Consider the following 54,144-nt stretch of genomic DNA (forward strand, 5'->3'; position numbering starts at 1 on the left):
TGTGTGTGTGTGTGTGTGTGTGTGTGTGTGAGAGACCTGCAGGCTCTGGCCGATCTCCATCAGTGTGTGAACGTTGTCCTGGTTGAGCTCCAGGTGTGATGTGTACATGTAGTCCAGAAGCTGTGTGTGTGTGTGTGTGTGTGTGTGTGTGTGTGTGTGTGTGTGTGTGTGTGTGTGTGTGTGTGTGTGTGTGTGTGTGAGACCTGCAGGCTCTGGCCGATCTCCATCAGTGTGTGAACGTTGTCCTGGTTGAGCTCCAGGTGTGATGTGTACATGTAGTCCAGAAGCTGTGTGTGTGTGTGTGTGTGTGTGTGTGTGTGTGTGTGTGTGTGTGTGTGTGTGTGTGTGTGAGACCTGCAGGCTCTGGCCGATCTCCATCAGTGTGTGAACGTTGTCCTGGTTGAGCTCCAGGTGTGATGTGTACATGTAGTCCAGAAGCTGTGTGTGTGTGTGTGTGTGTGTGTGTGTGTGTGTGTGTGTGTGTGTGTGTGTGTGTGTGTGTGTGTGAGACCTGCAGGCTCTGGCCGATCTCCATCAGTGTGTGAACGTTGTCCTGGTTGAGCTCCAGGTGTGATGTGTACATGTAGTCCAGAAGCTGTGTGTGTGTGTGTGTGTGTGTGTGTGTGTGTGTGTGTGTGTGTGTGTGTGTGTGTGAGACCTGCAGGCTCTGGCCGATCTCCATCAGTGTGTGAACGTTGTCCTGGTTGAGCTCCAGGTGTGATGTGTACATGTAGTCCAGAAGCTGTGTGTGTGTGTGTGTGTGTGTGTGTGTGTGTGTGTGTGTGTGTGTGTGTGTGTGTGTGTGTGTGTGTGTGTGTGTGAGACCTGCAGGCTCTGGCCGATCTCCATCAGTGTGTGAACGTTGTCCTGGTTGAGCTCCAGGTGTGATGTGTACATGTAGTCCAGAAGCTGTGTGTGTGTGTGTGTGTGTGTGTGTGTGTGTGTGTGTGTGTGTGTGTGTGTGTGAGACCTGCAGGCTCTGGCCGATCTCCATCAGTGTGTGAACGTTGTCCTGGTTGAGCTCCAGGTGTGATGTGTACATGTAGTCCAGAAGCTGTGTGTGTGTGTGTGTGTGTGTGTGTGTGTGTGTGTGTGTGTGTGACCTGCAGGCTCTGGCCGATCTCCATCAGTGTGTGAACGTTGTCCTGGTTGAGCTCCAGGTGTGATGTGTACATGTAGTCCAGAAGCTGTGTGTGTGTGTGTGTGTGTGTGTGTGTGTGTGTGTGTGTGTGTGTGTGTGTGTGTGTGTGTGTGTGTGAGACCTGCAGGCTCTGGCCGATCTCCATCAGTGTGTGAACGTTGTCCTGGTTGAGCTCCAGGTGTGATGTGTACATGTAGTCCAGAAGCTGTGTGTGTGTGTGTGTGTGTGTGTGTGTGTGTGTGTGTGTGTGTGTGTGTGTGTGTGTGAGAGACCTGCAGGCTCTGGCCGATCTCCATCAGTGTGTGAACGTTGTCCTGGTTGAGCTCCAGGTGTGATGTGTACATGTAGTCCAGAAGCTGTGTGTGTGTGTGTGTGTGTGTGTGTGTGTGTGTGTGTGTGTGTGTGTGTGAGAGACCTGCAGGCTCTGGCCGATCTCCATCAGTGTGTGAACGTTGTCCTGGTTGAGCTCCAGGTGTGATGTGTACATGTAGTCCAGAAGCTGTGTGTGTGTGTGTGTGTGTGTGTGTGTGTGTGTGTGTGTGTGTGTGTGTGTGTGTGTGTGTGTGAGACCTGCAGGCTCTGGCCGATCTCCATCAGTGTGTGAACGTTGTCCTGGTTGAGCTCCAGGTGTGATGTGTACATGTAGTCCAGAAGCTGTGTGTGTGTGTGTGTGTGTGTGTGTGTGTGTGTGTGTGTGTGTGTGTGTGTGTGTGTGTGAGACCTGCAGGCTCTGGCCGATCTCCATCAGTGTGTGAACGTTGTCCTGGTTGAGCTCCAGGTGTGATGTGTACATGTAGTCCAGAAGCTGTGTGTGTGTGTGTGTGTGTGTGTGTGTGTGTGTGTGTGTGTGTGTGTGTGTGTGTGTGTGTGTGTGTGTGTGTGTGTGTGTGTGTGTGTGTGTGAGACCTGCAGGCTCTGGCCGATCTCCATCAGTGTGTGAACGTTGTCCTGGTTGAGCTCCAGGTGTGATGTGTACATGTAGTCCAGAAGCTGTGTGTGTGTGTGTGTGTGTGTGTGTGTGTGTGTGTGTGTGTGTGTGTGTGTGTGTGAGACCTGCAGGCTCTGGCCGATCTCCATCAGTGTGTGAACGTTGTCCTGGTTGAGCTCCAGGTGTGATGTGTACATGTAGTCCAGAAGCTGTGTGTGTGTGTGTGTGTGTGTGTGTGTGTGTGTGTGTGTGTGTGTGTGTGTGTGTGTGTGTGTGACCTGCAGGCTCTGGCCGATCTCCATCAGTGTGTGAACGTTGTCCTGGTTGAGCTCCAGGTGTGATGTGTACATGTAGTCCAGAAGCTGTGTGTGTGTGTGTGTGTGTGTGTGTGTGTGTGTGTGTGTGTGTGTGACCTGCAGGCTCTGGCCGATCTCCATCAGTGTGTGAACGTTGTCCTGGTTGAGCTCCAGGTGTGATGTGTACATGTAGTCCAGAAGCTGTGTGTGTGTGTGTGTGTGTGTGTGTGTGTGTGTGTGTGAGACCTGCAGGCTCTGGCCGATCTCCATCAGTGTGTGAACGTTGTCCTGGTTGAGCTCCAGGTGTGATGTGTACATGTAGTCCAGAAGCTGTGTGTGTGTGTGTGTGTGTGTGTGTGTGTGTGTGTGTGTGAGTGTGTGTGTGTGAGACCTGCAGGCTCTGGCCGATCTCCATCAGTGTGTGAACGTTGTCCTGGTTGAGCTCCAGGTGTGATGTGTACATGTAGTCCAGAAGCTGTGTGTGTGTGTGTGTGTGTGTGTGTGTGTGTGTGTGTGTGTGTGTGTGTGAGACCTGCAGGCTCTGGCCGATCTCCATCAGTGTGTGAACGTTGTCCTGGTTGAGCTCCAGGTGTGATGTGTACATGTAGTCCAGAAGCTGTGTGTGTGTGTGTGTGTGTGTGTGTGTGTGTGTGTGTGTGTGTGAGACCTGCAGGCTCTGGCCGATCTCCATCAGTGTGTGAACGTTGTCCTGGTTGAGCTCCAGGTGTGATGTGTACATGTAGTCCAGAAGCTGTGTGTGTGTGTGTGTGTGTGTGTGTGTGTGTGTGTGTGTGTGTGAGACCTGCAGGCTCTGGCCGATCTCCATCAGTGTGTGAACGTTGTCCTGGTTGAGCTCCAGGTGTGATGTGTACATGTAGTCCAGAAGCTGTGTGTGTGTGTGTGTGTGTGTGTGTGTGTGTGTGTGTGTGTGTGTGTGTGTGTGTGTGTGTGTGTGAGAGACCTGCAGGCTCTGGCCGATCTCCATCAGTGTGTGAACGTTGTCCTGGTTGAGCTCCAGGTGTGATGTGTACATGTAGTCCAGAAGCTGTGTGTGTGTGTGTGTGTGTGTGTGTGTGTGTGTGTGTGTGTGTGAGTGTGTGTGTGTGAGACCTGCAGGCTCTGGCCGATCTCCATCAGTGTGTGAACGTTGTCCTGGTTGAGCTCCAGGTGTGATGTGTACATGTAGTCCAGAAGCTGTGTGTGTGTGTGTGTGTGTGTGTGTGTGTGTGTGTGTGTGTGTGTGTGTGTGTGTGTGTGTGTGTGTGGAGACCTGCAGGCTCTGGCCGATCTCCATCAGTGTGTGAACGTTGTCCTGGTTGAGCTCCAGGTGTGATGTGTACATGTAGTCCAGAAGCTGTGTGTGTGTGTGTGTGTGTGTGTGTGTGTGTGTGTGTGTGTGTGTGAGTGTGTGTGTGTGAGACCTGCAGGCTCTGGCCGATCTCCATCAGTGTGTGAACGTTGTCCTGGTTGAGCTCCAGGTGTGATGTGTACATGTAGTCCAGAAGCTGTGTGTGTGTGTGTGTGTGTGTGTGTGTGTGTGTGTGTGTGTGTGTGTGTGTGTGTGTGTGTGTGTGTGTGTGTGTGAGAGACCTGCAGGCTCTGGCCGATCTCCATCAGTGTGTGAACGTTGTCCTGGTTGAGCTCCAGGTGTGATGTGTACATGTAGTCCAGAAGCTGTGTGTGTGTGTGTGTGTGTGTGTGTGTGTGTGTGTGTGTGTGTGTGTGTGTGTGTGTGTGTGTGAGAGACCTGCAGGCTCTGGCCGATCTCCATCAGTGTGTGAACGTTGTCCTGGTTGAGCTCCAGGTGTGATGTGTACATGTAGTCCAGAAGCTGTGTGTGTGTGTGTGTGTGTGTGTGTGTGTGTGTGTGTGTGTGTGTGTGTGTGTGTGTGTGTGTGTGTGTGTGTGTGAGAGACCTGCAGGCTCTGGCCGATCTCCATCAGTGTGTGAACGTTGTCCTGGTTGAGCTCCAGGTGTGATGTGTACATGTAGTCCAGAAGCTGTGTGTGTGTGTGTGTGTGTGTGTGTGTGTGTGTGTGTGTGTGTGTGTGTGTGTGTGTGAGAGACCTGCAGGCTCTGGCCGATCTCCATCAGTGTGTGAACGTTGTCCTGGTTGAGCTCCAGGTGTGATGTGTACATGTAGTCCAGAAGCTGTGTGTGTGTGTGTGTGTGTGTGTGTGTGTGTGTGTGTGTGTGTGTGTGTGTGTGTGTGTGTGTGTGTGTGTGTGTGTGAGACCTGCAGGCTCTGGCCGATCTCCATCAGTGTGTGAACGTTGTCCTGGTTGAGCTCCAGGTGTGATGTGTACATGTAGTCCAGAAGCTGTGTGTGTGTGTGTGTGTGTGTGTGTGTGTGTGTGTGTGTGTGTGTGTGTGTGTGTGTGTGTGTGAGAGACCTGCAGGCTCTGGCCGATCTCCATCAGTGTGTGAACGTTGTCCTGGTTGAGCTCCAGGTGTGATGTGTACATGTAGTCCAGAAGCTGTGTGTGTGTGTGTGTGTGTGTGTGTGTGTGTGTGTGTGTGTGTGTGTGTGTGTGTGTGTGTGTGTGTGTGTGTGTGTGTGTGTGTGTGAGACCTGCAGGCTCTGGCCGATCTCCATCAGTGTGTGAACGTTGTCCTGGTTGAGCTCCAGGTGTGATGTGTACATGTAGTCCAGAAGCTGTGTGTGTGTGTGTGTGTGTGTGTGTGTGTGTGTGTGTGTGTGTGTGTGTGTGTGTGTGTGTGTGTGTGTGTGTGTGTGTGTGTGTGTGTGAGACCTGCAGGCTCTGGCCGATCTCCATCAGTGTGTGAACGTTGTCCTGGTTGAGCTCCAGGTGTGATGTGTACATGTAGTCCAGAAGCTGTGTGTGTGTGTGTGTGTGTGTGTGTGTGTGTGTGTGTGTGTGTGTGTGTGTGTGTGTGTGTGTGAGAGACCTGCAGGCTCTGGCCGATCTCCATCAGTGTGTGAACGTTGTCCTGGTTGAGCTCCAGGTGTGATGTGTACATGTAGTCCAGAAGCTGTGTGTGTGTGTGTGTGTGTGTGTGTGTGTGTGTGTGTGTGTGTGTGTGTGTGTGTGTGTGTGTGTGTGTGTGTGTGTGTGAGACCTGCAGGCTCTGGCCGATCTCCATCAGTGTGTGAACGTTGTCCTGGTTGAGCTCCAGGTGTGATGTGTACATGTAGTCCAGAAGCTGTGTGTGTGTGTGTGTGTGTGTGTGTGTGTGTGTGTGTGTGTGTGTGTGTGTGTGTGTGTGTGTGTGTGTGTGTGTGTGTGTGTGTGTGTGTGTGTGTGTGTGTGTGTGTGTGTGTGTGTGTGTGTGTGTGTGTGTGTGTGTGTGTGTGTGAGACCTGCAGGCTCTGGCCGATCTCCATCAGTGTGTGAACGTTGTCCTGGTTGAGCTCCAGGTGTGATGTGTACATGTAGTCCAGAAGCTGTGTGTGTGTGTGTGTGTGTGTGTGTGTGTGTGTGTGTGTGTGTGTGTGTGTGTGAGACCTGCAGGCTCTGGCCGATCTCCATCAGTGTGTGAACGTTGTCCTGGTTGAGCTCCAGGTGTGATGTGTACATGTAGTCCAGAAGCTGTCCGATGCCGCCCACGTCCTGAATGGCCAGATGAAACACATCATTCTTCTGCGCTGGAGAGTTCTGGAACAGAGACCTGAGGACAGTTCAGGACGCCAGCAAAAACTTACTTTATGATGATTGAAATCGCAAAATGGCCGTAAACAATTATTGCAATAAATTGCAGAAAGTTCTCTAATATATGCCTGGATTGATTCTGACAGCACTGAATGAGACACTATTCGCTTGTTAGTCTGAGTCTAAAGTGCGGAGAAATCAGCGCTAAAGCTCGTCAGTTGCTCGGTAACATTTTTATGAATGTATGGATTTGAGAATGTGATATGGTTTAGTGTGAATATCTCGTCTGACGTGCTCATGTTTTTGACAGAGCAGCTTCCGGTTGTGTAGTTGTGTAGTTGTGTAGTTGTGTAGCTCCTACATTTTGGAAGTTTTTATTTCGAAAATAAAAAGTTTTTTTCTACACAGTCGAATGGAATACAAAAAATTAAATGTTATTTCCGCCAAAATAAAAGCTCTGTTTAATGTTTGAAAGAAATCAACATTTCTTGTTATTAAAATAAGTCTCTTCTTCTCACCAAAGCTGCATTTATTTGATTAAAAATACAGTAAAAACAGAAATACTGTAAAATAATATTCTAATGTAAAGCGTCTCGGTTACGTATGTAACCCTCGTTCCCTGAAGGAGGGAACGGAGACGTACGTCGGAACTGACCGACGAATCGGGATCTGATCTCTGAGACCAATCTACTTCGAGTGTATGAAAAACGAGCCAATGGAGATTGGCATGCGATCCACGCATTCCACGCAGCGCGGGTATAAATAAGGAAGTAACATTGCCTTTTTCTGCTGAGGAGCCGAACTAGTGACTCGGCCCCCTAGCGGAAGCACAGCACCTGGCGACGGGACGTACGTCTCCGTTCCCTCCTAAGGGAACGAGGGTTACATACGTAACCGAGACGTTCCCTTTCAGTCGGTCACGTTCGACGTACGTCGCTAGCCGAGTAGGGTAGCTGGTACCGTGGAAGAATACACATATGGGGTAGCCGTGAGGGGACCGCTACATATGGAACCCAGCCTACACACACGTTACACAAGCATACGGGTGCAGGCCTGGCGTCAGACGGCCGCAATGTCTGGCACCGCAGGGGTGACGGAGGAGCTCGACAGGGTTAGCCGTTTCCGGGGAACACAACTGGAGAAAATAGACGCACGTATCCGGCCCAGAGGGCGGGAGTGGCGTTGCAAGCCGACACTTAGAACGGGCACTTAGCGCTGCTGGCCACTGGGGGCGAGGATGCGGGAAGATACCGGCTCTACACGGAGGCTATAGAATCTAGCGAACGTGTTAGGTGTCGCCCAGCCCGCAGCTCTACATATATCTGTCAGCGAGGCGCCTTGAGCCAGCGCCCAGGAGGAAGCAACACTCCTTGTTGAGTGAGCCCGCACCCCGAACGGGCAAGGTACGTCTTGGGACTGGTAAGTCAAGACGATAGCATCCACTATCCAGTGGGCCAACCTCTGCTTGGAGACAGCCTTTCCCTTCTGCTGTCCTCCGTAACAGACGAAGAGCTGCTCTGAGGTCCGAAAGCTTTGAGTCCGGTCGACGTAAGCGCGAAGAGCGCGGACGGGACATAACAAAGCCTGGGCTGGGTCTGCCTCCTCCGAAGGCAACGCTCTGAACCACTGAATCGACTCACTGATTCATAACGCTCTGAACCGCTGAATCGACTCACTGATTCAAAACGCTCCAAACCGCTGAATCGACTCACTGATTCATAACGCTCCGAACCGCTGAATCGACTCACTGATTCATAACGCTCTGAACCGCTGAATCGACTCACTGATTCATAACGCTCTGAACCACTGAATCGACTCACTGATTCATAACGCTCCAAACCGCTGAATCGACTCACTGATTCATAACGCTCTGAACCACTGAATCGACTCACTGATTCATAACGCTCTGAACCGCTGAATCGACTCACTGATTCAAAACGCTCCAAACCGCTGAATCGACTCACTGATTCATAACGCTCCGAACCGCTGAATCGACTCACTGATTCATAACGCTCTGAACCGCTGAATCGACTCACTGATTCATAACGCTCTGAACCACTGAATCGACTCACTGATTCATAACGCTCCAAACCGCTGAATCGACTCACTGATTCATAACGCTCTGAACCACTGAATCGACTCACTGATTCATAACGCTCTGAACCGCTGAATCGACTCACTGATTCATAACGCTCTGAACCGCTGAATCGACTCACTGGTTCATAACGCTCCGAACCGCTGAATCGACTCACTGATTCAAAACGCTCCAAACCGCTGAATCGACTCACTGATTCATAACGCTCCGAACCGCTGAATCGACTCACTGACTCATAACGCTCTGAACCGCTGAATCGACTCACTGATTCATAACGCTCCAAACCGCTGAATCGACTCACTGATTCATAACGCTCCGAACCGCTGAATCGACTCACTGACTCATAACGCTCTGAACCGCTGAATCGACTCACTGATTCATAACGCTCCAAACCGCTGAATCGACTCACTGATTCATAACGCTCCAAACAGCTGAATCGACTCACTGTCTCATAACGCTCCAAACAGCTGAATCGACTCACTGACTCATAACGCTCTGAACCGCTGAATCGACTCACTGATTCATAACGCTCCAAACCGCTGAATCGACTCACTGATTCATAACGCTCTGAACCACTGAATCGACTCACTGATTCATAACGCTCTGAACCGCTGAATCGACTCACTGATTCATAACGCTCTGAACCGCTGAATCGACTCACTGGTTCATAACGCTCCGAACCGCTGAATCGACTCACTGGTTCATAACGCTCCGAACCGCTGAATCGACTCACTGGTTCATAACGCTCTGAACCGCTGAATCGACTCACTGATTCATAACGCTCCAAACCGCTGAATCGACTCACTGACTCATAACGCTCTGAACCGCTGAATCCACTCACTGATTCATAACGCTCCAAACAGCTGAATCGACTCACTGACTCATAACGCTCCAAACAGCTGAATCGACTCACTGACTCATAACGCTCCGAACCGCTGAATCGACTCACTGATTCATAACGCTCTGAACCACTGAATCGACTCACTGATTCATAACGCTCCAAACCGCTGAATCGACTCACTGATTCATAACGCTCTGAACCGCTGAATCGACTCACTGATTCATAACGCTCTGAACCACTGAATCGACTCACTGATTCATAACGCTCCGAACAGCTGAATCGACTCACTGATTCATAACGCTCTGAACCGCTGAATCGACTCACTGATTCATAACGCTCTGAACCACTGAATCGACTCACTGATTCATAACGCTCTGAACCGCTGAATCGACTCACTGATTCATAACGCTCTGAACCGCTGAATCGACTCACTGATTCATAACGCTCTGAACCGCTGAATCGACTCACTGATTCATAACGCTCTGAACCGCTGAATCGACTCACTGACTCATAACGCTCTGAACCGCTGAATCGACTCACTGATTCATAACGCTCCGAACCGCTGAATCGACTCACTGATTCATAACGCTCTGAACCGCTGAATCCACTCACTGATTCATAACGCTCTGAACCGCTGAATCGACTCACTGATTCATAACGCTCTGAACCGCTGAATCGACTCACTGATTCATAACGCTCTGAACCGCTGAATCGACTCACTGATTCATAACGCTCTGAACCACTGAATCGACTCACTGATTCATAACGCTCTGAACCACTGAATCGACTCACTGATTCATAACGCTCTGAACCGCTGAATCGACTCACTGATTCATAACGCTCTGAAACGCTGAATCGACTCACTGACTCATAACGCTCTGAACCGCTGAATCGACTCACTGATTCATAACGCTCTGAACCGCTGAATCGACTCACTGATTCATAACGCTCTGAACCGCTGAATCGACTCACTGACTCATAACGCTCTGAACCGCTGAATCGACTCACTGATTCATAACGCTCTGAACCGCTGAATCTACTCACTGATTCATAACGCTCTGAACCGCTGAATCGACTCACTGATTCATAACGCTCCGAACCGTTGAATCGACTCACTGATTCATAACGCTCCAAACCGCTGAATCGACTCACTGACTCATAACGTTCTGAACTGCTGAATCGACTCACTGACTCATAACGCTCTGAACCGCTGAATCGACTCACTGATTCATAACGCTCTGAACCGCTGAATCTACTCACTGATTCATAACGCTCTGAACCGCTGAATCGACTCACTGATTCATATCGCTCTGAACCGTTGAATCGACTCACTGATTCATAACGCTCCAAACCGCTGAATCGACTCACTGATTCATAACGCTCTGAACCGCTGAATCGACTCACTGATTCATAACGCTCCAAACCGCTGAATCGACTCACTGATTCATAACGCTCCAAACCGCTGAATCGACTCACTGATTCATAATGCTCTGAACCGCTGAATCGACTCACTGATTCATAACGCTCTGAACCGCTGAATCGACTCACTGATTCATAACGCGCTGAACCGCTGAATCGACTCACTGACTCATAACGCTCTGAACCGCTGAATCGACTCACTGATTCATAACGCTCTGAACCGCTGAATCGACTCACTGATTCATAACGCTCTGAACCACTGAATCGACTCACTGATTCATAACGCTCTGAACCGCTGAATCGACTCACTGATTCATAACGCTCTGAACCGCTGAATCCACTCACTGTTTCATAACGCTCTGAACCACTGAATCGACTCACTGATTCATAACGCTCTGAACCGCTGAATCGACTCACTGATTCATAACGCTCTGAACTGCTGAATCCACTCACTGTTTCATAACGCTCTGAACCGCTGAATCGACTCACTGATTCATAACGCTCTGAACCGCTGAATCCACTCACTGTTTCATAACGCTCTGAACCACTGAATCGACTCACTGATTCATAACGCTCTGAACCGCTGAATCGACTCACTGATTCATAACGCTCTGAACCGCTGAATCCACTCACTGTTTCATAACGCTCTGAACCGCTGAATCGACTCACTGATTCATAACGCTCTGAACCGCTGAATCGACTCACTGATTCATAACGCTTCGAAGCTTCATGAGGTCGTGTTTTGAAATCGTCATCACTATATAAGTCGTTATTTAGGGTTTTTTTGCGCACAGAAACTATTCTCGTCTTCATAAAGTTATTGTAGAGCCGCTGTAGTGAGATGGACTTTGTAACTTTAGTCTTTAGTGTCTTTTAAGGGTCTTGAGAGTGTAAAGTTGAGCCAATGGAAGCCTTTCTCAGCATCAGATTTACACTAAAATATCTTCATTTGTGTCTGAAGATGAACGGAGGTCTGACGGGTGTCCAACCACATGAGGCTCAGTCATTCATGACACAATTTACAGTTTTGGGTGAACTAATGCTTTAACGTCACCGGTGTCACGAGAAATCCTGTCCCTGTATGAAATAGTGTACGATTAGAGCGATTCTATTGGCTGAAAGAACTTTAATGGTTAATCTGTTCAAAGCCTGATTACAATTCTTACGTTTTGATTTTTGTCGTTTAAATTGTGTAAAAATAGTCTTGCAAATCATGTTTCATATACTAGGATATAACCGAAGCTATCAGCTGTGAAATCAAGCAGATCTCGTTCTTAATGTTTTTTTTAGTTAGCGTACATTCTAGCATAGCATACAGCTACCCGATTAGCTTAGTTTATACACACTATCTATTGTTTATATCTCTGGAACTGCCTCATCGTCACGGCATCCTCAGTTAACCCGTCTCCGGCGTGATGACTCCGCTTGTTCAAATATTCCGATCTATTGTGACCTCTGACCTGTAAAGCTATATAAATAAAGTTGACTTGACTATCTGAATTATATATTTCTATATATGTATGTGTCTATACTGCATATGTTCAATATACACTACCATATCACATGCATATCTATGTGTATTACTGAATATAAAATTACATATTTTTCAATATATGAAAAGCAGCAATTCCTCATGTATTGTATTTAGGGCTGTCAAAAGATGAATCGCGATTAATCGCATCCAAAATAAAAGTTTGTGTTTACATAATATATGTGTGTGTACTCTGTTAATTATTATTTATATATAAATACACACACATTCATGTATATATTTAAGAAAAATTTGCATGTATATACATTTATATAATCTATAATATATATATATATATATATATATAAATGTTTTATATATAAAAATAATATTTTTTTCTTAAATATATACATGTTTGTGTGTGTATTTATATATTAATAATAATTAACAGAGTACACACACATATATTATGTAAACAAACTTTTATTTTGGATGCGATTAATCGTGATTCATCTTTTGACAGCCCTAAATACTAAGTATTTAAATGTACAGTTACACTGTAAGGACATGTTCAAATAAAGTGTAATCAAGTATCTTCTAGGGCTGGGCAAATTAACGCGGCGATTAATTTTTTCAGCTTAACGCATTAAAAATATTTAACGCAAATAACGCAGCGTCCGTTTTTATATCCATTTTTGCCCAGTGTTATATCATCACGCTCCACTTCCAAGCGCGACAAGACACAAGAGAACGCGCTGTATGTCAATGGTGAGATGGACTTTGTAATGACGTTTTTAGTGCCTTTTATGGGTCTTGTGAGTGTAAATGTACTGAATGCCAATGGAGGCCGATCTGAAGCCTTTCAGAGCATCAGATTTACACTAAAATATCTTCATTTGTGTCTGAAGATGAACGGAGGTCTGACGGGTGTCCAACCACATGAGGCTGAGGAATTAATGACACAATTTACAGTTTTGGCTGAACTGACCCTTGAAGGAACTCGACTCCTTTATAAAACCGTTTTTTCCCCCAGCTAAATAGGGCCAAATAATAAGTCACATCACTATATAATAATAGTAATATTTCTATAAAATGATTTTTGAAGGTTGTGACGTCACAAGTTACCGGAAGTAGGCGCTGAAGGCCGCCAGCACGTTCTTGTGCGCTTTAAAGCAGACGCCCTTCACCACCAGCACACAGTCGCACAGCAGGCCCTGGATCCGCTGATCCTGGAGCTGCTGCAGCACAAACACACTGTGGCTGCACACGGCGTCCATCTGCACACACACACACACACACACACACACACACACACACACACACACACACACACACACACACACACACACACACACACACACACACACACACACACACACACACACACACACACACACACACACACACACACACACACACACACACACACACACACACACACACACATCAGGCTCTGCGAGGGAGAGTGTGTGTCTACAGAGACATCATAATACAGAATCATGTTATTATAATATCGTCGAAGCTCTAGTTCGAGCGGAGCGGAATGAAGAAAGATCTCACCTTTTATTCGGAGGGACCGGCGCTGCGCGGATGACGTCACTGCAGTTTTTCACAATAAAAGTCTTTTTTGTTTTTTCTTTTTAACGTAGACATAATAAATACACACGGCAGCACATCTATACATTTACAATAAAATACAATTACAACAATTCACGATTCATTACAATGCGATATAGTTCGCCTTATATGCTTCATCATGAGGTGGATTATTGTTTTTATTCATATATTCCATCCGGGGTTATTGGCAACTAAAATGCTGAAGCACTAAAATGACTGGAATAATACAGTAATAGTAACAACACCACACACACACACACACACACAAAAAACGAATAACAGTTCCGTTGTTTACTTTTATTGTGTTAGCGGAACTGGTATTATGTGGTGTTCGTGTGTCCGGCCGGAGCGATAATAGTGCTGCACCTCGCGTGTGTCTGTGGCGACCGGCGACGCGTGTTTTAACACTCTCGCGCGCATTTTCAATCCTGTGAGCAACGACAAGAACGAGCTCTATTACCGTTACCGGACACCCGTTCACCCGTTCGCCCGTTCACAGGCACCAGGAGAACCGGACCGGCGCCGAATCCAGTTCTACAGTTCATTAATGCGCTGAGGAGAACACGTGATCATCATCATCATCATCATCATCATCATCAGAAGAGAATCACAGTTATTAAGGTACACGCGCCTCAGCTTATCCAGAATATCCATTATATCCATTATATATATCCACTATATCCACTATATCCATTATATATATCCACTATATCCACTATATAGATTTTACACGGTGGGAGAGTTATCTTCTGTGAACCTGCGAGACTTCCGGGAAATAACCAGAGGAAGAAGTCCAGAGATGCAATAATACAGTTATAGTACATCTCAATAATAAAACAAAATACCAGTTAATCATATAAATGACATTAAAATACCGATTTGTGACATACTAAGCCAATTATTTGATTAAAAAGTTGAAATTATTACATACTAAGCCAATTATTTGATTAAAAAGTTGGAATTATTACATACTAGACCATTTATTTGATTAAAAAGTTGCAATTATTACATACTAAGCCAATTATTTGATTAAAAAGTTGAAATTATTACATACTAAGCCAATTATTTGATTAAAAAAATTGAAATTATTAAGCCAATTATTAGATTAAAAAATTGAAATTATTACATTCTTAGCCAATTATTTGATTAAAAAGTTGGAATTATTACATTCTTAGCCATTTATTTGATTAAAAAGTGGAAATTATTACATACTAAGCCATTTATTTGATTAAAAATTTTAAATTATTGCATTTTAAGCCAATTATTTGATTTAAAAGTTGAAATGAATAAATATTGAGCCAATTGATTGATTAAAAAATTGGAATTATTACATTCTTTGCCAATAATTTGATTAAAACTTTGGGATTATTACATATTAAGCCATTTATATGATTTAAAAGTTGAAATTATTGCATGCTAAGACAATTATTTGATTAAAAAGTTGGAATTATTACATACTAAGACAATTATTTGATAAAAAAGTTGGAATTATTACATACTAAGCCAATTATTTGATTAAAAAAATTGAAATTATTAAGCCAATTATTAGATTAAAAAATTGAAATTATTACATTCTTAGCCAATTATTTGATTAAAAAGTTGGAATTATTACATTCTTAGCCATTTATTTGATTAAAAAGTGGAAATTATTACATACTAAGCCATTTATTTGATTAAAAATTTTAAATTATTGCATTTTAAGCCAATTATTTGATTTAAAAGTTGAAATGAATAAATATTGAGCCAATTGATTGATTAAAAAATTGGAATTATTACATTCTTTGCCAATTATTTGATTAAAACTTTGGGATTATTACATATTAAGCCATTTATATGATTTAAAAGTTGAAATTATTGCATGCTAAGACAATTATTTGATTAAAAAGTTGGAATTATTACATACTAAGCCATTTATTTGATTAAAAAGTTGAAATTATTACATATTGAGCCAATTATTTGATTAAAAAATTGAAATTATTTCATACTAAGCCATTTATTTGATTAAAAAGTTGGAATTATTACATACTAAGCCAATTATTTGATTAAAAAGTTGGAATTATTACATACTAAGACAATTATTTGATTAAAAAATTGAAATTATTAAGCCAATTATTTGATTAAAAAGTGGAAATTATTACACACTAAGCCAATTATTTGATTAAACAGTTGAAATTATTACATACTAAGACAATTATTTGATTAAAAAATTGGGATTATTACATACTAAGCCAATTATTTGATTAAAAAGTTGGAATTATTACATTCTTAGCCATTTATTTGATTAAAAAGTTGAAATTAATAAATATTGAGCAATTTATTTGATTAAAAAGTTGAAATTATTGCATATTAAGCCAATTATTGGATTAAAAAATTGGGATTATTAACGATTAACTCCACACACACACCAGATCACATGTTCAACTAGTCACTCTTTATATAAATAAACCACAGATTTGAGCTTTAAACTACTACATTATCGACTGAAAAAGTCTTTAAACTACGTTTTGTCACACATTAACAGTAGATTTGAACAAAAACAGACGTGTAAACACAGCCCATGTCAGCCAATGAGACGAGCCGCTGGCAGAAGCCCCGCCCATGAGGAGAATCACGCCTGTTGCGAATGAAGCGAGTAAACTCAACATGTTCAAGCGTCCAACTTCTTCCTCTTCTTCTTCCTCTTCCTCTTCTTCCTCTTCTTCTTCCTCTTCTTCTTCAGGATGGTGTTCTTCACGTGTGACGCCTGTGGAGAGTCTCTGAGGAAAGCTCAGGTGGAGAAGCACCTGCTCAAATGCCACGCGTGTGCCGTCCTGTCCTGCATCGACTGCGGGAAAGACTTCCGGTGCGTGTGTGTGTGTGTGTGTGTGTGTGTGTGTGTGTGTCTGGTGGGCTCATGAGGGCTTTTCCTCTTTGTCTGGGGCTGGTCTGTGATTTTATTGCCTGAATCCAGAATGTCAGTGTTTTTCTCACATCACCTGTGTTTAAACCCCGGCCGAAAGACCTCCTGTTATGCTGCGTTCACACCAAACGCGAATTGAGCGTCAAAATCGCGTCTACCGCGTCTAGTTTCACGCGCAAACATTTTGAATGCATTCGCGCGTCCGCAGAGGTTTGGACGCGCGTAGAAATCGAGCATTTGAAGCGAAATTGACGCGCGTTCAAGGCGCTCCAGGAGAAATATGTCATAAAACACCACTCTGCCTCTTTTCATTTTCATTAAACATATATATTAAGCATTAATAGCCACACAAATGTGGTCCAGGCAACGCCTACATCATCTTCAGTACATGTATATTTAAATATCCTTAAAATATAAAGTAATGAAACTTCTCTTTGCCCTCAGTCAAAACGATTTGGCAGACAACAAATTATAGATCCATGAGCAAAGCTCGGCCGTTAGATCAGCACAAGATGAACCGCGGAAAGGCTGCCTTCGCCAGGGTTATGAGCGGTGATTGCCCGGTGATCGCCTGGATCTCACAACTCCAAAAACACAAGATTATTTTTTTAAATAGGCGCTCTCTTTATAAATAAACCACAGATTTGAGCTTTAAACAACTACATTCCCACCTGAAAACGTCTTAAAACTAAATTTTGTGACACAATAGTATTGTTTTTAATTTATGCAGGGTTTCTCATCACGTCACTTTACCACGTGACCGCAGCGAGCAGGCTCCTGATTGGTTAATGCGGCGTGAATTGACGCCAAAGTTAAAATTTTTCAACTCGGGCGTCAGACGCGAATTCGCTTCAAACGCGTGAATGCACAAAAGCACCATTCGCGTGTAACGCGCGTATCGCGCAAGACGCTCAATTCGCGTCCAATTTGCGCGAACTGGACGCGCGAATGAGGCGGATTCGCGTCCTTCGCGCCGCGCGAAACGCGCCTTCTGCGCCGCGAGACCTCCAGACGCGCGTCAACGCGCCTTTCCATTGACTTAACATTGAAATCACTCGCGCCAGACGCTCTATTCGCGTTTGGTGTGAACGCAGCATTATAGACAAACACCAAAGACATGTGGTCATTAAACTGCCTTTCGAATCCACATCTCTGAGCAAGAATATATCACTTGAGAATCCACTGTTTATCCGTTTTGACCCCTGTGGGCCACCGTACGGCTGTGCTTCGCTCTCATTGGATGCATTTTAAAGATCTAGACTCTCATTACTGAAACGCTGGCGAGTGTTTACAAGAGCAATATTTCATCACCACTCTCAAAATAAAGAGAAGAAAAGCATGTAAACATTTGAAATGGGCCGTTATTACAGCAGCGATTATTATATCTGTTAAATATAATATGTGCAGGTCTTAAAAGCCTACAGATAGAGTTTTAAAAGGTACGTGTAATAAATAATTTATAGTGCTGTCAAATGATTAAAATATTTAATCGTGATTAATCGCATTAATGCCATAGTTAACTCACAATTAATCACAATTAATCGCACATTTTTATTTATTCTAAATGTCCCTTGATTTCTTTTTGTCCCATTATTTTTTCTTATTTTAATGCTCTTATCAACATAGAAAAGTGGATCGGCTTGCTTTGTTCAAATGTTTGTTTTATTGAAAACAACATTGGCATACTGTAGTGTTCGATTTCACACCAACATTCTCACTTGAAGCAAATAAGCGCTCACACAATGTAACACTGTCCATCAATAAAAGGGTGAAAAAAAAATACTTTGTTGCACAAACAGCCCCTTCAACAGCCCTTTCTAAGGGATCAAAACAGGGTGATACAAAATAAAATTACAAAGTGCACATGCAAGGTAAACTAGGACTCCGCCTATAGTGCAGTTAAACCAGGGGTCGCCAACTAGCGGACTCCGGTCCGAATCCGGACCGCGAAGCCTTTTGACGTAGGCTAATGAAACGGTTAACGTTGCAATGCTCACTGTTACGTTCAGACCCAGACGCGCGGTCAAGCATGCAGGTACACCGGACGCGAATGACGCGACATGCACGCCGCTTAATTCGCGCCGCAGAATGTCTATTTGCGTCTTTGCATTGACTTAAATCACTCGCGCAAAACGCTTCATTCGCGTCCGGTGTGAATGCACCATCAGAGCAGAAAGCAGCGCTCAAGACAAGCACTTTTAGTTGAAGACCCCTGAGTTAAACCATGGCATAATACGTTTCTCATTTCGGCGTCTCACGCTTGCCATCCACGTCTACTCTTTTAATGGCCCAAACGAGTGTGGGCAGCCGCAGCGTGCCTGATGTTTTGTTTCCGGTCTAGCTACATCCGGAGTGGTGTTGTAGTTTTTCTAACGTTACTAGTTGCTGCAACAGCATGTGAAAAAACTACAAAGTTTGTTAGACCAAAAAGAACGTTAATCTCGCGATAAAAAAATTGACGCCGTTAAAATAGGTTTGCGTTAACGTCGTTAATAACGCGTTTAACTGCCAGCACTAATAATTTAGCATATTTAATGCCTAACAATGAACTTGTCCATATCTTTTCATTTAATTGGGACGTTCATGTATAGAATATTATCTCTATATTTTGATGTTTTAATGAAGTAATTATAAAACGAGAGCTAAAACTAGAGTGGAATAAATGTTGAAAAGAGCTAAAACTCACTTTTCTACACCAGCCTCTGTCCTCAGTGGATTTTGTAAAATTGGGCATTTTTCCTCAGTGGAAGCTGTATGTAGTCATGAGTGTGTGCTTTAGTGTTACTGCAGTAATGACACACACAGGTTCAGGAGTGTGTGTGATATATCGGCAGTAACACACACACACCTTTATCACATTTATTGAGCTTGGTTTAAAATAAAAGGTGCTTTAAAAAGTCCTTGAATCTGGTGTTGATGAGAGAGTGGGAACCCTGGTCCGAGCTCAACGTGTGTGTGTGTGTGTGTGTGTGTGTGTGTGTGTGTGTGTGTGTGTGTGTGTGTGTGTGTGTGTGTCTACAGTGGCGACGATTACAAGAACCACATCAAGTGCATCAGTGAGGATCAGAAATACGGCGGCAAAGACTTCCAGCCCAAGGCCAATAAAGGCGATGTGAAGCAGCAGCAGTGGCTCGAGGTGAGTGTGTGTGTGTGTGTGTGTGTGTGTGTGAGTGTGTGTGTGTGAGGGATTATGGGATGGCTAACGTGTGTGGTTCTGCCGCAGAGGATCCAGGAGGCCGTGGAGCGGCCCGGGGTTCAGCCCAGACTCCAGCAGGTCCTGCTTCAGGTCAGCTCGTATGATAACGTCCCCCGGAAGAGAGCCAAGTTCCAGGTGACCCCTGACCCCATCCTTAACCTCTGCCTTCTCACCCCTGACCCCATCCTTAACCTCTGCCTTCTCACCCCTGACCCCGTCCTTAACCTCTGCTTCCTCCACCGCAGAACTGGATGAAGAACAGCCTGAAGATCCACAGTCCAGATTTACTGGAGCAGGTCTGGGAGATCTTCTCATCCGACAGCGTAAGAGTGACCAGGGCGCACTTCACACCAAACAATCTACATTTTGTATTAGTGTTAGACCGATATATCGGCCGATATTTGCAAAAAAAATTACGTGTATCGGCTGATATAAGGCTGCTGCGTTTGCCGATATTTTCTATTTTTACGTGTATCGGCCGATATAAGGCTGCTGCGTTTGCCGATATTTGTGATTTTTATGTGTATCGGCTGATATAAGGCTGCTGCGTTTGCCGATATTTGCGTTTTTTACGTTTATCAGCCGATATAAGGCTGCTGCGTTCAACGATATTTGTGATTTTTACTTTTATCGGCCGATATAAGGCTGCTGCGTTGGCCGATATTTGCGTTTTTTACGTTTATCAGCCGATATAAGGCTGCTGCGTTCAACGATATTTGTGATTTTTACTTTTATCGGCCGATATAAGGCTGCTGCGTTGGCCGATATTTGCGATTTTTACGTTTATCGGCCGATATAAGGCTGCTGCGTTCGCCGATATTTGCTATTTTTACGTGTATTCACTGATATAAGGCTGCTGCGTTGGCCGAAATTTGTGATTTTTACATGTATCGGCCGATATAAGGCTGCTGCGTTCGCCGATATTTGCTATTTTTACGTTTATCGGCCGATATACGGCTGCTGCGTTTGCCGATATTTGTGATTTTTATGTGTATCGGCTGATATAAGGCTGCTGCGTTTGCCGATATTTGCGTTTTTTACGTTTATCAGCCGATATAAGGCTGCTGCGTTCAACGATATTTGTGATTTTTACTTTTATCGGCCGATATAAGGCTGCTGCGTTGGCCGATATTTGCGTTTTTTACGTTTATCAGCCGATATAAGGCTGCTGCGTTCAACGATATTTGTGATTTTTACTTTTATCGGCCGATATAAGGCTGCTGCGTTGGCCGATATTTGCGATTTTTACGTTTATCGGCCGATATAAGGCTGCTGCGTTCGCCGATATTTGCTATTTTTACGTGTATTCACTGATATAAGGCTGCTGCGTTGGCCGAAATTTGTGATTTTTACATGTATCGGCCGATATAAGGCTGCTGCGTTCGCCGATATTTGCTATTTTTACGTTTATCGGCCGATATACGGCTGCTGCGTTTGCCGATATTTGCTATTTTTACGTGTATCGGCCGATATAAGGCTGCTGCGTTCGCCGACATTTGCTATTTTTACGTGTATCGGCCGATATTATAAGGCTGCTGCGTTCGCCGATATTTGCTATTTTTACGTGTATCGGCCGATATTATAAGGCTGCTGCGTTCGCCGATATTTGCTATTTTTACGTGTATCGGCCGATATTATAAGGCTGCTGCGTTCGCCGATATTTGTGATTTTTACGTGTATCGGCCGATATAAGGCTGCTGCGTTCGCCGATATTTGTGATTTTTACGTGTATCGGCCGATATAAGGCTGCTGCGTTCGCCGATATTTGCTATTTTTACGTGTATCGGCTGATATAAGGCTGCTGCGTTCGCCGATATTTGCGATTTTTACGTGTATCGGCCGATATAAGGCTGCTGCGTTCGCCGATATTTGTGATTTTTACGTGTATCGGCCGATATAAGGCTGCTGCGTTCGCCGATATTTGCTATTTTTACGTTTATCGGCCGATATACGGCTGCTGCGTTTGCCGATATTTGCTATTTTTACGTGTATCGGCCGATATTATAAGGCTGCTGCGTTCGCCGACATTTGCTATTTTTACGTGTATCGGCCGATATTATAAGGCTGCTGCGTTCGCCGATATTTGCTATTTTTACGTGTATCGGCCGATATTATAAGGCTGCTGCGTTCGCCGATATTTGTGATTTTTACGTGTATCGGCCGATATAAGGCTGCTGCGTTCGCCGATATTTGTGATTTTTACGTGTATCGGCCGATATAAGGCTGCTGCGTTCGCCGATATTTGTGATTTTTACGTGTATCGGCCGATATAAGGCTGCTGCGTTCGCCGATATTTGCTATTTTTACGTGTATCGGCTGATATAAGGCTGCTGCGTTCGCCGATATTTGCGATTTTTACGTGTATCGGCCGATATAAGGCTGCTGCGTTCGCCGATATTTGTGATTTTTACGTGTATCGGCCGATATAAGGCTGCTGCGTTCGCCGATATTTGCGATTTTTACGTGTATCGGCCGATATTAAAAGGCTGCTGCGTTCGCCGATATTTGCGATTTTTACGTGTATCGGCCGATATAAGGCTGCTGCGTTCGCCGATATTTGCTATTTTTACGTGTATCGGCCGATATTATAAGGCTGCTGCGTTCGCCGATATTTGCGATTTTTACGTGTATCGGCCGATATAAGGCTGCTGCGTTCGCCGATATTTGCTATTTTTACGTGTATCGGCTGATATAAGGCTGCTGCGTTCGCCGATATTTGCGATTTTTACGTGTATCGGCCGATATAAGGCTGCTGCGTTCGCCGATATTTGTGATTTTTACGTGTATCGGCCGATATAAGGCTGCTGCGTTCGCCGATATTTGCGATTTTTACGTGTATCGGCCGATATTAAAAGGCTGCTGCGTTCGCTGATATTTGTGATTTTTATGTGTAACGGCCGATATAAGGCTGCTGTGTTCGCCGATATTTGTGATTTTTACGTGTATCGGCTGATATAAGGCTGCTGCGTTCGCCGATATTTTTTCCCCTGCATTATTTCCAGTCAGGCGTCCACAGGGCAGCTCTCACCGTCTTCAAACTCTCTCTTGCTCTCCCTCGCGCATATTAATCAAAATCAATTGAGAATTGACGCGATGGTAAAGGTGGAAAGACTGAAGTTTCACGTGGAGCATTGGGAGATTTTTTCCTGAATTACCGCTGGTGTTGCTCCACAAGAGATTCAGTGAAGTGCACCTACACTCTAAACAATGCTGGGTTAAAAATAACCCAAGTTGGGTTGAAAATGGACTAACCTATCAATTGGGTTGCTTTAAGCAAACATTTAACCCAACCGCTGGGTCAAAACAACCCAATTGCTGGGTTAGTCCATTTTCAACCCAACTTGGGTTATTTTTAACCCAGCATTTTTTAGAGTGTAACCATTAAATGACTAGGTTGTAAGTAGTTTTTAAATGAAGTATAGTGCAGTCAGTGTGCACTTTATTATGCTGCTCGCTTGTTGATACTGTGTGCAATAGTGTCATTATTTTATTTATGCTTAAATATTTATTTTCAGAATTTATTTTCACCACTGAACTCTTTTTTAACTTGTTCTACCTCTCCTGTTTTTACTATTTGTTAAATATAGTTTTTTTTAGTTCAATAAATGTTCCTTTTATAAATTATCATCCTGATCATTGTGTCATTTTTATGTTGTAAATTGAGGGAGCAAAAGCAGAATCGGCTCCAAATATCGGCTCAAGAAAATCGGCAGCCGTATCGATCATCGGCTAAGGTTGATGGAAAAAATCGGTATCGGCACTAAAAAAATCCATATCGGTCGATCCCTAATTTGTAGTGATGCACGAATCATGATTTTACATGGACGATACCGATTTCCGATCACGATTAATCGCATCCAAAATAAAAGTTTGTGTTTACATAATATATGTGTGTGTGAACTCTGTTAATTATTATTTATATATAAATACACACACATTCATGTATATATTTAAGAAAAAAATATTTTTTTATATATAAAACATTTATATTTATATATATATTATAGATTATATAAATGTGTACATGCAAATATTTCTTAAATATATACATGAATGTGTGTGTATTTATATATAAATAATAATTAACAGAGTACACACACATATATTATGTAAACACAAACTTTTATTTTGGATGCGATTAATCGCGCTTAATCTTTTGACAGACCTAAATAAAACCAAAGTATATAATTATATAATTAATATAACATGCAAAATGTGCTGTGTTGGTGTGCCTCCAGGATCGTGGTTGGGAAACCCTGGGCTACAGAACTGATAGTGTTTCATTTCTAAAGTGCAGCATGTTCTTCTTTAGGCTACCAAAAGAAGTATTTGGGCTTTGTCACAAGTTCGTTCTCATCCGATCCAACACGTGAGAAGCTGAGCTGAACAAACGCTCACTATCTACACTTGTGTAAGGCGGAGAGGTGAAACTTCAGCTCGCGCAACTTCAGCTCGCGCAACTTCAGCTCGCGCAACTTCGGCTCGCTCAACTTCGGCTCGCGCAACTTCGGCTCGCTCAACTTCGGCTCGCTCAACTTCGGCTCGCTCAACTTCGGCTCGAGCAACTTCGGCTCGCTCAACTTCGGCTCGAGCAACTTCGGCTCGAGCAACTTCGGCTCGCTCAACTTCAGCTCGCACAACTTCAGCTCGCTCAACTTCGGCTCGAGCAACTTCGGCTCGCTCAACTTCGGCTCGCTCAACTTCGGCTCGAGCAACTTCGGCTCGCTCAACTTCGGCTCGAGCAACTTCGGCTCGCGCAACTTCGGCTCGAGCAACTTCGGCTCGCGCAACTTCGGCTCGCTCAACTTCGGCTCGCTCAACTTCGGCTCGAGCAACTTCGGCTCGCTCAACTTCGGCTCGAGCAACTTCGGCTCGCTCAACTTCGGCTCGAGCAACTTCGGCTCGCGCAACTTCGGCTCGCTCAACTTCGGCTCGCTCAACTTCGGCTCGCTCAACTTCGGCTCGCTCAACTTCGGCTCGCTCAACTTCGGCTCGAGCAACTTCGGCTCGCGCAACTTCGGCTCGCTCAACTTCGGCTCGCTCAACTTCGGCTCGAGCAACTTCGGCTCGCGCAACTTCGGCTCGAGCAACTTCGGCTCGCGCAACTTCAGCTCGCGCAACTTCAGCTCGCGCAACTTCAGCTCACTCTACTTCGGCTCGCTCAACTTCAGCTCGCTCAACTTCAGCTCGCTCAACTTCAGCTCGCGCAACTTCAGCTCACTCTACTTCGGCTCGCTCAACTTCAGCTCGCTCAACTTCAGCTCGCTCAACTTCGGCTCGCTCAACTTCGGCTCGAGCAACTTCGGCTCGCTCAACTTCGGCTCGCTCAACTTCGGCTCGCGCAACTTCGGCTCGCGCAACTTCGGCTCGCTCAACTTCGGCTCGCTCAACTTCGGCTCGAGCAACTTCGGCTCGCGCAACTTCGGCTCGAGCAACTTCGGCTCGCGCAACTTCAGCTCGCGCAACTTCAGCTCGCGCAACTTCAGCTCACTCTACTTCGGCTCGCTCAACTTCAGCTCGCTCAACTTCAGCTCGCTCAACTTCAGCTCGCGCAACTTCAGCTCACTCTACTTCGGCTCGCTCAACTTCAGCTCGCTCAACTTCAGCTCGCTCAACTTCAGCTCGCGCAACTTCGGCTCGCTCAACTTCGGCTCGCTCAACTTCGGCTCGCGCAACTTCAGCTCGCGCAGGAAAGCGGCTCTTCATTCCCTTCAGTGTATCTCGTCTCTTCCCTCAGTTCTCCAGTTTCCGTTTGTAACACACAAGTGACATGTTTGCATGATTGCAATATAGGCGTATGTGCATGCGGCCGCACTTCCGGAAAAATACAAAGAAAACCGGATCCGATTTTTGCAACCGGTGCATCCCCTAACGTTTTGTTTCGTGATGTTTCAGGACAGCAGCCGAACCGCCGATCAGACGACAGGCGAACTCAACCCGACCCGGAGCCAGCAGAACAACGGCACTGAGGCTAATGAAGAAACGAGAGTAGAGCGGAAAGAGAAGAAGAAGAACAAGAGAAAGGCCACGGAGGAGCAGAACGGGCAAAACACCAGCAAGAAGCAGAGCCGAAAAAAGAGGAAACAAGAGGAGAACGGACAGCATGTAGACGAAAAGACCAACAAAAGACAGAAGAGGAGAAAAGAGGAGGTGTTTGATGGTGAGGATCAGAGTGTATCACCCGTCCTGAACAGTGTGTGAGGTTAGAAGTGTAGTGTGTTGAAAAGATTACGTCTAAAGTCGCGTAAGGGTTCCCGCGGGTACTTAAAAAGTATTAAAAAAAAAATAATTTAAGGCCTTAAAACGTCTTAAAAACGGCCGGATTTTCATCCGAGGTCTTAAATTTAATTTAGTTAGGTCTAAAAAAAAGGTTTTATCCTCGTTCATTTCCAGAAACGCTGGCCGCAGAAAGTTATTAACGTTACACAGTAGCAAAAAAGTATCGAATCGTAGACGACAAAATGGAGCTCGAGAGTCTTTGCTCCGCCCTCAGAGCGTTCGTTCGCTGTGTTGTAGGGATGGCTCGATACCACAATCTAATACCGAAGTACTGATATTAAATCGATACCGCACAGGGTCTGAATTTTGATGCGGGTATTGCGCATAATTTTACTCACTCGCGCAAGTTTTGGGTTTATGAAGCGGGAAATTACTGCAAATGTTTATTATTAAATTAATCAACAAAGATTATCACATCAATCAGTCATTTGGAAACTTTTTTTGTAAGTAATTTCAGCATTACTGCGCGTCTCCATTCTCTCAAAATCAGCAAACTGCTTCTTGCTTCAAAAGACATCGCACCTGCGCTATAAAAGCATCTGCGCGCTCAGATTCAACACTTTCGCTTCAGTTGCGGGACAGATGACGGAAATCACTGCCCATGTCTTTTTAAACCTCGCCAATTTGAACATGCAAGAGATTTTATAGCATTTCGTAATACTTATGGGATGAGAGCTCTTTAAGAGAGAGTTTTCTTTGCGCTCATGCCAACAACAAACACACACACACACACACAAGCCTAAAGAGCTCGCGCATTCCAAATTAAGTTGTTTTTCCTCAGTCAAATACACACAAAATGATGTCAAAAATGTCCATCTTTAGTGAGTAGTCGCATAAACACAGTTGGTTATGTCTTTCGCAGATGTAAATAGTGCAATAGTACGCGTGCAGATATTATGAGGTCTAAACGTCACTGGTTGAAACGAACGCTGGAGATTTCTTTATATTTAAACGATACGATCTTATGCATGTGCGTTAATCAGTGTTAAAAGAAAAATTTCTAAATTAGATTGTTTGAATGATGCACACACTTGTCGATCTCTTAATGTCTTACAAGCAGGGCTTAAAAACGGAAAAAAATATCAATTGGTTCACTCCGAGCAGAATCAATATTATAGCGTTTCCGTTTTTGCGTTCCTCAATAAACATTATTGTTGATTTGAAAAAATACCGGTTAATAACGTTATTTTAATTTAGCCTATACTTTAAACAAATATGTATAAATAGACTTATTTTCACTCAATAATAATAATAATACGCATGGTAATTAAACTTGAATATTTATTTCATAACATTTTTAAAACCACAACAGAAATACATGCATTAATTACAAACAGCGGACCGGTTTTAATGGAGCGTTAGACTATTGAAAGTGGCTCTTATGCCGAATTCTTTTCAGAAGAGTGATAACATTCTTTGTACATCACTTTTTTTTCAACACGACTTGTTTTAAAAATTGCATGAATAAAGAATAAATAAACTGAATAACCATTGCTCTTTTAATGCTGGTAATTTCAAAGCAAACACTGCACACACGTCTGCATCCCATAATCAAACTCAGTCAGCTAATAAAGCTTGATCATTTAATGCAATATAACACCATTTAATACGCAGCATCAGCCGTCTATATAGAAAACATTGAGCTGTATTGGCCATCTGAAAGACTATAGGACAAATGTTTGATAGATGCTATAGCCTACTTGGATAGGCTTAAACGGAATCCACAAACTAGCCTAAATCAGACTATTTGAGCTTAAAGTCTGTACGTCTTATTTAAACGTATGAAAAGAATGTCCTCCAATACCTGCGCTTTCATTGATGAGCTCAGCGGGGAGAGAAATGTGCTTGAGGCGTGTAAATGCGCTCACACTGACTTGTGTTACCGTAGATTCACAGATGATATTTCACTCTCGCTTGATCCGCCACATCACATGCTGAGCTACTCTATTCATGATTGGCCACTGCCAGATTACAATATTAAAGAGAACGATAAAATAACGTTATTAACCGGTTAATGGCCATTTCAAATTAAAGTTTCTGTTCAGAACGATTCAAATTGATTTTGATTTCGTTTTTGTTCCTCTTAAAATTTCGTTCGTTTCCGGTTTTCGTTTTCGTTCCTTGAACCGGTTCAGAGCCCTGTTAAAAAGTATTAAATATTTTAAATTTAAGGCCTTAAAACGTCTTAAAAACGGCCAGATTTTCATCCGAGGTCTTAAATTTAATTTAGTTAGGTCTAAAAAAAAGGTTTCATTTCCAGAAATGCTGGCCGCAGAAAGTTATTAACGTTACACAGTAGCAAAATGGTATCGAATCATAGACGACAAAGTGGAGCTCTAGAGTCTGTGCTCCGCCCTCAGAGCGTTCGTTCGGGGTGTTGTAGTTCTTTCTGGGGGTGTTGTAGTTCTTTCTGGGGGATGTTGTAATTCTTTCTGGGGGTGTTGTAGTTCTTTCTGGGGGTGTTGTAGTTCTTTCTGGGGGTGTTGTAGTTCTTTCTGGGGATGTTGCAGTTCTTTCTGGGGATGTTGCAGTTCTTTCTGGTGGATGTTGCAGTTCTTTCTGGGGAGGTTGTAGTTCTTTCTGGGGGTGTTGTAGTTCTTTCTGGGGGTGTTGTAGTTCTTTCTGGGGGTGTTGTAGTTCTTTCTGGTGGATGTTGCAGTTCTTTCTGGGGAGGTTGTAGTTCTTTCTGGGGAGGTTGTAGTTCTTTCTGGGGGTGTTGTAGTTCTTTCTGGGGGTGTTGTAGTTCTTTCTGGGGGTGTTGTAGTTCTTTCTGGGGGATGTTGTAGTTCTTTCTGGGGGTGTTGTAGTTCTTTCTGGGGGTGTTGTAGTTCTTTCTGGGGGTGTTGTAGTTCTTTCTGGGGGATGTTGTAGTTCTTTCTGGGGGTTTCTGGGGATGTTGTAGTTCTTTCCGGGGGTGTTGTAGTTCTTTCCGGGGATGTTGTAGTTCTTTCTGGGGGTGTTGCAGTTCTTTCTGGTGGATGTTGCAGTTCTTTCTGGTGGATGTTGCAGTTCTTTCTGGGGAGGTTGTAGTTCTTTCTGGGGGTGTTGTAGTTCTTTCTGGGGGTGTTGTAGTTCTTTCTGGGGGTGTTGTAGTTCTTTCTGGGGGTGTTGTAGTTCTTTCTGGGGGATGTTGTAGTTCTTTCTGGGGGTGTTGTAGTTCTTTCTGGGGGTGTTGTAGTTCTTTCTGGGGGTGTTGTAGTTCTTTCTGGGGGATGTTGTAGTTCTTTCTGGGGGTTTCTGGGGATGTTGTAGTTCTTTCTGGGGGTGTTGTAGTTCTTTCCGGGGATGTTGTAGTTCTTTCCGGGGGTGTTGTAGTTCTTTCCGGGGGTGTTGTAGTTCTTTCCGGGGGTGTAGTTGTTCTTTCTGGGGGTGTTGTAGTTCTTTCCGGGGATGTTGTAGTTCTTTCCGGGGGTGTTGTAGTTCTTTCCGGGGGTGTTGTAGTTCTTTCCGGGGGTGTTGTAGTTCTTTCCGGGGGTGTTGTAGTTCTTTCCGGGGATGTTGTAGTTCTTTCCGGGGGTGTTGTAGTTCTTTCCGGGGGTGTTGTAGTTCTTTCCGGGGGTGTTGTAGTTCTTTCCGGGGGTGTTGTAGTTCTTTCCGGGGGTGTTGTAGTTCTTTCCGGGGGATGTTGTAATTCTTTCCGGGGGTGTTGTAGTTCTTTCCGGGGGTGTTGTAGTTCTTTCCGGGGGTGTTGTAGTTCTTTCCGGGGGTGTTGTAGTTCTTTCCGGGGGTGTTGTAGTTCTTTCCGGGGGTGTTGTAGTTCTTTCCGGGGGTGTTGTAGTTCTTTCCGGGGGTGTTGTAGTTCTTTCCGGGGATGTTGTAGTTCTTTCCGGGGGTGTTGTAGTTCTTTCCGGGGGTGGTGTTGTAGTTCTTTCCGGGGGTGGTGTTGTAGTTCTTTCCGGGGGTGGTGTTGTAGTTCTTTCCGGGGGTGGTGTTGTAGTTCTTTCCGGGGGTGGTGTTGTAGTTCTTTCCGGGGGTGGTGTTGTAGTTCTTTCCGGGGGTGGTGTTGTAGTTCTTTCCGGGGGTGGTGTTGTAGTTCTTTCTGGGGGTGGTGTTGTAGTTCTTTCCGGGGGTGGTGTTGTAGTTCTTTCTGGGGGTGGTGTTGTAGTTCTTTCTGGGGGTGGTGTTGTAGTTCTTTCTGGGGGTGTTGTAGTTCTTTCTGGGGGTGTTGTAGTTCTTTCTGGGGGTGTTGTAGTTCTTTCTGGGGGTGTTGGTACACGTACGTGATAAATGCTTACCTGTCCGCTAAATATGTCTACGTTTAATAATGTTGTATTTTGCACTGTTCTCTATTATTCTCTACAGTGATAAACTCAATCAGCTCTGCACATATTATGATTATGAAGATAGTGAAGGCTTGAAGAACTCAAATACTCCAGATCTCGTTTCATCAGTCAAAGCGTTTCTATCTTCAGTTTATCTACATCTCCAGCTTCACTTTAGGGCTAGCGATGACTTCTCTGAGGCTAATGTGGAGTTTCTGCTCGAGGGCGCCCTCTGGCTTCAGGATGAATGAAACGTTTGGGGAACAAATATGAAAAATAATACTTCTCTCTAAATAAATTTATATGACAATCCTTATGTTTTTCTCCAATGTACAGTTTTTTCCTCACAGTTGATGCATAAGAGGCTCATATTTCATATTAAATACAAAGACTTTAAGAAATTGTTATCACAGATAAAAAGCACAGAATTATTTTTTACAATAAATCTTTAGACCTTTCTAATGATTTTTAGTCATAGGCTGTCTGCATATTAACAGGTAACCCAGCAGTTTGTAAAATATAAATGTTATTATTATTATTGTTATATTTATTCTTAAAATTTAAATGTTACAATGTTATTGTAATAGTAATATTTCTAATTTTGTTAAATATTTGTGTTTATCAAATATAATTATTATTAGTCGCATTAATATATAAAATGTTATATGCATACACTTTTCATTTATAAAAAACAAACAAACCAACAAAAAAAAAACGCATTTTAACCAGAATAATCGCAGTGAGAAATCTTCCCCAAATGGTGTTTGTTGTTCCTGTTCATCTCTATTAGGATATTAATATGCGGTTTTGTATTCTATTTGAGGGCAAGTTTGTTTTAGCCTATTTTCATTTTGCGCCTAATGTCATTGAAAAAGCATTAATTTAATTTACAGATAAAGCAATGACTGAATTCATTGAAATCAAAATGATTTTTTTATTATTTCTTTGATTTAAATAATTTTGGTAATGCGTCGTATAGGTCTTAAATTTCAATCTTTATGGTCTTAAAATGTCTTAAAAAGGTCTTAAATTTGACTCACCCTGGTACTATTTCCAGTAGATTTGGATCCGTGCACACTATAACGGCTAATATTACCCACAACCCATTGCGCTAGGAGGCTTTGGTTCAGAACTACAAACATGGCGGATATGTGAAGACTGTCTCTAACTGTGTGTACCTTTCTTGTTTCCTGTCTGCTTTGACCAATCAGAGAGTCCGAATCCGGAGGAGGAGGAGGAGCCAGTGACCCAGGAGTCTGAATCAAACACTACAGGTATTTCACAATAAGCATAATAATAATGGCATTCAATTAGTGCCCTATGATTCCTGAATTTACTGTATAATGCAGAATGTCAACTTGTGTATGAAAAGATCAAAAGTAGGTCGGGGGATTTTCTGAAGCGGCCAGTGAAAGAGAATTTTAGGAGCGTTAAAACGTCAATAACAAAAAAATAACTTCAGAATCACCAAAAAATGCGAGAGTGCATTCATTTCAGTGGCCATTGATATGATAATACATCATGTTTAATATACTGATGGTAACAAGGTCAGTACACTTAAAGGGACAGTGCACCCAAAAAGGACAATTCTGTCATCATTGACTTACCCAATAATTTGGGTTTGAGACAAAATAATGCATTTCATAGAGCGCAACATTTTTTTTTTCTTTTAATAAATTGCTGTTAAATTGTATGTTTCATGATGTCAGTTAATAAGACATGCTTTTTTGACCTCTAAAATTGAATTTAACCTTTAAAGGTGCAGTGTGTGAATGTTAGTGGCATCTAGTGGTGAGGTTGTGAATTGCACCCACTCACCCCTCCCTTTCCAACCACATAGAGAAGCTACGGTGGCCCACACAGGACAAAGATGTGGTTTTCGGAGAGTGACTAGCGCTCTGTAGAGAAGTTTGTCCGTTTAGGGCTACCGTAGAAACATGGCGGCACAAAATGGCGGCTTCACTATAAGGAGACCCACGGCATAGATATCCATAATAAAGGCTAGAGTCTCTAACGCCATCACTGGCGGCCATCTTGTCTCGCGGCGGCCATCTTGTCTCAGGCAAGCTTTCTGGCTCCTGATGTAAGGCGAGTGATCTGAACACAAATACTCTTATCTCGCTGAAATCTGGACGGATTTACAAATGGTTTGGTTTCTTACGAACGTTATTAACATGGCTATAATTCTGGAAGCTTGAACTAATTATTCATAAGTATGCAGTGTCATAACTACATCTCGGATGTTTATAACAAACCAAACCGCTTGAAAATCGGTTGAGCAAGTTATGGTTATTTAAAAAACGCATGCACCATTAAAATACAATGTTACGGGAGACAAGATGGCCGCCAGGAGCGGGCGTCGACCTCCATTGGCCATGAGACATCTAACCTTTATTATGTTTATCTATGACCCGCGGTGTGTGTGTGTGTGTGTGTGTGTGTGTGTGTGTGTAGATACAAACGGCTCATTCTAAGGTCATAAAAACATAACGGCTCATTATGTTAGGTCTTTATAAACATAGTTATGTATATTATATTGCATTTCTGACAACACATCCTCATAAATACTACACACTGCACCTTTACAACAAACTAAAATTATAAATTATATTGCAAAATGTAACCATTAAAATGGAAAACAAGATTTTTTGAGTGCACAAGAATTGCATGCACTTCTCCCTCAGGGTTTTTGTTTTCCAGCACAAATATCTAAACATCCTTAAATCAAGACACATTTACTGGAGAAGAGAAATGAAGAAATTAAGTCTTGTTGTCTGAGAAATTGAACAAAATTAAGTGTTTATGCTTAAAACAAGAACAAGGGTCTGTCAGTGTGTGTATAAATGACTTTTTCTTTTGAATTAAGTTGCAGATGTTTGTTCTTGTTTTGATCATAAAATCAGTCTTCTGTTGATTTAAGAATCTTTCAGATATTTGCCCCCGGACAACAAGACCTCTAACAACATCAGTTCAGTCTGTTCAGAAGGTTAAGGAAAATATCCATATTCTAGTGTTTGGGAGACAAGCCATTCAAATATTTAAGCTATTTGTATCTAAAATGAATACAAAAGTTATGGAGATCTGTTGGAAATTGTATGTTCAAGCTCTGAAATGTTGCTAATACAACTCCTTGTGTGATTGGACCTTTATGGTTGACCTGTGCCCAGAGAAGAACGACACATGACCGACACATGACCGACACATGACCAACACATGACCGACACATGACCGACACATGACCAACACATGACCGACACAAGACCAACACATGACCGACACATGACCAACACATGACCGACACATGACCGACACATGACCAACACATGACCGACACAAGACCAACACATGACCGACTCATGACCAACACACGACCAACACACGACCAACACAAGACCAACACATGACCGACACATGACCGACACATGACCGACACAAGACCAACACAAGACCAACACATGACCAACACATGACCAACTCACGACCAACTCACGACCAACTCACGACCAACACATGACCAACACATGATCAACACACGACCGACTCATGACCAACACATGACCAACACATGACCGACACATGACCGACACATGACCGACACATGACCGACACATGACCGACACATGACCGACACATGACCGACACATGACCGACACATGACCGACACATGACCAACTCATGACCGACACATGACCGACACATTACCGACACATGACCGACACACGACCGACACACGACCGACACAAGACCGACACAAGACCAACACATGACCAACTCACGACCAACACACGACCAACTCACGACCAACACATGATCAACACACGACCGACACACGACCAACTCATGACCAACACATGACCAACACATGATCGACACATGATCGACACATGATCGACACACGACCGACACACGACCGACACACGACCGACACACGACCAACACATGATCGACACATGATCGACACAAGACCGACACACGACCGACACACGACCGACACACGACCGACACACGACCGACACACGACCGACACACGACCGACACACGACCGACACACGACCGACACACGACCAATACATGATCGACACATGATCGACACACGACCAACACACGACCAACACATGACCGACACACGACCAACACACGACCGACACATGATCGACACAAGACCGACACAAGACCGACACACGACCGACACACGACCGACACAAGACCGACACACGACCGACACACGACCGACACACGACCGACACATGATCGACACATGATTGACACACGACCGACACACGACCGACACACGACCGACACACGACCGACACAAGACCGACACACGACCGACACACGACCGACACACGACCGACACACGACCGACACATGACCGACACATGACCGACACACGACCGACACACGACCAACACACGACCGACACACGACCAACACATGACCGACACACGACCGACACACGACCAACACACGACCAACACATGATCGACACATGATCGACACACGACCGACACACGACCAACACATGACCGACACATGATCGACACATGATCGACACACGACCAACACATGACCGACACATGATCGACACACGACCAACACATGACCAATACATGATCGACACATGATCGACACATGACCGACACACGACCGACACACGACCGACACACGACCGACACATGACCAACACACGACCGACACACGACCGACACACGACCAATACATGATCGACACATGATCGACACACGACCAACACATGACCAACACATGACCGACACATGACCGACACACGACCGACACATGACCGACACATGATCGACACATGATCGACACACGACCGACACACGACCGACACACGACCGACACACGACCGACACACGACCGACACACGACCGACACACGACCGACACAAGACCGACACACGACCGACACACGACCGACACACGACCGACACACGACCAACACACGACCGACACACGACCAACACACGACCAACACATGACCGACACATGATCGACACACGACCGACACACGACCGACACACGACCGACACACGACCAACACATGACCAACACACGACCGACACACGACCGACACACGACCGACACACGACCGACACACGACCAACACATGATCGACACATGATCGACACATGATCGACACAAGACCGACACAAGACCGACACACGACCGACACACGACCGACACACGACCGACACACGACCGACACACGACCGACACACGACCGACACACGACCAATACATGATCGACACATGATCGACACACGACCAACACACGACCAACACATGACCGACACACGACCAACACACGACCGACACACGATCGACACAAGACCGACACAAGACCGACACACGACCGACACACGACCGACACACGACCGACACACGACCGACACACGACCGACACATGATCGACACATGATTGACACACGACCGACACACGACCGACACACGACCGACACACGACCGACACAAGACCGACACACGACCGACACACGACCGACACACGACCGACACACGACCGACACACGACCGACACACGACCGACACACGACCGACACACGACCAACACACGACCGACACACGACCAACACATGACCGACACACGACCGACACACGACCAACACACGACCAACACATGATCGACACATGATCGACACACGACCGACACACGACCAACACATGACCGACACATGATCGACACATGATCGACACACGACCAACACATGACCGACACATGATCGACACACGACCAACACATGACCAATACATGATCGACACATGATCGACACATGACCGACACACGACCGACACACGACCGACACACGACCGACACATGACCAACACACGACCGACACACGACCGACACACGACCAATACATGATCGACACATGATCGACACACGACCAACACATGACCAACACATGACCGACACATGACCGACACACGACCAACACATGACCGACACATGATCGACACATGATCGACACACGACCGACACACGACCGACACACGACCGACACACGACCGACACACGACCGACACATGATCGACACAAGACCGACACACGACCGACACACGACCGACACACGACCGACACACGACCAACACACGACCGACACACGACCAACACACGACCAACACATGACCGACACATGATCGACACACGACCGACACACGACCGACACACGACCGACACACGACCAACACATGACCAACACACGACCAATACATGATCGACACATGACCAACACATGACCGACACATGATCGACACACGACCGACACACGACCAACACATGACCAATACATGATCGACACATGATCGACACATGACCAACACATGACCGACACATGATCGACACATGATCGACACATGATCGACACACGACCGACACACGACCGACACACGACCGACTCATGACCGACACATGACCGACACATGACCGACACGACCGACACACAACCGACACACGACCGACACACGACCGACACACGACCGACACACGACCAACACACGACCAACACACGACCAACACACGACCAACACACGACCGACACACGATCGACACACGACCGACACACGACCGACACACGACCGACACATGACCAACACACGACCAACACACGACCGACACACGACCGACACACGACCAACACACGACCGACACACGACCAACACATGACCAACACATGACCGACACATGATCGACACACGACCGACACACGACCGACACACGACCGACACACGACCGACACACGACCGACACACGACCGACACACGACCGACACACGACCGACACACGACCGACACACGACCGACACACGACCGACACACGACCGACACATGACCAACACATGACCAAGAATAATAATCATAAGCTGTTTGGTCTGAGCGCTGTGTGTTTGTCTGCAGGGAAGTTTAATTGGAAGGGGACGATAAAGGCGGTTCTGAAAGACGCTCCTGAGGACGGACTCGCCGTCAAGAAGCTCCGCAAGAAGGTGAGCAGCGACTCTGGTGAATCTGAGGCGGGCTTTCCTGTTCCAGTGCTGGCCGTTTGACAAACGATCGACTCTGTGGTGTTTTTACAGGTTTTAGCTGCATATTATTCATTTACTGGAGACGCAAACTTCAGATCGGAAGAGGAGCTGCTGTCTCTGTTCAACAAGAAGATCAACAACAACCCCAAGTTTAAGATGCTGAAGGAGAAAGTCAGACTGCTGAAATAACTGAGGCGTCGTCCTCTCGCTGGAATAAACGCTAAAACATCCATCCGTGTCTTCAGTTATTTTATGACCAGAGTCTGATAGCCACACCCCTTCTGAAAGTCCTGCCCTGTCCCTTCTGATAGCCACGCCCCATCTGATAGCCACACCCCTTCTGAAAGTCCTGCCATGCCCCTTCTGATAGCCACACCCCTTCTGATAGCCACACCCCTTCTGAAAGTCCTGCCCTGTCCCTTCTGATAGCCACGCCCCATCTGATAGCCACACCCCTTCTGATAGCCACACCCCTTCTGAAAGTCCTGCCCTGTCCCTTCTGATAGCCACGCCCCATCTGAGACTCCTGTCCCTTCTGATAGCCACGCCCCATCTGAGACTCCTGTCCTTTCTGATAGCCACACCCCTTCTGATAGTCCTGTCCCTTCTGATAGCCACACCCCTTCTGAAAGTCCTGCCCTGTCCCTTCTGATAGCCACGCCCCATCTGATAGCCACACCCCTTCTGATAGCCACGCCCCATCTGAGACTCCTGTCCTTTCTGATAGCCACGCCCCATCTGATAGTCCTGCCCCTTCTGATAGCCACGGCCCATCTGATAGTCCTGCCCCTTCTGATAGCCACGCCCCATCTGATAGTCCTGCCCTGTCCCTTCTGATGGCCACGCCCCATCTGATAGCCACACCCCTTCTGATAGCCACGCCCCATCTGAGACTCCTGTCCTTTCTGATAGCCACGCCCCATCTGATAGTCCTGCCCCTTCTGATAGCCACACCCCTTCTGATAGTCCTGCCCTGTCCCTTCTGATGGCCACGCCCCATCTGATAGCCACACCCCTTCTGATAGCCACGCCCCATCTGAGACTCCTGTCCTTTCTGATAGCCACGCCCCATCTGATAGTCCTGCCCCTTCTGATAGCCACGCCCCATCTGATAATCCTGCCCCTTCTGATAGCCACGCCCCATCTGATAGTCCTGCCCCTTCTGATAGCCACGCACCATCTGATAGTCCTGCCCCTTCTGATAGCCACGCCCCATCTGATAGTCCTGCCCCTTCTGATAGCCACGCACCATCTGATAGTCCTGCCCCTTCTGATAGCCACGCCCCTTCCGATAGCCACGCCCCATCTGATAGTCCTGCCCCTTCTGATAGCCACGCCCCATCTGATAATCCTGCCCCTTCTGATAGCCACGCCCCATCTGATAGTCCTGCCCCTTCTGATAGCCACGCCCCATCTGATAATCCTGCCCCTTCTGATAGCCACGCCCCTTCTGATAGCCACGCCCCTTCTGATAGCCACGCCCCATCTGATAGTCCTGCCCCTTCTGATAGCCACGCCCATTCTGATTACCACGCCCCTTCGGATAGCCATGCCCCTTCGAATAGCCACGCCCCATCTGATAGTCCTGCCCCTTCTGATAGCCACGCCCCATCGGACAGTCCTGTCCCTTCTGATAGCCACGCCCCATCTGATAGTCCTGCCCCTTCTGATAGCCACGCCCCATCTGATAGCCACGCCCCTTCTGATAGCCACGCCCCATCGGACAGTCCTGTCCCTTCTGATAGCCACGCCCCATCTGATAGCCCTGTCCCTTCTGATAGCCACGCCCCATCGGACAGTCCTGTCCCTTCTGATAGCCACGCCCCATCTGATAGTCCTGCCCCTTCTGATAGCCACGCCCCATCTGATAGCCACGCCCCTTCTGATAGCCACGCCCCATCTGATAGTCCTATCCCTTCTGATAGCCACGCCCCTTCTGATAGCCACGCCCCATCTGATAGTCCTGTCCTTTCTGATAGCCACGCCCCATCTGATAGTCCTGCCGGTTCTGATAGCCACGCCCCATCTGATAGCCACGCCCCTTATGATAGCCACGCCCCATCTGATAGTCCTGTCCCTTCTGATAGCCACGCCCCATCTGATAGCCACGCCCCTTCTGATAGCCACGCCCATCTGATAGTCCTGCCCCTTCTGATAGCCACGCCCCTTCTGATAGCCACGCCCCTTCTGATAGCCACGCCCCTTCTGATAGTCCTGTCCCTTCTGATAGCCACGCCCCTTCTGATAGCCACGCCCCTTCTGATAGCCACGCCCCTTCTGATAGCCACGCCCCTTCTGATAGCCACGCCCCTTTTGATAGCCACGCCCCATCTGATAGTCCTGCCCCTTCTGATAGCCACGCCCCTTCTGATAGCCACGCCCCTTCTGATAGTCCTGTCCCTTCTGATAGCCACGTCCCTTCTGATAGTCCTGTCCCTTCTGATAGCCACGCCCCTTCTGATAGCCACGCCCCTTCTGATAGTCCTGTCCCTTCTGATAGCCACGCCCCTTCTGATAGCCACGCCCCTTCTGATAGTCCTGTCCCTTCTGATAGCCACGCCCCATCTGATAGTCCTGTCCCTTCTGATAGCCACGCCCCTTCTGATAGCCACGCCCCTTCTGATAGTCCTGTCCCTTCTGATAGCCACGCCCCTTCTGATAGTCCTGTCCCTTCTGATAGCCACGCCCCTTCTGATAGCCACGCCCCTTCTGATAGTCCTGTCCCTTCTGATAGCCACGCCCCTTCTGATAGTCCTGCCCCTTCTGATAGCCACGCCCCTTCTGATAGCCACGCCCCTTCTGATAGTCCTGCCCCTTCTGATAGCCACGCCCCATCTGATAGTCCTGTCCCTTCTGATAGCCACGCCCCTTCTGATAGCCACGCCCCATCTGATAGTCCTGCCCCCTCTGATAGCCACGCCCCTTCTAATAGCCACGCCCCTTCTGATAGCCACGCCCCATCTGATACTCTTAAAGGTACAGTAGCCTGATAAACCCGCTGTGTGTCATGTAATGTTAATCTTAGAGCAGAAGAAGGAGTGAGTCCTCCGCTGTTCTCCACTGCTGTGTGTTGACAGTGAAGCTGCTCTGAATGACCAGATTAGTGGTTCGGGGTCACTTTGGGGTTTAGTGAAGGCCGGGCGTGTGTGTGTTCTGCGTTCCGGGTGGCTCAGTGGCGGACCTGTGCTGAAGAGATGATCTGTGTGAGGGCTGAATCACACACACACACACACACACAGGTGAATCGGACTCTTGTGTGGGACATTCCTTCTGTCCCGGGGCAGGTTCAGTTGGCCCACACACACAGAGGCTCCTCACAGGTGCGAGCGGCCCGCGGGTCAGCCGGAGAATGGGCTGCCTGTTAGCCACACACACACACACACACACACACACACACACACACACACACCTGATAATCCCCGTGTGCAGCACTGATCCCGCTTAGCTGTAATCATATCGCCGGACGGGGCTTTAGCGCAGCCTAGCTCGCGTTAGCTGGACTTACGCTGCTCTTTATACCTGTGGTATCGCCACCAGAAGCTCGGAGACATTTAAGTGGAGCTTCAGATACTGTGTCCATTACACGTCTAAATACCTGCCCAAAAAAAGCACATTTAATGCTTAAAAATGCTTTTAAAACTCAAAAATATTTCACAGTCACATGAGGATAAAGGAAAATACTAGTGCTGGGAATCGATTAAAAAATGAACTAATTAATCACATTTTTTCTGCGATTAATTGCAAGTTTTTAATATTTTGATATTGTACAGTTTAAAGACAGTATATTTTAAATATGTGTTGTGTTTTTATCAATGAAGGCCAGTGTCACTGATGTCTCTATGAAACATTACAGTATCACTGAAAGCTCCCAATCTCAACATTTATTAGGCTTTAAAAAAACTACTTTTAATTTAAGTGAACTTAAAACAATCTTTACATAAACCTATTATAATAAATGTTATTTTACCTGTGCCTTCCCTGTTAGACATATACAGAAATGTAATAGTTATAAACACCTTTCTTAACTGCATAAATATTAAATGAAATATAGATGAATCATCATTAAAGCTGCACTTTCCTCAGTTCCCGTTGTTCATTGATGAACGTTAATGACATCATCATCAGTGCTACTGTCACTTTAAGAACAGCTGCGCATCTCATTATCTCACAACTCTTTAAGTTCATTTAAGACGTTATTTAACACACACACACACACATTGACATACAGCGCGTTCTCTTGTGTCTTGTCGCGCTTGGAAGTGGAGCGTGATGATATAACACTGGGCAAAAATGGATATAAAAACGGACGCTGCGTTATTTGCGTTAAATATTTTTAATGCGTTAAGCTGAAAAAATTAATCGCCGCGTTAATTTGCCCAGCCCTAGAAGATACTTGATTACACTTTATTTGAACATGTCCTTACAGTGTAACTGTACATTTAAATACTTAGTATTTAGGGCTGTCAAAAGATGAATCACGATTAATCGCATCCAAAATAAAAGTTTGTGTTTACATAATATATGTGTGTGTACTCTGTTAATTATTATTAATATATAAATACACACACAAACATGTATGTATTTAAGAAAAAAATATTATTTTTATATATAAAACATTTATATATATATATATATATATATATTATAGATTATATAAATGTATATACATGCAAATTTTTCTTAAATATATACATGAATGTGTGTGTATTTATATATTAATAATAATTAACAGAGTACACACACATATATTATGTAAACACAAACTTTTATTTTGGATGCGATTAATCACGATTAATCTTTTGACAGCCCTAAATACAATACATGAGGAATTGCTGCTTTTCATATATTGAAAAATATGTAATTTTATATTCAGTAATACACATAGATATGCATGTGATATGGTAGTGTATATTGAACATATGCAGTATAGACACATACATATATAGAAATATATAATTCAGATAGTCAAGTCAACTTTATTTATATAGCTTTACAGGTCAGAGGTCACAATAGATCGGAATATTTGAACAAGCGGAGTCATCACGCCGGAGACGGGTTAACTGAGGATGCCGTGACGATGAGGCAGTTCCAGAGATATAAACAATAGATAGTGTGTATAAACTAAGCTAATCGGGTAGCTGTATGCTATGCTAGAATGTACGCTAACTAAAAAAAACATTAAGAACGAGATCTGCTTGATTTCACAGCTGATAGCTTCGGTTATATCCTAGTATATGAAACATGATTTGCAAGACTATTTTTACACAATTTAAACGACAAAAATCAAAACGTAAGAATTGTAATCAGGCTTTGAACAGATTAACCATTAAAGTTCTTTCAGCCAATAGAATCGCTCTAATCGGACACTATTTCATACAGGGACAGGATTTCTCGTGACACCGGTGACGTTAAAGGGTTAGTTCAGCCAAAACTGTAAATTGTGTGATTAATGACTGAGCCTCATGTGGTTGGACACCCGTCAGACCTCCGTTCATCTTCAGACACAAATGAAGATATTTTAGTGTAAATCTGATGCTCTGAAAGGCCTCCATTGGCTCAACTTTACACTCTCAAGACCCTTAAAAGACACTAAAGACTAAAGTTACAAAGTCCATCTCACTACAGCGGCTCTACAATAACTTTATGAAGACGAGAATAGTTTCTGTGCGCAAAAAAACCCTAAATAACGACTTATATAGAGATGACGATTTCAAAACACAGCATCATGAAGCTTCAGAGAGTTATGAATCAGTGAGTCGATTCAGCAGTTCAGAGCATTATGAATCAGTGAGTCGGTTCAGAGCGTTATGAATCAGTGAGTCGATTCAGCAGAATCGCTCTGAACCGCTGAATCGACTCGCTGATTCATAACACTCTGAACCGCTGAATCGACTCACTGATTCATAACGCACTGTACCGCTGAATCGACTCACTGATTCTTAACGCTCTGAACCGCTGAATCGACTCACTGATTCATATCACTCTGAACCACTGAATTGACTCGCTGATTCATAACGCTCTGAATCGACTCGCTGATTCATAACGCTCTGAACCGCTGAATCGACTCACTGATTCATAACACTCTGAACCACTGAATCGACTCGCTGATTCATAACACTCTGAACCACTGAATCAACTCACTGATTCATAACGCTCTGAACCGCTGAATCGACTCACTGATTCATAACGCTCTGAACCGCTGAATCGACTCGCTGATTCATAACGCTCTGAACCGCTGAATCGACTCACTGATTCATAACGCTCTGAACCGCTGAATCGACTCACTGATTCATAATGCTCTGAATCGACTCACTGATTCATAACGCTCTGAACCACTGAATCGACTCGCTGATTCATAACGCTCTGAACCGCTGAATCGACTCACTGATTCATAACGCTCTGAACTGCTGAATCGACTCGCTGATTCATAACGCTCTGAACCGCTGAATCGACTCACTGATTCATAACGCTCTGAACTGCTGAATCGACTCGCTGATTCATAACGCTCTGAACCACTGAATTGACTCACTGATTCATAACGCTCTGAACCGCTGAATCGACTCACTGATTCATAACGCTCTGAACCGCTGAATCGACTCACTGATTCATAACGCTCTGAACCGCTGAATCAGTTCAAATGAGAATCAAAACAGGGCATTGATTTGATAAATGTGAAGCCACTGTAGAGACGCCAGGACTAAATCATGATTATCAGGCATTCTGGAGACATAACAAGAGAACAGGGGAAGAAATTACAAATCAATATTCCTATGAAATATTAGATATTATGAAATTTTTGCATTCATTATTACACTTCTTTTTTCATTACATGTTGCACCAAGAACACATTAATATGCAAATTAGATGCAGTGTATAGATACATTGTATTGAATGGGAAAATCCAAGTATGACCATTTTACCCACATATTGCATAAAGTAAAATGGTATATCAATCTTTCATAACATAGTTCAGAATCATCTTTAGATAAAGTTTGTTTAAAAAACCTAAAAATGTATTGGTGAATTAAAAATAAATCCCATTGTTTTTACCTATACATGCAATTTCATGTCATTTAATTTTTTTTAAGTCCTGGTGTCCACATGAATAACATGAATAAAATATAATTTTTCAAAAATGTTTTTTTTTTTTGTTCATTTGTTTCTTATGCTCTAAACAATGTAATGACATGAAAAACTTTTTTTTTTTTGCAGTCCAGTTCTGCACCGCTGCAAACTACACCTCAATATTAAACATTAGATAAATGAAAACCTCCAGGATGAAAGTCTGGGGGAAATGAACCAAAGATTCATTTATTTCTCCTCGCTTTAACTGCTGCTCTCCTCTTTTAAGCTTCAGATTTTGCCTCGTCATGCAGATGTAATTATGCATCAGTGCTTTTAAATTGAATACTGGTTTCATCCCATGAGGACTGGCTCAGCTTTCAGTGGGAAGTGTTGAAGTTTATGTAACTTGAGTGGTAAGATCTGGACAGTTATGCTAACAAATGAGACCTAACTAACACTGAGCACAACATTTGACAGTATTTATTCATCTTTGTTCATGTTTAAAGTTGAAGTTGAAGTTCTTAAACTGAGCCTCGTGTCGTTCATCTTCAGAACACAATCTCAATGGGTTTTGGGCTCACGGTTCGATAGGAAATATGGTCATACTTTAAGGTCCAATTCTCACTATTAACTATGACTTTGCCTCAATAAACCCCTAAATACTGCTCATTAGTTCGGTATTGGGCAGGATATGTGTACTATAATTACTGTGTAATAGAAGTACTAATAAACAGTTCATATCCTGTATTGATAATATAGATATACATATTGATAACTTTATAGACTAAAATAATCAAATAAAATAAAATCGACTGCCGGAAGCTAGTTGTTTTAGTCTATAAAGTCGTAAATATGGATATTTTTCTTACAAAAAATGCATGGCTTCGCTTCGAACCCCCTTCAGATGGATTACTTTTATGGCCATCAAAATGGTGAATCGCTCCCATTATGAAAGAATAATATGCAGATGGCTTGAGGGAGAGTACATTTCATTTTTGGGTGAACTATCCCTTTAATTCTCTTTGATGATTGATGTCCATGACAACGTGTTCAATGTATTTTTATTTTGTGTGTGTCTGAAGGCGAAAGGGGTCAAACACAGTATTAGTGTGTGTTCCTAATAATCCTTTAGGTGAGTGTAGATTCATTTAAATATTTTTTTTTTGTTGTTAAATGACGATCGCTTCGCTAGATAAGACCCTATTCCTCATCTGGGATCACGCAGAGCCTCTGAAGCCCATCGAAGCGATTTGAAACTGCATTGATTTGGACCTTCAGCCTTTTGGTTGCAACTGAAAACTATTATATGATGAAAAACCCTGCAAGGTTTTCTTCAAAATACTTCATTTCTTTTCGACTGAAGAAAGAAAGACATGAGCATCTTGGATGAGATGGAGGTGAACTAATCCTTTAAAAAAAAAAAGCGTGCAAACCGATTTCCTTAAAACTGGAACCAGGAACTGGAGACGAGGAAGACGATGGAAGGAGACGAATGGAGATCAAGGTATGTAGCAGGTGAGGAGTCCAGGTAAGATTAAAGCGATAGTTCACCCAAAAATGAAAATTAGCCCATAATTTACTCACCCCCAAGTCATCCGAGGTGTGTGTGACATTCTTCTCTCAGACGGATAAAATCTGAGTTATATTACAAAAGTCCAGGCTAATCCAAACTTTAAAACAATGAGTCATAGTTGCTCTGTTTTTGAAGTCCATTAAAAGTGCATCTATCCATCATATAACTGCTCCAGCGGCTCTGGGGTGTTAATAAAGGCCTTCTGAAGCGAATCAACGCGTTTGTGTAAGAAAAATATCCATATTTAAAACTTTATCAAGTAAACTTTCGGCCTCCGCCTTCTGTGTAAAAGTGTTGAATGTTGAAAGTGAAACTCCAGATGTGTGTGTGACGTCATGACGAGCGGAGCTGAGCGTTAGTCTTTCCATCCGCTGGAGAACTTTACACACTTCCAGAAACTGAACAGGGAAGGCCGAAAGTTTACTTGATAAAGTTTTAAATATGGATGTTTTTCTTACACAAACGCGTCGATTCGCTTCAGAAGGTCTTTATTAACACCCCAGAGCCGCTGGAGCAGTTATATGATGGATAGATGCACTTTTATGGACTTCAAAAGCAGAGCAACTATGAATCCAATTCTAAAGCTTGGATTAGCCTGGACTTTTGTAATATAACTCAGATTTTATTCGTCTGAGAGAAGAATGTCATACAGAGGGAGAGTAAATTATCCTTCAGTCGTCGGTAAGGGCCAGTCTCTGATAGCTTCCACCTTAAAGGGTTAGTTCAGCCAAAACTGTAAATTGTGTCATTAATGACTGAGCCTCATGTGGTTGGACACCCGTCAGACCTCCGTTCATCTTCAGACACAAATGAAGATATTTTAGTGTAAAGCTGATGCTGAGAAAGGCTTCAGATTGGCCTCCATTGGCATTCAGTACATTTACACTCACAAGACCCATAAAAGGCACTAAAAACGTCATTACAAACTCCATCTCACCACAGCGGCTCTACAATAATCTTACGATGTGACGACAATAGTTTTTGTGCGCAAAAAAAAATCTAAATAACACCTTTATCCAGCTTGTTCTTGTCTTCCGTGTGTGTCTCCACGACGCATGCGTGAGAATATGAGCAGATCCGGCGTTCGGGAATCATGAAATGCCACTTTAGCCCCATTTTGAGAACTACGAGACCTAAAGCACGATCAGTGTAGAATTCAACAGCTGAGATACGCGCGTCTTCCTCTGCTCGTGAACAAATCTCTTCTGGGTCATGTGTCCGAACGCCGGATCTGCTCATATTCTCACGCATGCGTCGTGGAGACACACACGGAAGACAAGAACAAGCTGGATAAAGGCGTTATTTAGATTTTTTTTTGCGCACAAAAACTATTGTCGTCGCTTCGTAAAATGATTGTAGAGTCACTGTGGTGAGATGGACTTTGTAATGATGTTTTTAGTGCCTTTTATGGGTCTTGTGAGTGTAAATGTACTGAATGCCAATGGAGGCCAATCTGAAGCCTTTCTCAGCATCAGCTTTACACTAAAATATCTTCATTTGTGTCTGAAGATGAACGGAGGTCTGACGGGTGTCCAACCACATGAGGGTGAGGAATTAATCACAGAATTTTCATTTTTGGGTGAACTAACCCTTTAACTCTGGTCCATCTGGATGCCATGTTGGTCGATGACATATCCTAGGAATTGCACCGAGGGGAAGTCGCATTTCTCCAGCTTGAGGTACAGGTGGTGTTGTTGAAGCTTTTCTAGGACCTGAGAGATGTGTTGGTGGTGTTCGGCCAGGTTCCGGGAGAAGATCAGGATATCATCGATGTATAAAACAACGAATCAGTGGATTCTGCTGGGACCAGAGGAAGGGGATAACTGAACTTTACCGTTTGGGAGTTTAGATGACGATAATCGATGCACGGCCTCCGTCCTTCTTGGCCATGAAGAAGAAGCTCGAAGCGATAAGGGTGTTAGTAATAAAATTGTAGACGATCATTATACGACATAAAGGGAAATATTACATAGATTCAACCTAATTTCTGACTATGGATGCTTTCACACATACCTTGTTTGGTCCGGATTTTCTGACTTTTCAGTTTTGTCCAAATCAAAATTGCAGATGTGAAACCTGCCCTGACCACGGGCCGACCATCCATCCATCCATCTTCTTCCGCTTATCCGGGGCCGGGTCGCGGGGGCAGCAGTCTAAGCAGAGATGCCCAGACTTCCCTCTCCCTAGACACTTCCTCTAGCTCTTCCGGGGGGACACCGAGGCGTTCCAAGGCCAGCCGGGAGACATAGTCCCTCCAGTGTGTCCTCGGTCTTCCCCGGGGCCTCCTCCCGGTGGGACGTGCCCGAAACACCTTCCCGGGAAGGCGTTCAGGAGGCATCCGGAACAGATGCCCGAGCCACCTCAGCTGACCCCTCTCGATGTGGAGGAGCAGCGGCTCCACTCCGAGTTCCTCCCGAGTGACTGAGCTCCTCACCCTATCTCTAAGGGAGCGCCCAGCCACCCTGCGGAGAAAGCTCATTTCGGCCGCCTGTATCCGGGATCTTGTCCTTTCGGTCATGACCCAAAGCTCATGACCATAGGTGAGAGTAGGAACGTAGATTGACCGGTAAATCGAGAGCTTCGCCTTACGGCTTAGCTCTTTCTTCACCACGACAGACCGGTACATCGACCGCATTACTGCAGAAGCTGCACCGATCCGTCTGTCAATCTCCCGTTCCATCCTCCCCTCACTCGTGAACAAGACCCCTAGATACTTGAACTCCTCCACTTGGGGCAGGAACTCTCCACCAACCTGAAGTGGGCAAGCCACCCTTTTCCGACTGAGAACCATGGCCTCGGATTTGGAGGTGCTGATCCCCATCCCAGCCGCTTCACACTCGGCTGCAAACCGTCCCAGTGCATGCTGAAGGTCCTGGTTAGAAGGGGCCAACACGACAACGTCATCCGCAAAGAGCAGAGACGAAACCGTGTGGTCCCCAAACCTGACACTCTCCGGCCCTTGGCTGCGCCTAGAAATTCTGTCCATAAAAATTATGAACAGAACCGGCGACAAAGGGCAGCCCTGCCGGAGTCCAACATGCACCGGGAACAAGTCTGACTTACTGCCGGCAATGCGGACCAAACTCCTGCTTCGGTCATACAGGGACCGAACAGCCCTAAGCACCGGACCCCGGACCCCATTCTCCTATACCCCATACTCCCATACCCCATATTCCCCCAGCACCCTCCACAGGATGCCACGAGGAACACAGTCGAATGCCTTCTCCAAATCCACAAAACACATGTGGACTGGTTGGGCAAACTCCCATGAACCCTCCAGCACCCTGTAGAGGGTATAGAGCTGGTCCAGTGTTCCACGACCAGGACGAAAACCACACTGTTCCTCCTGAATCCGAGGTTCCACTATCGGCCGAATTCTCCTCTCCAGTACCCTGGCATAGACTTTCCCGGGGAGGCTGAGAAGTGTGATCCCCCTATAGTTGGAACACACCCTCCGGTCCCCCTTCTTAAAAAGAGGGACCACCACCCCGGTCTGCCATCCCAGAGGCACTGTCCCCGACTGCCACGCGATGCTGCAGAGGCGTGTCAGCCAAGAACAGCCCCACAACATCCAGAGACTTGAGGTACTCAGGGCGGATCTCATCCACCCCCGGTGCCTTGCCACCGAGGAGTTTCTTGACCACCTCGGTGACTTCAGCCCGGGTGATGGACGAGTCCTCCTCTGAGCCCCCAGCCTCTGCTTCTTCAATGGAAGACGTGACGGCGGGATTGAGGAGATCCTCGAAGTATTCCTTCCACCGTCCGACAACATCCCCAGTCGAGGTCAACAGCCGCCCATCACCACTGTAAACAGCGTTGGTAGGGCACTGCTTCCCCTCCTGAGGCGCCGGACGGTTTGCCAGAATCTCTTCGAGGCCAGCCGATAGTCCTTTTCCATGGCCTCACCGAACTCCTCCCAGGCCCGAGTTTTTGCCTCCACAACCACCCGGGCTGCAGTCCGTTTAGCCTGTCGGTACCTGTCAGCTGCCTCAGGAGTCCCACAAGCCAGCCAGGCCCGATAGGACTCCTTCTTCAGCTTGACGGCATCCCTTACTTCCGGTGTCCACCACCGGGTTCGGGGATTGCCGCCTCGACAGGCACCGGAGACCTTATGGCCACAGCTCCGAGCAGCCGCAGCAACAATGGAGGTGGAGAACATGGTCCACTCGGACTCAATATCTCCAGCCTCCCTCGGGATCCGGTCGAAGCTCTGCCGGAGGCAGGAGTTGAAGATCTCTCTGACAGGAGACTCGGCCAAACGTTCCCAGCAGACCCTCACAGTACGTTTGGGTCTACCGAGTCTATCCAGCTTCCTCCCCCGCCATCGGATCCAACTCACCACCAGGTGGTGATCAGTTGACAGCTCCGCCCCTCTCTTCACCCGAGTGTCCAAGACATACGGCCGCAGGTCAGATGAAACGACCACAAAGTCGATCATTGACCTACGACCTAGGGTGTCCTGGTGCCATGTGCACTGATGGACACCCTTATGCTTGAACATGGTGTTCGTTATGGACAAACTGTAACTAGCACAGAAGTCCAATAACTGAACACCACTCGGGTTCAGATCAGGGGGGCCGTTCCTCCCAATCACGCCCCTCCAGGTTTCACTGTCATTGCCCACGTGGGCGTTGAAGTCCCCCAGTAGAACGACGGAGTCCCCAGTCGGAGCACTCTCCAGCACCCCTCCCAGAGACTCTAAGAAGGCCGGGTACTCTGCACTGCCGTTCGGCCCGTAGGCACAAACAACAGTGAGAGACCTATCCCCGAGCCGAAGCCGCAGGGAAACGACCCTCTCGTTCACCGGGGTAAACTCCAACACATGGCAGCAGAGCTGGGGGGCTATAAGCAAACCCACACCAGCCCGCCGCCTCTCACCATGGGCAACTCCAGAGTGGTGAAGAGTCCATCCCCTCTCGAGGAGTGTGGTTCCAGAGCCCAAGCCATGCGTTGAGGTGATTCCGACTATCTCTAGTTGGAACTTCTCAACCTCACGCACAATCTCAGGCTCCTTCCCCGCCAGCGAGGTGACATTCCATGTCCCAAGAGCCAGTTTCCGTGTCCAGGGATCGGGTCGTCTAGGCCCCCGCCTTCGATTGCTGCCGCTTTGCACCGGCCCCTTACGGTCCCTCCCGTGAGTGGTGAGCCCACGGGAAGTTGTCCCCACGTTGCTCCTTTGGGCTGAGCCCGGCCGGACCCCGTGGGGGAAGGCCCGGCCACCAGGCGCTCGCATACGAGCCCCAACCCCAGGCCTGGCTCCAGGGTGGGGCCCCGGCTGCGCCGTACCGGGCGACGTCACGGTCCTTGTTTTAATTTTCTTCATAAGGGGTTTTTGAACTGCTCTTAGTCTGACCCGTCACCTAGGACCTGTTTGCCTTGGGAGACCCTACCAGGGGCATATAGCCCCGGACAACGTAGCTCCTAGGGTCGTTCGGATACTCAAACCCCTCCACCACGTTAAGGTGGCAGTTCATGGAGGAGCACGGGCCGACCAAACAGACGAAATTTGGTCAGACAAAAAGAGGCCGCCTCGATCCGGATCAAACTGAGCAAAGGTTCGGGTCGTTTCTAGTGTGAAAGCATTTTCTGTACGGTTCATACTTTCAGAGCATTTACAGGAAGTTCCTGTTTATGTTTAAATATTATAATGTTATTTTTAAATTCAATCTAGGCTACATTGATTATGAAAAGTGAAAAGATGCGCAATATGTCAGAAGGTCAGAAATCATTTTGAAAGAAATGTATGATTTTGCGTAGAAAGCCTTTCTTTAATGTGAATTTCGTTTCGTATATAAATTGTATCTTAATTTTAATCAATGTTTAATCAGATAATTGTCTGGATTTAATAAATAAGAAGCAAATAGTCTATAGCAGACAATAATGGCGGGAGCGATCACATGCTTTACACATGAACTGGAGTCTCAAATAAACCCAAACTCAGCAGATACTGCCTCACAAACATGAGAAATATGTGAATATAAAGCTTGAAATGTCCACTTTTAAACGTGACGAAAAGAAAATAGTCAACAATGCAACTGTTCAATAGTGGCAGCGATATGAGTCCGTTCATTCACTCTAGTCAAAGTTTACAAACCAATCAGAGTCCAGATGCCCCACATGATGAAGTCGAGTGGACACGCGTGTGTCATGTTCAGTTCTTTAGTGCACTCGCATAGTTGCAATGTGAAACCAAACCAAAACTAACCCAATGTATAAAATGTATCAAAACATGAACTTTGGTGCGGACTCTCAGGTGTGAAACGCCCTAAATCATTAACTATAAATTAATTCTGTGTGCTCTAGCACCCTGCAGACAGTTTGGGCTGTTTCCACTAGATTACAGAAAATACTGGAAAAAAGATTTTTGTGTGAATCATTTATGCAAGATTTATTCAAATGGTTCTGAAGGAAGGAAGTTTGTTTTACTTTTAGCAGTGGTTTTTGACACGTCAAAGGGTTTCCTGTAAAATGACACCAGTATTGTGTGTTTAGAGACACTGTGTGTGTGTGTGTGTGTGTGTGCAGGAAGCTTTTACATTTGGGTCGGCCAAATCCAGTCGGAAATGTAATTTAGTGTTAATAAGTTAATGTGCGTAAAACAAATGCCAAAGTGATGCAAAGTATCAGTGAGTCGATTCAGCGGTTAGGAACGTTATGTATCAGTGAGTCGATTCAGCGGTTAGGAACGTTATGTATCAGTGAGTCGATTCAAGGGTTCAGAGCGTTATGAATCAGTGAGTCGATTCAGCAGTTTGAAGCGTTATGAATCAGTGAGTCGATTCAGCTGTTTGGAACGTTATGTATCAGTGAGTCGATTCAGCGGTTAGGAACGTTATGTATCAGTGAGTCGATTCAAGGGTTCAGAGCGTTATGAATCAGTGAGTCGATTCAGCAGTTTGAAGCGTTATGAATCAGTGAGTCGATTCAGCAGTTTGGAACGTTATGTATCAGTGAGTCGATTCAGCGGTTAGGAACGTTATGTATCAGTGAGTCGATTCAAGGGTTCAGAGCGTTATGAATCAGCGAGTCGATTCAGCAGTTTGAAGCGTTATGAATCAGTGAGTCGATTCAGCTGTTTGGAACGTTATGTATCAGTGAGTTGATTCAGCGGTTTGGAACGTTATGTATCAGTGAGTTGATTCAGCGGTTTGGAACGTTATGAATCAGTGAGTCGATTCAGCAGTTTGGAACGTTATGTATCAGTGAGTCGATTCAGCAGTTTGGAATGTTATGTATCAGTGAGTTGATTCAGCGGTTTGGAACGTTATGAATCAGTGAGTCGATTCAGCAGTTTGGAACGTTATGTATCAGTGAGTCGATTCAGCGGTTAGGAATGTTATGTATCAGTGAGTCGATTCAGCAGTTTGGAACGTTATGTATCAGTGAGTTGATTCAGCGGTTTGGAACGTTATGAATCAGTGAGTCGATTCAGCAGTTTGGAACGTTATGTATCAGTGAGTCGATTCAGCAGTTTGGAATGTTATGTATCAGTGAGTTGATTCAGCGGTTTGGAACGTTATGAATCAGTGAGTCGATTCAGCAGTTTGGAACGTTATGTATCAGTGAGTCGATTCAGCGGTTAGGAATGTTATGTATCAGTGAGTCGATTCAGCAGTTTGGAACGTTATGTATCAGTGAGTCGATTCAGCGGTTAGGAATGTTATGTATCAGTGAGTCGATTCAAGGGTTCAGAGCGTTATGAATCAGCGAGTCGATTCAGCAGTTTGAAGCGTTATGAATCAGTGAGTCGATTCAGCAGTTTGGAACGTTATGTATCAGTGAGTTGATTCAGCGGTTTGGAACGTTATGAATCAGTGAGTCGATTCAGCAGTTTGGAACGTTATGTATCAGTGAGTCGATTCAGCGGTTAGGAACGTTATGTATCAGTGAGTCGATTCAAGGGTTCAGAGCGTTATGAATCAGCGAGTCGATTCAGCAGTTTGAAGCGTTATGAATCAGTGAGTCGATTCAGCTGTTTGGAACGTTATGTATCAGTGAGTTGATTCAGCGGTTTGGAACGTTATGTATCAGTGAGTTGATTCAGCGGTTTGGAACGTTATGAATCAGTGAGTCGATTCAGCAGTTTGGCACGTTATGTATCAGTGAGTCGATTCAGCGGTTAGGAACATTATGTATCAGTGAGTCGATTCAGCGGTTTGGAACGTTATGTATCAGTGAGTTGATTCAGCGGTTTGGAAAGTTATGTATCAGTGAGTCGATTCAACGGTTCAGAGCGTTATGAATCAGCAAGTCGATTCAGCGGTTTGGAGCGTTATGTATCAGTGAGTCGATTCAACGGTTCAGAGCGTTATGAATCAGTGAGTCGATTCAGCGGTTCAGAGCGTTATGAATCAGTGAGTCGATTCAGCGGTTTGGAGCGTTATGTATCAGTGA

General features: G+C 45.3%; 2 protein-coding genes across 2 annotated transcripts; one reads left to right on the forward strand and one right to left on the reverse strand.

Annotated features, from left to right (window-relative positions):
- Nucleotides 1–5,710: 5,710 nt before the first annotated feature.
- On the reverse strand, nucleotides 5,711–13,079 carry LOC307140121 (zinc finger and BTB domain-containing protein 49-like; the record flags this gene model as incomplete). Its single annotated transcript, XM_079839366.1, has 3 exons — nucleotides 5,711–5,729; nucleotides 5,837–5,995; nucleotides 12,928–13,079. The coding sequence occupies 3 exons, from the start codon at nucleotides 13,077–13,079 to the stop codon at nucleotides 5,711–5,713; spliced, it is 330 nt and encodes a 109-aa protein (XP_079695492.1).
- A 673-nt stretch (nucleotides 13,080–13,752) lies between these two features.
- On the forward strand, nucleotides 13,753–37,342 carry lyar (Ly1 antibody reactive homolog (mouse)). Its single transcript, XM_079838862.1, has 9 exons — nucleotides 13,753–14,040; nucleotides 16,139–16,261; nucleotides 19,340–19,454; nucleotides 19,542–19,649; nucleotides 19,760–19,837; nucleotides 25,410–25,674; nucleotides 31,267–31,329; nucleotides 36,988–37,073; nucleotides 37,164–37,342. The coding sequence occupies exons 2-9, from the start codon at nucleotides 16,140–16,142 to the stop codon at nucleotides 37,299–37,301; spliced, it is 975 nt and encodes a 324-aa protein (XP_079694988.1). The 5' UTR covers nucleotides 13,753–14,040; nucleotide 16,139; the 3' UTR covers nucleotides 37,302–37,342.
- The last annotated feature ends 16,802 nt before the right edge of the window (nucleotides 37,343–54,144 follow it).

Source organism: Gobio gobio (assembly GCF_949357685.1).
Source record: "Gobio gobio genome assembly, chromosome: 16".
In the NCBI taxonomy this organism is placed as follows: Eukaryota; Metazoa; Chordata; class Actinopteri; order Cypriniformes; family Gobionidae; genus Gobio; species Gobio gobio.

Coding starts and splice junctions, on each gene's coding strand:
- lyar (XM_079838862.1), top strand. CDS start 16,140: ATGGTGTTCTTCACGTGTGACGCCTGTGGAGAGTCTCTGAGGAAAGCT. Junction 19,455..19,541: donor AGCAGCAGCAGTGGCTCGAG/GTGAGTGTGTGT, acceptor GTTCTGCCGCAG/AGGATCCAGGAGGCCGTGGA. Junction 19,838..25,409: donor AGATCTTCTCATCCGACAGC/GTAAGAGTGACC, acceptor GTGATGTTTCAG/GACAGCAGCCGAACCGCCGA.